The sequence below is a fragment of the Electrona antarctica genome, assembly GCF_951216825.1.
Source record: "Electrona antarctica genome assembly, chromosome: 1".
Classification (NCBI taxonomy): Eukaryota; Metazoa; Chordata; class Actinopteri; order Myctophiformes; family Myctophidae; genus Electrona; species Electrona antarctica.
The window spans coordinates 600,521-672,609 of NC_136806.1; the positions used below are offsets into that span (position 1 = coordinate 600,521).

Below are 72,089 nucleotides of genomic sequence, written 5' to 3' on the forward strand. Positions count from 1 at the left end.
TTGCATTTTCAGTTCAGTGCTATAGCGCCACCCTTTGGCCAATGGTTGTGGGCTTCGCATTCCTCAACGCCTTCTTCTAGGGTTGTCCCCGTCAGATGGGGTGATCGGAAATTGGGGCCAATCGTCATTTTCATATGATTGTAATCGGATCGGGAGCAAAAAAAAACCCAGAAACGTTATGGTAGAACGCTACCAGACAGCACGGTTCAGCCAGAACTGCCCTTTTTGGTGGTAGGAGGAGAACAATAAGGGACCAAGAGTCCCTTCGGGCTGGTCCCTTAATAAATAGACTTGGTAACCTAACTGTAGGTACAAAGTAACACAGTACAGAACCTGGGGGTTATCATCTATGAAAAGGCAACACAATGAGCAGAAAATAAACCATGTAAATACAACACATTGAGCAGAGCACTGCAGGGACTTGAACCCCGTTCTGGTAACCCAGGAGTACCACACCAGTGCCATCGTTTTTGTTTTGTAATTTACAGGTCCAAAAGCAATCACATTTCATTACAACAGTAGTCATTTCACAATTTACATTGTAGGCAATAAATATAAGACAATTAGTAGCCCATTGGAAGTCATAATGGCTTACAGTATAAATGTGACTTTTATAGCAGTGGTTCCCAAACATTTTCATGTCAAGGACCCCCAAATTGACACTAATTAGCCCCGCGGACACCCATTTGAAAAGACATGCCAGGGAGATACTCCATCCATCCATCCATCCATCTTCAACCGCTTATCCGTAGTCGGGTCGCGGGGGCAACAGCTCCACCAGAGTGCTCCAGACTTCCCTCTCCACAGCAACATTAGTGACTTCCGCCTGGGGGATTCCGAGACGTTCCAAGGCCAGTGAGTCGATGTATTTCCTCCAACTGCGCCTTGGTCTGCCCCGGGGTCTCCTCCCAGTGGGACGTGCGTCGAGGACCTCCCTATGGAGGCGCCCGCGAGGCATCCTAACCAGATGCCCGAACCACCTCAGCTGACTCCTTTCCAGGCGAAGGAGCAGCGGTTCTACTCAGAGTCTCTCTCGTGTGACTGAACTTCTCACCCTACTCATACTCAACCCGTTTAATTTCAAGGACCCCCAGTTTGACATGCATTAGTCTACGGACCCCCATTTAATGGCATTTCTATCACTAGGACCCCCAATTTATATTGTAAAATCAATGTTAATTTAAGTGTACAAATCTGGTTCCATTTGTACACTCTGAGTTAGACCCATAGGGGTCCATTTGGTTCCCAACTATAATTTAGTTGGGGACCCCCTGGAACTGCCTCAAGGACCCCTGGGGGTCTGGACCCCACTTTGGGAACTACTATTTTATATTAATAAAACAGACCCTTCTAAGTCTATTATGATAATAATAGTGTATTGCTGACAGCTCACTGGATCTTCTAAAGTTTGCTTTTACTGCCATCTTCTGGTCATCTGGGAGAAGTACACTAGTATCCCAGAGATGAAAACCAATACATTAATAGCCTATTTTATATGACTGATGTAGCCGAACGCAAATAAAACTTGATATCCTTGAAATGAAAATGTAGGTAACCCGTCTTCTCGTCCAAAGACAAAGTGGGAGAAATGTCCGATAGTGAGTTTAAAAGAGTTTCAAACTGGTCAGCCAAATGAGATATTGGCAAATAAGTGATATTACACTAAAGTAAATATGTTCTTGAGTTAGTAGTTTATCCCCCAAAATCGCTGCTTTAATGGAAAATTCAGTTTGTCCACTTCAACTTTGCTTCTCACAGAAGGGTGCTTGACCCACTTTGGGCGGGAACCCCTTTGTGTTTTAAGCATTATGTTGTACTTTAGCTATTGAGAAATAGCAGATCTACAAGCTCATAGCGCGGCACTCTTATTCTTTCAGACCGAACGTTTTTAACTCACATATTTTCAGATGGGGGGGTCGGCGGCCAATTATATATATTTTTGGGGGTCCTTGACATGAATGTTTGAGAGAACCACTGATACAGAAACAGGTTTTTCAGAAAACGGTCAGGATTTAGAAGGCATTTGTAGAAACTCAGGTCTAAATGGGTTTATTTGACACTACCAGGATTCGAACCCTGGACCTTCGGCTTAGCAAGGCAGCCTCCCTACCCGTTCAGCTGCCTCTTCATATCCACACAGTCAAACTTAATTGTGACAGCAGGTCACATTTACTATGACATCAGGGATCTCCATCCCTGATGTCACGGCACCATATATGGGGCTTTCCCCGTGTATGGGGATTTTGAGTGATACACTGACTGACAAGCATGATTCCATAGTTAACTGACCTTGCGGCAACCACCATGGTTATCATGAGACTGTCACAATATCATATATTGGCATTCCCATATATGGGCTTAATATTGATCACTGTCAGGGATCTCCATAAATGGGCATAATGATAGTATTAGGGTATCAGCTGGGAATGCCCATGTATGAAACTATTTTCCCCACATACATATTATTTGGCAGGCGGGGCCTCGGGCCACACAAATGGGGTCCAGGTAGAGCCAGACCTTAAAGGACCACTTCAACCTATCTTCATATAATAGGTCCTCCTAATAATGAAAATGGCACGATTGTTTTCTACTCAGTCTGTGTCTCATAGGAGGGCTGTGGGCAGTTTAGAAACAGTCCTCCAGTGACATTAGGCAGATTTTTTACACAAAAATGTTTAGATTAATTATCGTGAGAACAATGGCTTCCATTTTAGCATTGCAACTTTTCAGGACTAGAAAGCCTGCAGTTTCTATTATCTTGTATTCCCCATCGATGTTGTCACTGGACAGTTTCTAAATTGCCCACAGCCCTCCAGACACAGACAGAGTGTCTGGAGGGCTAAAGCGGGGAAACGTTTAGCTGTCAGACTCGCTGCTTTAGTCATTGTCTGCATGAGAATCACTGCTCCAGGCCAGAGTACTGCTTTTGTTATATTTTATTAAAGTTAAAACAGTTCATTACCACAGTGAATCATAGCATAGTAAAGCGATTGCGGTCAACGAAGTTGGACCTTTCCCGTTCACCCCCTCTCTCCTTCCATTCATGAAATGCCGCCTCGCGAACAGCTGACTTTACTACGAGTGACGTAGGCTAGTAGCACGCAACACCACGTGGCCCATATAACTGTCAACAATTAGTGAGTACCTATTATATGAAGATAGGTTGAAAAGTGGTCCTTTGATTTCCAGCCCTGTTGAGATCTATCCTCTGGTTGAATTTCCATTACTATGGTCTCCAGGTGATTGTTGCATGTCTCCAGCTTGACTGTGTTTATGAAGACATGCCTGGTAGAGATTACTTTCTGAAAGAACATTTGAATGCAGTCCCATTAGTGTCTCTGAGGTCTGCCAGTGACTGTACGTTGGGACCCAGCAAGACCACAGCGTACCGCTAGTCGTACTGCTGGGGAAGATCGGCGAGTGCACACATCCAACCTGGGTGACGTCAGACTGCTGGGCGAGTGCACACGTCCAACCTGGGTGACGTCAGACTGCTGGGCGAGTGCACACATCCAACGTGGGTGACGTCAGACTTCTGGGTGAGTGCACACATCCAACGTGGGTGACGTCAGACTTCTGGGTGAGTGCACACATCTGCCTGGGTGACGTCAGACTGCTGGGCGAGTGCACACGTCCAACCTGGGTGACGTCAGACTGCTGGGCGAGTGCACACATCCAACGTGGGTGACGTCAGACTTCTGGGTGAGTGCACACATCCAACGTGGGTGACGTCAGACTTCTGGGTGAGTGCACACATCTGCCTGGGTGACGTCAGACTTCTGGGTGAGTGCACACATCCGCCTGGGTGACGGCACACATCCGCCTGGGTGACGTCAGACTGCTGGGCGAGTGAACACAGCCGCCTGGGTGACATCAGACTGCTGGGCGAGTGCACACATCCGCCTGGGTGACATCAGACTGCTGGGCGAGTGCACACATCTGCCTGGGTGACGGCAGACTGCTGGGTGAGTGCACACATCCGCCTGGGTGACGTCAGACTGCTGGGAGAGTGCACACATCCGCCTGGGTGACATCAGACTGCTGGGCGAGTGCACACATCCGCCTGGGTGACGGCAGACTGCTGGGCGAGTGCACACATCCACCTGGGTGACGTCAGACTGCTGGGAGAGTGCGGACGCTTTGGCAAGGGATGAACTTTGACCAATAAATCACAATGACCTGGACACCATATATGGTGTCTGATGTGACGATGACTTGAGCACCTGGGGGTTTGCCCCTGGGGTGTTCTTAAAGGACCTGAGCACCTGGGGGTTTGCCCCTGAGCACCTGGGGGTTTGCCCCTGGGGTGATGATGACCTGAGCACCTGGGGGTTTGCCCCTGGGGTGTTCTAAAAGTGTGATTCTTCATTAGTTTAGGTTATGACACAAGCACAATACACAGGCAACGTAACGGGCGTCACCGCCTGACAACAATTGAATGACAGACAAAACAGTCTAAGTCCACACTATTTATCCATAATGTATAAATGATGGATAAGGGGTCAGGACAACGAGGCCTTTGTGGAGGAGTCAGAATGAATTTTGGACAGACTGTTTTTCGTCTGTGGTACTCAATTATAGAGCTGGATACACTGTCCATTAGGCCTGTATATGAGATGTAATTAATTTGACAGTTTGTAAATGCCAAAACACAATGATTAGAGCGCAGCAGGGAATCGAACCCCATTCCAGTAAACCAGAAGCGCCATGCCTGTGCCTCGTTTGTGCGTTTTGGTTTTTCACACTAAGACCATGAATGTTTTCTTTAGACAATTGAAAACTGGAAGTAGACTCACTCCACAAATACCTTATGGAAAACTCCTAGACTTAAACTAAGAAAATATATTTACATTTTGTTTGTGCTCATAAAGTGCTACAAAGTGCTAAAAGTGAAAAGTGCAGCAGAAATCGTTTGGGTCATAGGCCCATCGTCAGTGCCTCGCCTACTGACCGGCATGAATGATGAAGTTTTAACTGCAAATGGAAGCATAAATAAATCACATCAATACACATCACATACCGGGCCTGTGTTCATATGGTATGTGTACCGACACGATGAAGCTTCACTCGCACATTATAAAAGACATACATCACATCAATCCACATCACATATCTAACCCTAACCTAACCCTAACACTGTGTTCATTATGTGATGTGGGGATGACATGATGAAGCTTTACACAAATTAGATCTGATAATATAGCACAGACAATGGTCTTATGGCCTAGATGTTTGCTGCTGCACTGTTGACTTTGAGCATTTAAGAGCGCTTTATGAACATGAACAATAAAATAAATAGATTTTCTTGGTCTCCGCCTAAGCAGTTGTCCTAGGTTTTCGTGGCACGTCCAGCCAGTTGTCCCAAGTTTCCTACATTTGTCAATTTTAAAATAAAACTTTAAATACATTACATGTAAAATGTTCAGAGATTGAAAATAGCAGATCTCCAAGCAAGGTCATGGGGATACAAACATCTCTCTTTTGGTTGTGGAGATTTATCTTTACAGACATGTTTATTACACTGCATGAGAAAGAGAAAGACTACTAATTTATGCCATTTGTAGACGATTGACATAAATTATACATTGTGCAAATGATGCAACGGCAGCAGCATTCTCATTTGCTTCATGTTCTTTGTGCCCCAGTATTTGTCAGCACTACAGCAACACTATGAACATTAGTACACAACACTATGGATGACATTAGAACACAACATACAACAGCAATAAACAAAATTTGTATTGCGTGAACCATCGTTCACACCATACACATTGTTTATTCATATAGCGCCTACATCATTTCCTGTCCTGAACGTAACAGTGTGTACCTTGCCTCAATAAAATGAGGCCGACGTGAATGACGAGCTATCCGCAATTGCTGTGAAATAATCACATCAAAAATCACGTAAATGCACATCACATACCGGGCCTGTGTTCATATCTGATGTGAACTGACGTGACAACGTTTTACCGGCAAATGACGCAACGCAAATGACGTGAAACGATACAGCGCCAATCAAATGAGAAACTGTATGCGAGACACGACCCGAATCACGCACCACAGACACTAGTGAAGAACTAGTGTGATAGATAGGAAAGAATATATATTAAAAAAAAAAAAATGCGATTAAAAACTCAGACCACAAAAACAAATAACTTTATTAAAGCAAAGAATAGAGAAGAGAAGAGATGAAGGTCGGGTAGAAACCTTGTACGTCCAAAACACTGTTACTTTTCTGGACCAAAAAAAAAACCTGCGATCCAATGATATGTTTATTATTAATATAATAATCTGTGTTCAAATGTTATCATTTAGTCACTAGCCATTGACACTTCACCGGTTCAATATCTAAAATATAAAAAAAAATATATATATATATAACATAAAATATGTTATTAAATAAACAAAATATTCAATAATGGATGATCTTTGCATCGTCAACTTGTAGATCTGCTACTTTAGTGTGTGACACTGTAGCATGACCAAGTAAGGACATTCATTTACAAAAGGTTGAACTATGGATATACAAGGTTTCTGCCCGACAGCCAAAGATAATAAACTATGCCACTTACCTTCAATATCAGCACTAAACAAAACACACACCAACCAAGGAAGAAAATGACACATCGGCCATCATTTTCTTCGTTAGTTTGCACAGACCTACAGCATCTAGGCTGTAAACAGTGTTAAGCAGGCTACATGCTACCATAACGATACCAGACATAAAGAACATACCGCCACATCACATTTGTACACACAAAGTCCACTAGTGAAGAACTAGGGCAATAGATTAGGCAAGGAGAAAGGAATAAGAAACTTTAAAGAGTTTTTCTGAAACAACCAAAACAAATAACTTTATTAAAAGCAAAGAAGAGAAAGGAGACACTAGAAACTCAACACAAACAGACCATACAGATGTGATGTGGACAGACATGACATTATGTTAAACGATAAATAAAATGTGGCATTATACACACAAATGATGCGACACGATACAAATGACAACCTACGGTATGGTAGCATGTAGCCCACTTAAACAAGCAGCAGGAATCAAGCGGTTCATTACTAACCTTCACTGCTAACAGCACCCAGCAGTGGCAAAAGCATAGAGTTTGTACCTTCAATACCCAAGTATCCTTGTCAGCTTCACGTTCTGAAATGACAGGGGGGGGGGGGGGGAGAAAAGAACGGAAACATTTAGTTGTCGGCCTACAGGATGACACTTTGGAAGTCCTAACAGTCACTGACAGGGCTGTGTCACCATTATTTTACTGTATCAATAACAGTCACTGACAGGGCTGTGTCACCATTATTTTACTGTAATAACAATCACTGACATGGCTGTGTCACCATTATTTTACTTTATTAATATTGTCACACAAATTGTGATTAAAGCTGCTATAAGCATTAATGTCAACATTTTAATGACTTTTTTTGTATTCAGACAGCCAGCAATGAGTAAAACGTCCCAAAAACTATTTAGTCTCTGTGACACATCTAGGGGCCACAATCTGCATTCAAAGATGTTCCTAGAAGCTTTGCGAAACGACCAATCATTGAAGAGGATTATTTTTCTAAGTATCAGCGTTTGGAAGCGCTAGTTATCAGTAAAGCAACCTCCTGCTGTTGCCTGCATTATGTGCAAATTCAAAACAAGTGGTACGCCTGGGCTGTTGAGTGATATTCAACTTCCAGCACTTCCAAACACTGACACTTATACAAATAATCACCTGCAAGGAATTTCTTGACAGGAAGTAGCTCATAACATGTCTACAGTGGATTTTTATGAAACAAACACTTTGCAGATAGAAAGGATAATTCAAGCTTTTCGTACAGCTGCAATGTTGTCGAGTTTCACATTGTTTAATACAATCAGATGGGACTTTTCTGTTTTGATGTATGGGCTGTCAATGGGAAGTTGCACCTAGTTAGCAAGATGGGACACTGCACCACTTTTGCAACCAGCTCTTATTTTAATAATGTTTGGGAGACAAGAAACACTTTCCTGGGGTTTTTATGTGGGTAATATTAGTGCAGCATCTGACAGGCTTCTTTTGTTTAAAGTGTATATAGTATTATTTTTATTGGCCTAAAATCCACTTGCTGACCGGCTGTCAGTATTGAGCAAATTGTCTTATAGGGGTTTCTTGTGACCCTCCCATTAACATCCTGTATAAGGCAAACGAGGCAAACTTTCCTTATGCTTTAAGTAGCATGTGATGTGTCAAACTAGGGGGTTTATGATTCTGAATTAAAAAAAAAAAACACTTTGGGCTAAAAACAGCCATAGCCACTTGCCCAAAAAGACCATCACATTTGTGATGACATCTATGGCCGTTTTTAGCCCAAGGAGTGTTTTTGTGCAAACCTAATGCTTGGAATGGATTCAGAATCATGAAAACACACTAGTCTGACATCCCTCCCCTATCCACAAGGAGCAGTGCACCAACAAGCATTATGGGAATTGTAGTCTGGGAAGGAAGTGTCCATGACATCATAGACACTTCATACAAACCCCAGTAAAGTGTTTGTCTCCCAAACATTAAAATAAGATCTGGTTGCAAAAGGGGTATTTTTGGCAAAGTGTATAAATGTAATTAATGCATACAATTAGTCATATGTGCCTTTTCTATGAAGCCTAGAAGCGACAATAAGTGTTAAACGTCAAACACAATTCAAATTGTTATCGCAATCATATGTATGACAATGAATGGTCAACTTAACATGTTGTAATGGTGACACAGCCCTAGTCTCTACTACAGCCACATGTAATCCAGGTACATACCGTGGGGGGCCTTCCGTCGCTCGGTTGAAGATAGCTGGTATTAATAGAGCCATGTAATCCAGGTACGTACCGCGGGGGGCCTTCCGTCGCTCGGTTGAAGATAGCTGGTATTAATAGAGCCACGTAGGTTGTACGCCTCGTAATCTCAGGGAGAGCGTTCGTTGACACCGGCTGGGGCCAGCTGGTTTCAGCTCAGCAGAGTAGACACTCTATTACCAATACCAGATATCTCCTGATGAGCCAATCCAAGGTCACATGATTAACCTGCAAGACAGACATAAAACAAACATTACTCTTTATCCAGATTTTATACAGTGTAGAATGCATAATATATTAAAGGGATATTTCACTTAACAGGACGTGTTTTTTTGTCTACTCAGGCTTATATGAACACCGCAGACAGTTTAAGTTGCTTGATTCAGTATGAAACTAGGGGTTGTCACGATTCTGAATCCATTCCAAGCATTAGTTTTGCACACAAAAAAAAACACGCATTGGGCTAAATTCGGCCATATCCAGCCCAAATGTGCTGACCGCATCACATTTGTGATGACGGTTGTGTTTTGTGCAAAACTAATGCTTGGAATGGATTCAGAATCATATGTCACATGCTACTTAAAGAATTATGAAAATGTTATTGCCTAATCTAGGATGTTAATGGTATGGTCACATATGCTAATAACACGTTATTAGACACCTTTAGAAACATATTGGCGACTGTGGCTCAAGAGGTAGAGCAATCCATGGGTCGGCGGTTTGAATCCCGGCTCCTCCTGTCTACATGTCGAAGTGTCCTTGGGCAAGACACTGAACCCCAAATTGCTCCCGATGTGCTGGTTGATACCTTGCATGGCTTCCGCCGCAATCGGTGTATGAATGTGTGTGTGTGTGTGTGAATTTAATGCACAATCTATGTAAAGCGCCTTGGATAAAGGCACTATATAAATGCACCATTTAATTTACCAGGAGGAGACTAAAGCATCAAACGTAAATATTAGGACAATATCAGTCACCAGAAAAAAGGTTGGGCATTTTCGATGAATCTATCATGATTAAAATAGAGTTTGAAGTTACAATGGGTTTGTATAGGAAGGGGGCGGGGCAGCTAAAATTAATATCAAATATCTAATTACTGAATCAAGTAACTTAAAAACTGTCTGGAGTGCTCACATAAGCCTGAGATGATGCAATGACAACGCTTTTTTTAAAGTGAAATATCCCTTTAAGATGTTAAAAATCTGCATTTTTTTATATATATATATATATATATATATATAGGGGTAAATAGTAAAAAGGTATCGGCATCAAAATGTACTTCAAAATGACCAAAAGTAGGCTATGCAGGATGTCCCATTTGAAATGTTTAACAAAAAAACATTTGAAAATAGCAGATCTACAAGTTCACAATGTGTCACATCGCAATGTATTGATGATATGCACATGGCTGCCATCTTGCCAGCAAGGTGCTACCTAGGTGTAACTTCCCATAGACATCCCATTCATCCAGAAAAGTCCTATTTAATTGTATTAAATATGTCAAACTCATCAACAGCGCAGCTGTACAGAAAGCTTGAATTATCCTCCATCTACAAAGCATTTGTTTCATAAAAGCCACTGTAGACTTGTTATGAGCTACTCAACAGGCCTTGTGTACCACCGGTTATGAATGTGCACATAATGAAGGAGGCAGCAGGAGGTTGCTTTGCTGATAACGAGTGCTTCCAAACTCTGACACTCAGGAATTTATTGACAGGACGTAGCTCATAGGGGGGGAAATTGCACCACTCAGTTCACATGGGTGTGATTTTATGAAACAAACACTTTGCAGATTGAAAGAGGATAATTCAAGCTCTCGGCACAGCTGCAATGTTGGTGAGTTTGATGTTATTTAATACAATCAGATTTTCTGTTTGGATGAATGGGCTGTCTATGGGAAGATGCACCTAGGTAGCACCTTGCTGGCAAGATGGCAGCCGTGTGCATATCATCAATTGTGAGCTTGTAGATCAGCCATTTTAAAATTGCCAAAATATGGCTGTAGTGGTAAATGGACAATGTAGGCTAGTATGTTTTGTAAGAATACAAATCTACAAAGTATCTAGTAGTTAAGTTTCCAAAAAATATTAAGAGTAGGCCTATATTTTCCACAGCAGTGTTGTTTTCATCGACTAAGATGAAAAATGTTCGTCGAGCACCTTTTTTCACTGACAACTACACAAAAACTAAGCTATGATGACTAAATATACTATTGATTGTCAAAAAAAACTAAAATTTTAGGAAGGGACTAGTGGACAAGAGATCCACTATAAGTAATTTTACAATTGGTTGCATGCTGAAAATAGCCAATCTACAAGCTCACAACGCGTCGCAGCACGACACGTTGTGAGCTTGTAGATCTATATTCAGCAAGTGTAAAAACAGCCATTACGACAGCATCAAGGTCAGCCAAAATGCATTAGTCGACTAAAGCAACTGTGGATTTAGTCGACTAAAACTAGACTAACACTAAAGCATTCCAGGTGACAAAAATGTGACTGAAACTAAATGAAACCTATTCAAGAGAAAACTAATAGAAATTAGCTGCCAAAAACACTGTTCCACCTACTTCAGTAAATGTAGGCCTAATTATTTATGTCCCACCACTGTTGGGAAAGATAGTTTGTTTGTGTCAGTTTGCTTCCTTCTCTAAAAGGACAAACATTGCACACATTGTTGTCCATTTTCAACCACAATAAACAACCCAACAGTCCTATAAAAACATTAATGTTTAAACAGTAGCAGTGTTAATGGTGGACAACACCGTGTTTTATCAAACAAACATACCTTCCAGCAGCTGAGCTGAGAACAGTTCTTCTGTGTTGCGTGTCCGTTGTTACAACGCCCCGTTGTTCCTATTTATTTACAATAGCCCCGCCTACTGGATCCGGGGCTTTTTAAATACGTCACATGAATGTCCGTCCGTCATTGGTCAATGGTCAGAGTGATTGGATCATCCGAAATCCGCTGCACCTGGGTGGAGTTACACACACGCACGCACGCACGGGGAGGCGAGTGGTGGAACTTGGAATAGCCTGCACTCAAAAACGTTTATATTAAAATAAATTATCATGAATAAACAGATAGATAGATAGATAGATAGATAGATAGATAGATAGATAGATAGATAGATAGATAGATAGATAGATAGATAGATAGATAGATAGATAGATAGATAGATAGATAGATAGATAGATAGATAGATAGATAGATAGATTTATAATTCAGCTTACTGTGGACACACAAGCTGGAACTTTTGTACATGTTTTGCAGGTTCTGATTTATTTAACATAAACGCTGACTGCATTGTCAATGGCAATATCACATACTCTGGCCCGCTACTAGTTCCACATACTTAGACCTAGAAACCCCATTCAAGATGTTTTAGAAATATAGTGCTTTCAAATTTGATAAATGTATTAATGGACAATGGTAGATTTTGGCAAAAAAAACCAAACCTGATTATTTGAACCAGCAGGGTCATCCGTGTCGGTGCACCCGCTTCGAATGGGATCAGTGTATTGAAACGGGGAAAATCAGGTGCAATCAGGCCTTTCAATAGACTGAGTAGACGTCTACCCGTCTACTCAGGTGCTCAGTAGGTTGATTCCTTCCTATTGTGTAGGTTGATCTGTGCAGTTTAATGCATCGCATGCAGCTACTGGAGCGGTGCCGTGTCGTTAGTCAGAAGGTTCCTTGTTCCGAAATTACTATCCCTATCTCTAATCCTAACCTAAACATAACCGCAAGCACGGGAGCAGTGCATGTTCGATGTTCGACGCGGTAGACACCACGGCTGCATTGAAAGGAATGATCACCTACTGAGCTCCAGTAGCTGCATGCGATGCATTAAACTGCACAGATCAACCTACACAATAGGAAGGAATCAACCTACTGAGCACCTGAGTAGACGGGTAGACGTCTACTCAGTCTATTGAAAGGCCTGATTGCACCTGATTTTCCCCGTTTCAATACACTGATCCCATTCGAAGCGGGAGGTCCATCATGGTACAGTAGTATGTGATATCAGTCATGCTTCACCCTGTCTTGCAAAATATGTAAAGGATTCAAATGAAAGTTCAACTGAGAGGTGGAAGAACGGACAGTCACCACCCAACTCAGGTCCCTGACCAGATCCTCTGTCGGGGCCCGTCGGGGATCCGGTTCCGGGCTCCTGACCAGATCCTCCGTCGGGGCCCGTCGGGGATCCGGTTCCGGGCTCCTGACCAGATCCTCCGTCGGGGCCCGCGCCAAAGCACCCGACGTCATGCCAATACTACTGCATTCATTGACATTCTTGACTTTATCATGTACCATTCATTCAATTCATTCATTCTCAATGTAATCCCCTTTTCGTAATAAACGTCAGTGCATTCATTCATTCATTCAGTCCTGTGTAGTGAAATCTCTCTTAAAGGGCAACATTTATATAATACAATTCTCGGTGGAGCCCCTTGACATGTTTTCAGAAATGTGTATAAAATGTGTTTTGCCTCTTTCTTGGTGGCTGCATACAATTCCAACCCAACCTCATATTTTTTGGTGATTTATCCTGTTTTTCCTGTATTAATACAAGTGAATACTGGTCCAATCGCAATGGTGTGGTCATCAGTATGGTTTTAAACCACGGTATAAAGTATACATTTTAGTAATACTTAAAGGACCACTTCACCACTTTTCAACCTATATCTTCATATAATAGGTCCTCACTAATAATCATGAAAAAATGGCACGATTTTGTTCTACTCAGTCTGTGTCTCATAGGAGGGCTGTGGGTAGTTTAGAAACCGTCTTCATTAGGCAGATTTTTTTTTAAACAAGATTTTTTTACAAAAATATTTCGATTTTCATTATCGTGAGAACGATGGCTTCCATTTTCGCAATGCAACTTTTCAGGACTAGAAAGCCTGCCGTTTCTATTAGCTTGTATTCCCCATCGATGATGTCACTGGAAGACGGTTTCTGAACTGCCCACAGCCCTCCTATGAGACACAGACTGAGTGGAACAAAATTGCACCATTCTTTTCATGATTAATAGTGAGGACCTATTATATGAAGATAGGTTGAAAAGTGGTGAAGTGGTCCTTTTAATGAATATGTTTGTTTTGTGAAATTAACATCGTCACGTTACTCAGCGACATCATTTCATTTTGAAAAGGCCATTTCACATCAGTAAGTGGAGCCTGGTATGTAGAGACCGTTAGTGGTGCATGAATCATTTGCATGGCAGACACATCACCCTCATGCAGACACATCATCCTCATGCAGACACATCACCCTCATGCATACACATCACCCTCATGCAGACACATCATCCTCATGCAGACACATCATCCTCATGCAGACACATCACCCTCATGCAGACACATCATCCTCATGCAGACACATCACCCTCATGCAGACACATCATCCTCATGCAGACACATCACCCTCATGCAGACACATCATCCTCATGCAGACACATCACCCTCATGCAGACACATCATCCTCATGCAGACACATCACCCTCATGCAGACACATCATCCTCATGCAGACACATCACCCTCATGCAGACACATCATCCTCATGCAGACACATCATTCTCATGCAGACACATCACCCTCATGCAGACACATCATCCTCATGCAGACACATCACCATCATGCAGACACATCATCCTCATGCAGACACATCACCCTCATGCAGACACATCATCCTCATGCAGACACATCACCCTCATGCAGACACATCATCCTCATGCAGACACATCATCCTCATGCAGACACATCACCCTCATGCAGACACATCACCATCATTACTCGTACACATTTTATCCATACATCACACAATTCGATATACACTATCTCCATAGTCATGTGATCAACACGGATCTGCACCATTTCCCATATTCCTTCCTGATTGGCTAAGATTGGCTTCCAAAGCTCACATGATTGGTCCGTTTCGAACAAAATGCCACAAATCACAAACACAGGTCCTCATTCACAACGGGATTTACGCTCATAAAGTGACGTTACGTGAGCGGGGCGTGGGCGGACAGGCATTTACGTGGATTCCCACATTACGTGGGAATTCATGAACTTGAACGTGAACTTGACGCTGACGTTGTTTGTTCGGAAATTCCGCTAAAAGCTGCGCCAGCTCTCATGGTCGTGTACGGCTTGCGTAGATTTATTAAGAAGGCTTTAGTCTTCATGCTGAATCAATTAAAAGTCCCCAAATCTCAGATAAAATATGTAGGCATGTGTCTGTCCCATTGGTCAGCACATACAAAAATGATAGCCTATATAAAAGCCAAGTATCACTTGTATGCCTAAATGCATGCATTCTAGAGGCAAGTTAGCCTAGAGTCCCATACAGAAACTGCCCCCGAGCCCGACACCTTTTTATTTCTTTATTAGAATATTTCTAGCATGCGCGATTGGGGCTGCTCACTCGGCAGCCTTCTACTCGCAGTAGGCCTACAACGCGTTGTGAGCTTGTATATCGGCTCTCGCAGACTCGCGCTGCATGTTAAAAAACAAACTCACAATTATAATAAGAACATACACTTATCTGCATTCTGCACTGTACGAATCCAACGTGTAGTAATGTCTGCAGTATAGGCCTATTTCAATTGTTTCGTTATGGAGCTCCTTTGAGTCAGTCTGACTGTCGGTGTGGGGAGGGAGGGAATTAGCCCTATATAAAAAATAGAAGACCACATTAGCCTATTTGAATGAATGGCATCGGCGTGTTTGAAAGTCGGCCAGTCATATCATAGTTTTAAGCCAGCTCACCTCCACTCGCGCTTGTTCACAAACAGACAGACAAGAAAGGCTGTTGATGATGATTATTATTACCACTGTAACTCGCTGATCAGCATGTTGACAGAGACTCAGCCAATTAAAGTTTCACGTAGGCCTAAATGCCTTTGCTGCAAGCACCTACCTGCCTCCATTTGCGTCGTGGTATTAATTTATAATATGTATATTGATCACATGCGGACGCCACACAGAATAGCCAAATCTTACCTGCAGCTGAGGAAACATACAACGTAGTTGGATCGGATGAAATATAGCCTTAAGTCCCACGAGAAAAAAAAGAAAGAAAATATGTCCTGTGTCCATTTATATTTGCTTTCCAAATCCGACAGTGCAGGGCAGGGAATCAATCACCGCAGTAGACTAATCAATAGGGCCTTTTATCTTTGCCGAGTTTTAATATAGCATTTGGTCGTGTGGTGAACACTAGTACAAATTAACTTCTTTCTCATTATGTGAAAGTAACTGTAACATCAGTTAACTTATTAACGTTCTGACATTTAACAAGGAGTGAAGCAATGCGTGCCAAGTTGGCAAGTTTCGTTTATAATTATATACATATAACTCGCGCTGTTTGCTTGAAGATCTGTCCGTGCAGACCCGCCTGTCAAAATTAACTGCTCTACAAGCTCATCGCGGCTGTTGTATATAATTTAAAACTTGGGAATCCTCTGTGCAGTCTATGATGACGTATTTCGATATTTCCTGTTGCCTTATATGGTCGTGGATGTTCCCTCTAACCAGGCGACACCAGGCGAATCGCTTGGAAAAAATGTGGAAAGGATACACTCGGCGATACACACAAATTAAGTGATTACACCTGGTTCCCTGAATAACACGGGACTTAACCGTAGCGTGATCGGACGGATTTTCCGCTATCTATACGCATGACCTTTACGCTTCCGTTACACTCCGGTTATAGCGCCACCATGAGGCCGATTTCTGCAAAACACATTGTTTATATTAGTCGCACAGATTTCATCCAAATCTCATGCAAATCGGTATACATGATCTCTGTAGTCATGTGATCAAGACGAGTCTGTTTGATTTCTCAGATTCTACACTGATTGGCTAAGATTGCCTTCCAAAGTCTTCAGGAGTGGCCCGTTTTGTACAAAATGCTGCACATGTCCTGCTCATCCAGAATTCTATCCTCAGAGATGCTATGAGTGATCTGGCTCTGCATTTCCTCAACAAAATGAAGAAAATTGTTGCAAAAAACAAACAAACATGTTTATATCACTCCTAAACATTTTGCCAAACATCACACACACTCCTATCCTCCTGGTGGAGACCTGTGCCCAGAAGGGCACTTTTTCTAGTTGTGGGTGTTATTGGCTTACAAAGCTCATGAAGTCAGCCTGCAGTACCATGTTTTAAAGCTCATGAAGTCAGCCTGCAGTACCATGTTTTAAAGCTCATGAAGTCAGCCTGCAGTACCATGTTTTAAAGCTCATGAAGTCAGCCTGCAGTACCATGTTTTAAAGCTCATGAAGTCAGCCTGCAGTACCATGTTTTAAAGCTCATGAAGTCAGCCTGCAGTACCATGTTGTTTTAAAGCTACACCTGGCTACATCTTAGCCAGGTCCACTACTATTGAGGTGACTGAATCAAATCTAACATTTGGGAATGAGATCATATTAAATACTTTTCTCCATTACAAACTAGTCATGTGAATGCATTAACAGCAAGCCAAGGGTTTCTATAAGCAGGTTGGTGACCTCTAGTGGTAGAGTAGTGACATTACATGTTATCTCTGAATCTGACAAATAAACTAGCAGGCTATAATTTAAGATTACTGGTATTTATTATTTGAGATTTAGTACAAGGCACCATAACTGCAGAAATTAGACAGAATGTCCACACACAATCTGATGTTAGTTTAACTTTGATAGTGGGAAAATAAATAAAATAAAGCTTTTACTGTGAAGTCTAGCTGTGTTCCATAGCGTTACTATGGACAGTTTAAATATCTGCAAAGTGAATGTGTGCCATGCTTGCAGCTGTTCTGACACCCACATTCCCCCATGATAGACATTTCAATTAAATCGTATTAATCCAACACTATGTTTATATGGAATGATATATTTGCTCTTATTTATGTCATGTATTTTTAATTTGTGGGTCATGTTTATTTTACATGACTGCTAGTGAACTGGAGCAAATATGAAATATACAGTACTTAATTTAAAAAAAACAAGGTTACATGCCTAGTTTTAGCATTGTTAAGATTAAAGTCAGAAGATTTAACTAGACTAAACGGGATTAGCACCCAGTCTGTAATGGCCATTTGCTAATATGTGGATAAACCCTTTCTTGGAAAAGATGGGTGGTCCTTAAAAGGACCGTTGTGTTTAGAGCCGACAGAACAGTTTACTTGGAGCTGGTGTACTTGGTCACAGCCTTGGTGCCTTCAGACACGGCGTGCTTGGCCAGCTCACCGGGGAGAAGCAGGCGGACGGCGGTCTGAATCTCCCTGGATGAGATGGTGCGGCGCTTGTTGTAGTTAGCCAGTTTGGAGGCTTCACCGGCGATGCGCTCAAAGATGTCGTTGACGAAGGAGTTCATGATGCCCATGGCCTTGGAAGAGACACCGGTGTCAGGGTGGACCTGCTTCAGGACCTTGTAGATGTAGATGGCGTAGCTCTCCTTCCTGGACTTTCTGCGCTTCTTGCCGCCCTTTACGGAGGTCTTGGCGACGGCTTTCTTGGAGCCCTTCTTGGGCGCTGGCTTTGCTACTTCAGGCATGTTTTTTTCTCAGTGTACTAGTGAAGAGAAGTGAGTTGTGGCCGGCGTTGCACCAGTATTTATAGCACGCCTATGCAAATTAAGTGTGCGACTCCCACTATATGATTGGCTGATCTGATCCTGCCACAAAGAGGGTGGTGGTGGTGTCTTGTCTTTGTTCCTGCATAATGTTTTCCCGCTCGTGCAACATGGTGAGGGGTTAATTAAGAATTTAAATATATTTTGGGTATTAATATTGGGCTATTAGGCTACATTTCCCCATGATAAAGGTCTATTTAGATGTTCATTAAGACAGTGGCAATATTCCCATTATATTATAATATCACAATGAGTTAATTATTGTTATTAATTTATACAAATGCTGCTCTTCTGTGCTTATACAGCCAAAATAGAGAGCTGGCAGTGGCAGGCTCACACAGGCGTGTGTGTGCGTGCGTGTGCGAGAGAGTGCGTGTGTTCTTCCCCTGTTTATTCAAAACAATGAATTGTTCTCCAGTTAAATATTCTGAGCATTCCAAAGTAAGATGATGATCAGCTGAGTGGGTCTCATCATGTCCTCTAGTCCCACCTGACAGAAACCTTCTGCTGAAACCAGGAACCTCATTGAGTTTGTGGCTACAACTATTACACTCAGTCAGAGGTCTAGTGTATTATTAAGCACTTCATCTCTCGATATGTGGAAAGTTGAACTGAGTTGGCTCTGTAGACTGCTTGTTCTGCTCTGATTTCCCTGTACAAAAACTGCCTAAATAGCCCAATTTGCTTCACTGTGTTGCATTGTCAGCTTGTAGATGCCCAGCTTTCAGACAAACAAAAGGTGAGGGCGCAAAATGTGATTGGCCGGAATTACATTTGTGATGATTAGATTGACCACGGAATATTATGTATGATATGAGCGAGAGTGAGAGTGTGTGTGAAATGTTTTTTTTTCTGTCCAATCTAAATAAATAGATTGGACAGGATACAAAAGTATGGTACAAGCTTAACAATAGTTTTACTTATAAAAAAGGGTACATACAATGATTTGCGTATCAAAATTGTTAAAAGCAGTGTTTGAGGTACTACTTGAAATGGGGAGAAGTGGTTATTTCACAAAATAACACAAATCAAATCTAAAATGGAAAGGGATAATGGTCCTTTACAGGACCGTTTGTTCAACCAATGACAAACAGGTCAGTGATGTGAACAGAGAATAATAGAGGGTATGCACGTGACATCATCATCAAACCGAAGGTTATGCAGGAAGGCCTACTGAGTGACAAAAAATACTTTCTGGCCTTGACAGCCCATACATACAAACAGAAAAGTCCTTTCTTGTTGCATTAAACATCGTTAAACAATGTTAAACTCACTTTGCCACTCGATTTACTTTATGCATGCACATACCCTCTATAGCATGCACCCATAAGCAATGACCCAACAGTTGAATAATATACAGATTACAATATCAGGTATGCCAAATCTATATACAATGTAATGCACAACTGTCACAATTCAATATAGCATATCATATATAAACACAATATAAAGCACGTCAGAGAAATAATAATAATAGTCAACCCAATCAAAGTATCACCTTAGCAGGTATAGCTATTAAAGGGAAAAAAACACACCCGTGTGCAGTAAGTGGTGTAACTCCGTGTGGGGTTCCCCGGGGGGGGGGGGGGTTCCAGACACACAGGAACGCACTCGGGGTGGCCCGATTCCGGCGAGCCGCCCCGGGTCCAAAATGACAGTTAATGTGTGGGGGTCCCTCTACTGTACTGTCACACACGAAATCACATTATATACAGTCAATAGTTCATTTTATAAATAGTTGCTATATATGCCATTGTATAAAAATATAATAGTCTGAATAAACTCTTTAAAGAAAATATGGGCGGCTCTTAAAAGAGCCTTTGGGTTGTTGGTAGATCAAGTCAGCATCGTTAACCTCCGAATCCGTACAGAGTGCGTCCCTGTCTCTTCAGAGCATAGACAACATCCATGGCGGTCACGGTCTTTCTCTTGGCGTGCTCGGTGTAGGTGACGGCGTCACGGATCACGTTCTCCAGGAACACCTTGAGGACACCGCGGGTCTCCTCGTAGATCAGACCGGAGATACGCTTCACTCCGCCACGGCGAGCCAGACGGCGGATAGCGGGCTTGGTGATTCCCTGGATGTTATCACGAAGCACCTTGCGATGGCGCTTGGCGCCTCCTTTTCCAAGACCTTTTCCTCCCTTTCCTCTTCCAGACATCGTTGCTTTAGCAGTAGTTCAAGAAGTGAATGATTTGAGAGCTCAGAGCCGTGCCTTTTTATGTATGTTCTGAGGACGTAAGGGAGGACAGGCATAGAGCTGCGTGGGCGTTGCCGATGTGCACCCCCCACACACACACACGCACACACATACTCCTCCCCCTTGGTCACATTATCCATTTGTTTTTACAGTAATGTTGCTATTCAACTCTATAATCATATCATTTCTGTTAATTTGTGTAAATATTTTTGACACTCCAATATTGCTTTCACTGTTTTTATTGGTTTTATTCCTTTGGCATTATTCTTCTTCTTTTTAACTCCCTAATAAAGTTGATTTTTCTTCTTGCCCCTCATGTGTAAAGTGTATTTGGGTACTGGTCACTACTCAGAAAAGCGCTACATAAATGTGTAATATTATTCAATATCAAATATTATAATGCAATATATTATTATAAAATACAATACTTTATATGTAAACCTCTGTAAAAACCCTTGGAAGGCATAAATAATAACATTCCATGACTTCATGGCTTATTTCCCCATGCTGTAGTCTCGATAATGTAGGCCTTTATGATTTGTCATTGTCCACTATTTAATGTTGATTTGAACGAAACTGATTTATGGTTAAGCAAATGCTGGATTAGAACTGGCTTTACAATTGCGTGGTGTTTGATTTATAATACACATGTATAAACTGCCTGGTGCTCAAATGATCACCATTATAGTGAGGATAAGAATCGGATACTCTTATAAAACAATGTGGTTGGCTCTTAAAAGAGCCTTTTTGTGGGTATAAATATGGAGCATACGGTTTACTTCTTTTTGGGCGCTGCCTTCTTTGCTGCCTTGGGTTTGGCAACCTTCTTGGCTGGAGATTTCTTGGCTGCTGCGGGCTTCTTGGCTGCTGCGGGCTTCTTGGCCACTTTTTTGGGGCTCTTGGCGGCCTTCTTCGGGCTTTTAGCTACTACTTTCTTGGCGGCAGGCTTCTTGGCTTTCTTGAGTGATTTCTTGGCGGCTGCGGGCTTCTTTGCTACCGCCTTCGTGGGCTTCTTAGCCGCTACGGGTTTCTTGGCTGCAGCAGGTTTCTTTGCTTTGACTGCTTTCTTAACAGAAGGCTTCTTCACCTTCACCGCTTCGGTCTTGTTAATCTTGAAAGAGCCAGACGCGCCGGTTCCTTTGAGCTGGACCAGGGTGCCTTTAGTAACCAGGCTCTTGACGGCGGTCTTCACGCGGGCCTTGTTCTTGTCCACATCGTAGCCACCGGCAGCCAGAGCCTTCTTGACCGCAGCCAGAGACACACCGCTCCGCTCCTTGGAGGCGGACACGGCCTCGACGACCAGCTCAGCGACGCTGGGGCCGGTCTTCTTGGTTCGGGGAGCTGCCTTCTTCTTGGCGGCCTTGGCCGGAGCTGGTGCTGGTGCTGGAGCGACTTCTGCCATTATTCTCTCGGATAGTAGGTTGCTGTTCCTCCTCTAAAGTAAACTCTCACAGAATGATGCTGAACGCACTGAAGGGGCTGGACTTAAACACCACATGAGAACCATGTAGACTCAACACACCCAGCAGCTCTACTGTAGCTATCTTAATGTGACACTTTTGTGTTTTCTCCCCGATTAAAACATCATATAACTATCTACTGGGTATATTATTTAATGCAACAAAGAGCTGACCAGTTAACACACATGCTCCTTTTTGACATTAATACCTCTGAGATGAAAACGGCACTCTAGTTTTTAAGTTATATGATAAAATCATCACCCTTCCACAGTCCAACACCAGCGTTCCTCTATAATTTGTCTTATAAAACAATTTAAACTATGATAAATTAACAATGATACTCAAACTCGTCTTAGCAGACATGTATGGCGACGCAATAACATAAACTATACTTTTGTTTTGTCTTCCGTTTTTCTATAAACAGAAGGTTTTCTGACACAAGTAAACACACTCCAGTTGACAACAGCATGGTGGAGTTGATACCAACTTCCAATGACAGAGGTTGTAACACTCAAAAACGTATTGCTATCAAAATACAGAAAACGACACGCGTTTCAATCAAGGTACATTATGTATTTGGTTGTGGCACAAATAGGCTACACTTTCACTGATACACTCCTTCCATGCATTACCACTAATATAACAATGATGTGATGATGTGAGCAGACAAATGTTGTTGTATGTTGGCATGAATTATTTTACTTAAACTGGCGTGCACAGTAGACTATACTTTTGTATTAATACAAAAGTATTTGTTGTAGTGTCACATTCTGGAACACATGCAAATTTATTTCATGGACACTACTTCATATGTATTCTTTTCAGAGCCACCCACACTTTCAATATTTATTCAGCTAAGTTTCATGATCAATGGGGCCAATAATTAACTAGTTATATGTAACCTGTTCTCAACAGTGATATCAAACATTATAGTAGTAATGGATGAATTCATGACAGAGGTGGCAGTGCATATTTAGGTGAGGCGACTTTGAGACAAGCTTGGTTATGGTTATGGAGCCTCACACAGGACTCAAGTTAACATTGATTAATGCAGTGATGTGCTAGAATCAAACTGTTTTCATTCTCCAGTATTGTGTCAGTTCAACATAAAACTAAAAGGAGTACATCTAAAAGGTTGTGATTCTCTGGGTCAGGATGTATTTTTTCCCCTAGCAATGCTGATTAATAGCACAAACATCACTTTAACCACTTTTTCAAATTAGAGAATAGCAAGCAAATCTACAAGATCACAGTCACAGACAAACATGAGATGCCAGTGACAATGAATGATCAGTTCTGAGTGTTTGTGTTAACACAAACATCGAAGACGAGGACATGAATTGTGATTGGTCTGAATGAGGTGATGTAAAATTAAGTATGATGATAAGAGTGCCCCTCACTTCACACAGGTGTGATTTTTGTTTGCATTGTATTCAGTATTCTACTGTCATTTCACAAATATGTTTCATTTGCTTGGTGTTCTGTGTAAAGCACATTGGATTACCTTGTTGAAATAAAATTGGCTTTTCCTTTCATAGTAACCCCATTGTGTTAGAACAAAATGAGCCATGAAAAAAAATGTGATTATTACTTATCAAATTACTGCTAAACTAATAATAGCCTGTGAATGGGTGTCTGAGATAATAGTAAGGAGCAGTTTTACTGACTTATTATAGCCTTCACACAATGCCACTCCAATTATATACAGTATTTGTATTGTGTTGTTTTATTGTGGTATTGATTGAATGAACACTGAAAATTACTGTGCACATGTGTTAGCCAAATTGAAAATAAATGCACTTAAATAAATGCATTTAACACAACTTTGAACATTCCCCCAAAAACACTAGAAACATGCTCAACCCCCACCTCAACTTTGAAAAGCCAACACTGATAAAAATGTTCATTATATTTATGCTAAAACTCTCTAAACTTGATTAGTATAGAAGTGTCTCATTCCAGGAATATGAATGAATAACTGCTGGTTTTGGTGTGAACAGTGAAGCATCCTGTTGAGTTAAACACAATGGAACAATGCCTCCCCTCCCCCACAGGGTGGAGCTGAATTATTCACGCACTATTAACGGTCTCTACATGTAGAACTACATGATCAATTTACAGCATATAAGGAAGATACTGCAACACATTGCAGACTTTTGAACGGAACACACTACCAAATGCAATCATTTCACTAGTTTTTAGCTTATTGTGAAGTCAGTTTAAAGTACATAAGTAGTCAATATCAATGGATAATAGCTCTTTAAATAACACATTTGGTGGCTCTTAAAAGAGCCGTTTTGGGGTTGTGACAGTGACAGATGAGTTTAAGCACGTTCTCCGCGGATACGACGGGCCAGCTGGATGTCTTTGGGCATAATGGTCACCCTCTTTGCGTGGATGGCGCACAGGTTGGTGTCTTCAAACAGTCCGACCAGATAAGCCTCGGCCGACTCCTGGAGAGCCATGACGGCGGAGCTCTGGAAGCGCAGGTCGGTCTTGAAGTCCTGGGCGATCTCCCTCACCAGGCGCTGGAAGGGCAGCTTGCGGATCAGCAGCTCGGTGGATTTCTGGTAACGACGGATCTCCCTCAGAGCCACTGTACCGGGACGGTAACGGTGAGGCTTCTTCACTCCGCCGGTCGCCGGCGCGCTCTTACGAGCTGCCTTGGTGGCGAGCTGCTTCCTGGGCGCTTTGCCGCCGGTGGACTTACGAGCTGTCTGCTTGGTTCTTGCCATGGTCTCTTCTAAAGAAGTTGAGAATAGAATAGCTAAGCAGAGCAAACTGGTGCCTTTTATTAGCGCCTCGGAGACGCCGTCGTCCTCTGATTGGTTAGTGGTCAGGAACCTCCTTGTTTGGGGAGGTACCATGAATCACTGGCACCGATTGGAGGGGAACTCTTACACACGTCCTTCTGACTGGGACTGCTGTAATAGCTAATACATACTAGTATATAGTTTCCTTTCCACTACAAACCGAAAAAAAGAAAATACAATAGAACCCACCACTGCTCCATCTAAATCACGAAGACACTCACATTGGCTGCAATTTATTTTTAAATGTATTTTGTATAATTATTCACAGTATCTGAAACAATTCCCAGTCCCATACACACCACCCTAAAATTTAAGGCACACTGACCATCCTTACTTTACAGTCCCCACAAGGATAAAAAAGGAAAGTGGACTGGAATGACATACCAAGTCCACTTAGATCAATCACTTCCTTCAATGTATTTAAATAATCAATCTTCATACACCTTCTAACACGTAATGTGCTCATGTTTCTAATTAATGTACTCTTCTTGGCAGTTGTCTTTGTCTTTCTATAACAAGCATGTATATATGTTGATATGCATGTAACATCATATTTGTACCCTGCTTGTTTGATGCTGCCGTTTATTATCACATGTGCATTCTGGTACTGCATGTTTGTATTTATTGTGCAATGGGTATATTTTCTCCATATGAACTTTGCTATTTAGGGTTGAAACAGTGGGGCGGGAGCAGCTATCTTTGGGAGAGCTTTTGTTTTGTTTCATCCTGTCTGTATGTATGGTTGTACTGTTGTATTGTATTGTTTTGTCCTGTATGTATGGTTGTACTGTTGTATTGTTTTGTGAACTGTATTGTACTATGTATCTGTGTTGAGGACCCCCTCTAAAATGAGATGAGACACCTCAAGGGGCTCATCCTTTCAATAAAGGTATATAATTGCTCTATCTTGTATGACCTGGTGAAAATAACATTTTCTACAAGATAAATAAGGGGACAGGACATCTCTTGTCTTAATACACAATTACCACTCATATTCACAACATAATATGGTCAAACTTTGGACACATAGGCCTCACTCACATGTAAGACACATGCAAGACACACTTGTGTTCTGTGTGTTATGGCCGCCTCAATGAATTGCCAATGGGAGTCACATGGTCTCATGAGGCTCCATACACACATAAAGAACAAATGTTCTGTGCTCTGCCTGTGTTTCATGGCCACCCCAGTGCTTTTCCAATGGAATTGATTGATTGAAATATTTATTAACAGTTTGCTGAATTACAGTACATTTCAAGCACAAACTCAAGCATTACACTTGTTTACAAGAGGGTCCACCTTGTTCAATTCATCAAAAGTCACGTGGTTTGACCAAACACTTGTTTGATTGGGGGGAAGGGTGCAATCAAACACAAGTGTTTGGTCAAACCACGTGACTTCCATTGGAAAAGCAGCAGGTGGCCATGAAACACAGGCAGAGCACAGAACATTCGTTCTTTGGCTTCACTCACACTGTCACAACAGAATGTTGTATAGCTGATGCATGGGACTTGTTGACTGTTGCAAGCTCGCAATTAATTTCCAATGGGAGTCACGTGGTTTGAAGAGACAAATGTGTTGTATGGGGGGGGGGGGGGGGGGGGGGGACAGTCGAAACACATACAACATACATACATCAGCTTGTAGGCAAAAATGATGTATCAAACCATGTGACTTCCATTGGAAATGCATTGGGGCGGCCATGACACTTACATCTTGTTTACATCTAGCATACAACATGCTAGCTGGATGCTAGATGATAATAAACAAAGGGTAAGTGTCATGGCCGCTCACACCTGCACAACAGTATAGCTGATGCATGAGACTGGTTTACTGATGCAAGATCGCAATTCATTTCCAATGGGAGTCACATGGTTTGACACAACATTTTTGTTGTATTTGGGGGAGGGGGGGAGTCGAAACACAGCCGAAAGCTGTTCAAAAAAAATGTTGTGTCAAACCATGTGACTTCCATTGGAAATGCATTGGGGCGGCCATGACACTTACCCTTTGTTTGTGTCATGACCGCCCCAATGCATTTCCAATGGAATGCATCAGCTAAACAACAATCTGTTGTGACCATGTCAGTGAAGCCTAAGGCCTGACTCACACCTTTAAAACATTGATGCATGCTTGTTGTATGCATGTTTCAAGTATCATGGCTGCCCCAATGCATTTCCAATGGAAGTCACATGGTTTGATACAACATTTTGGACTACAAGCTGTTGTATGGCTTTGGGCTGTGTTTCGACTGCCCCCCTCCCCCTCATACAACAAGAATGGTGTGTCAAACCATGTGACTCCCATTGGAAATGCATGATGTATCACACCCTTTGTATACAACAAGCATACATCAATCTGCAACGCCAGGGCTCCACCGGACGCGTTGCGTTGCGTCTCCGTCGCGTCAAAAAACGCACCGGTTAAATTTTAATGCACGCGTCGCGTCTCCGTCAACGCGGGCAGTGGAGCCACCCTTCATTGATTAAAAAGGGAACATTCCCTGACGGTGACGGTGACGGAGACGCGACGCTGACGCGCCCGGTGGAGCCCGGCCGTAAGTGTGTAACACAACCTTGTTGCATGGCTGTCGTCTTCCCTCCCCCCATGCAACAAGGTTGTGTCTTCCAACCATGTGACTCCCATTGGAAATGCATTGAGGCAGCCATGACACACAGAACACAAGTGTGTCTTGAGTGTCAGACACAAGTGTCAGGTGTGAGTGAGGCCTAGTGCTTTTGCTGCACAGAAGTGATGATTGTGGGCCCTATTGTACACAAGTAAACAAGTGTAATGAGTTATGGTGTCGTCCACTCACAGTTAACAGTTTTTGCATTGAGTTGTACTTGAAATGTACTGTAATTATGCAAACTGTTAATACATCAATCAAAACTAAAATGTGCCATGCACTTGAATATTATCTGCAGGCACTGAAATCCATGCAATGTGACAATAAATGTAGGGGAAATGTAGATATGTAAATAAAATGGCTTATAATGCTTACTTACAAGAAGATAGTCAGTTTAGGCAGTCAGTCAGCTGATGCTTCTTAATCGTATTTACATGCGGTGCTTGGTTCTTCACATTTCTCTCTCTGTAAAGCAGTTGTACTGACATGTAACTTGTGCAAAAAGGGAGTAAACTGCTGCATTTTATCTCACTAGTAGCTCTCTGAGGGGCAGCAGTGCAGAACACAGTTTTCTGTGTTGTTGAAGATGTGTGGTCAAGAACCTCCCTCTTTGGGAGGAGTCAGAGTTTAAACTGGGAGGAACCGATCACACCACTAGCGGTGATTGGTGGGAAACTCATACACACTCAGCCCGCGCTCTCATCCGTCTCTATGATTGGTGGGTCGCACAACCCCACACAGAGTTGACTAAGCTGAACATATAAAAGATCTCGCACGCCTCTCTTCCATCACATTTCTTCGAACTATTATTATTCTACAAATAAACCTACAAAATGAGTGGACGAGGGAAAACCGGAGGAAAGGCCAGAGCGAAGGCTAAGACCCGCTCATCCCGTGCCGGGCTCCAGTTCCCCGTGGGTCGTGTACACAGGCTGCTGCGTAAAGGCAACTATGCCCAGAGAGTCGGTGCCGGCGCCCCGGTCTATCTGGCGGCTGTCCTCGAGTATCTGACCGCTGAGATCCTGGAGTTGGCTGGAAACGCTGCCCGTGACAACAAGAAGAGTCGTATCATCCCCCGTCACCTCCAGCTGGCCGTCCGCAACGACGAGGAGCTCAACAAACTGCTGGGTGGAGTGACCATCGCTCAGGGCGGTGTGCTGCCCAACATCCAGGCTGTTTTGCTGCCCAAGAAGACCGAGAAAGCCGCCAAGAAATAAACCTGCTTCATTTCGACTGAACAAACTCCCACAAAGGCTCTTTTAAGAGCCACCCACTGTTTCTATATTCGAGTCATTTCCAATGCCCTTAACGCACATTTCATATAAGTTTATCAATTATGCTAATAACTTCCCCTAGTATTATGTAAGGGATAATATCTGGCTAGGTGGTCATTGTCGGGAGATAATTCACCGACAGGGAGTTTAACCACCGAGGCGAAGCCGAGGTGGTTACACTCCCTGAAGGTGAATTATATCCCGACAATGACCACCTAGCCAGATATTATCCCGCTTATTACATGGCTAACTAACATAAATTAATCCATTGATCCAAAACACAACAAAAAAAGTATTCCATAACTTCGCGCTGGCTGCGTCTGCCCAGCTGCAGGGCTGAAGCACTGTCGGAAAACAAGGAAGTGAGTTGATCAAATAGAATCCATTTTCGGGTCCAGCTGCTTCGTCTATTTCTCGCTCAAATGTTTTCAAAAACATTTTTAAGAGCAATGTTTAGCTGTAAATTACATTGTGTGTCAGTAGTGTGTGTGTTTACATGGCTGTTATGTTGGAAACGGCAGTAAATCAAGCGGGCGCAGCCGCGCAGCTGGTGGTGCTCAGAGGGTTTGATTAGGCAGCGGTCATTATACAGCGGAGCGGTCATTATCATGAGATAACTCACCGCTGAATTAAGCGATTGACCAATCAGAATCAAGCATTCAACCAAGCCATGTAATAAATGTAAATAAGTAGTAGTGAAATGAGCTTATATTACACTTTAGTGTTTTCTATTGTCCATCTAAACATTGTGTTTAGAATTATACATGTTTCAGAATAGTAATAGGCAGTTACATGCCTAGTTTTAGCATTGTTATTCAGATTAGTGTCAGACGACTGACCTGGACCAACTGGTTTAGCTGACGGGCTCTGAAATGGCCATTTGCTTATAGTATTTGGATGAACCCTTCAGTGAAGTCGAGATATAAGAAAATAGAAGAATAATACATGTTTTTTAATCATGTGTGCCATGCTTGCAGCTGTTATGACACCCACATTGCCCCATGATAAACCTTGTAATAGTCTTATTCTATCATGTGTATGGAGTGATACATTTGCTCTTATTGATGTTATGTATTTTTAACTTGTGGATCATGTGATCATTTCACATGATTGCTAGTGTACTCCTGGAGCAAATATGAAATCTACATTTTGACAAGCTTCTTTAAAGTTCATAAAAATGTTGAACACCATTTACAGAAATCATTATTTTGTTGCTTATGAATTAATGCATAGTACTTCATTAAAAAAAAAAGTGACATGCCTACTATTAGCATTGTTATTCAGATTAGCGTCAGACGACTGACCTGGACAAAACTGGTTTAGCTGGATCTGAAAAGGCAGTTTGCTTATAATATTAGGATAAACTCTTTGTTAGAGAACATGGGTGGTCCTTAAAAGGACCGTTGTGTTTAGAGCAGACAGAACAGTTTACTTGGAGCTGGTGTACTTGGTCACAGCCTTGGTGCCTTCAGACACGGCGTGCTTGGCCAGCTCACCGGGGAGAAGCAGGCGGACGGCGGTCTGAATCTCCCTGGATGAGATGGTGCGGCGCTTGTTGTAGTTAGCCAGTTTGGAGGCTTCACCGGCGATGCGCTCAAAGATGTCGTTGACGAAGGAGTTCATGATGCCCATGGCCTTGGAAGAGACACCGGTGTCAGGGTGGACCTGCTTCAGGACCTTGTATATGTAGATGGCGTAGCTCTCCTTCCTGGACTTTCTGCGCTTCTTGCCGCCCTTCGCAGCGGTCTTGGTGACGGCTTTCTTGGAACCCTTCTTGGGCGCTGGCTTTGCTACCGCTGGCTTTGCTACTTCAGGCATAGTTCTTTCTGAGTGTACTCAATAGTGGAAGTGAAATGTAGTCAGCGTTGCACCAGTATTTATAGCAAACATATGCAAATGAAGTGTGTGAGCGACTCCCTGCACGTGATTGGCTTCTTCTGCCACTGCTTATGTGACTGAACCACAGAGGGAGGAGACTCGCACTGTCTTTGTTTCTTTCTGTCTTTTGCATAATGTTGCCCGCCTAATCTATTGTTCCGCTAAAATATAGCCTTGGATATTCTTTGTACTGTGGATATTTTGTAAAATTGTGGAAATTCAATGAAATAATTTGAAATGGCTGCTTATGACTTTTATTCTGCATAATGTTCTCCCGCCCGCCTGCTCTATTGTCCCGCTAAAATGTATACTAGGGTAGGGTATGTATGTGACATTAATTGGGTTGGGTAATATATTAAAATCTAACTCATGTTGCTATGATTAGGTGATGTAAAACAAACTGTCAAAAATACATTTTCTTCAGTCAATAGTTTTTAAAACAAATATTGAATTTAAAAAAAAAAAAAAAAGTTAAACCTGTATTTGATTCTGCCACTTCTGCCACTGCTTATGTGACTGAACCACAGAGGGAGGAGACTCGCACTGTCTTTGTTTCTTTCTGTCTTTTGCATAATGTTGCCCGCCTAATCTATTGTTCCGCTAAAATATAGCCTTGGATATTCTTTGTACTGTGGATATTTTGTAAAATTGTGGAAATTCAATGAAATAATTTGAAATGGCTGCTTATGACTTTTATTCTGCATAATGTTCTCCCGCCCGCCTGCTCTATTGTCCCGCTAAAATGTATACTAGGGTAGGGTATGTATGTGACATTAATTGGGTTGGGTAATATATTAAAATCTAACTCATGTTGCTATGATTAGGTGATGTAAAACAAACTGTCAAAAATACATTTTCTTCAGTCAATAGTTTTTAAAACAAATATTGAATTTAAAAAAAAAAAAAAAAGTTAAACCTGTATTTGATTCTGCCACTTCTGCCACTGCTTATGTGACTGAACCACAGAGGGAGGAGACTCGCACTGTCTTTGTTTCTTTCTGTCTTTTGCATAATGTTGCCCGCCTAATCTATTGTTCCGCTAAAATATAGCCTTGGATATTCTTTGTACTGTGGATATTTTGTAAAATTGTGGAAATTCAATGAAATAATTTGAAATGGCTGCTTATGACTTTTATTCTGCATAATGTTCTCCCGCCCGCCTGCTCTATTGTCCCGCTAAAATGTATACTAGGGTAGGGTATGTATGTGACATTAATTGGGTTGGGTAATATATTAAAATCTAACTCATGTTGCTATGATTAGGTGATGTAAAACAAACTGTCAAAAATACATTTTCTTCAGTCAATAGTTTTTAAAACAAATATTGAATTTAAAAAAAAAAAAAAAACGTTAAACCTGTATTTGATTTTGATGTATTTATTAGATCCCCATTAGCTTACTGAGTCACAGCAGCTATTCTTCCTGGGGTCTTAAACATTATTACATAAATGTACAACATTCATCCAACACAACTCATGATCCGTCTACTAGATTTGATAGTTTATTCCAATTCCTCCACAGTCAAATTAAATCTTCAATGATAATAAAGTAAATATACATTATGGGATATATAGCCCATATGCATCTCCAGTTCACATCTCTATCTTCATAAACAAAAAAACAAAACAGGTAAAGGGTTCCATGCCACCATTGCTCTGTAATGGACTGTTCTAACATTAGTTCTACATGAAGGCAGTAAAATAATGTGCATCTGAGAATGATAAATTATTGCTGGGGTTTTAGTTGTGATGTTTTTCTCTGAACACAATAAATAAGCAAACTTACTTTTTACACTTAACACACTAGATCATTGTACTTAGTCTTGTTCGACTTGGGCATTGAAGCACTATACGAGATGCTTTGTTTTGGGCCACCTGTAATCTGGTCAACTTTCTTTCGTATTGGTAAAAATCACACCCGTGTGAACTGAGTGGTGTAAGGTAATGAAATCATGTCTGACGTAATGTGCGCAGAGAAAATGACCACGGTTGCTATGTTCACCCTGTTCACCCGGGTGTGATTTAATTACGTCAGAAATTATTTCGAACATAGCAACCATGGTCATTTTTTCTGCACACAAAAGCCAGTTGTAGGAGTGCTCAAAAAAGGAATACTCTGTAGAGAAAATGTGGGCGGCTCTTAAAAGAGCCTTTGGGTTGTTGGTAGATCATGTCAGCATTATTAACCTCCGAATCCGTACAGAGTGCGTCCCTGTCTCTTCAGAGCATAGACAACATCCATGGCGGTGACGGTCTTTCTCTTGGCGTGCTCGGTGTAGGTGACGGCGTCACGGATCACGTTCTCCAGGAACACCTTGAGGACACCGCGGGTCTCCTCGTAGATCAGACCGGAGATACGCTTCACGCCGCCACGGCGAGCCAGACGGCGGATAGCGGGCTTGGTGATTCCCTGGATGTTATCACGAAGCACCTTGCGATGGCGCTTGGCGCCTCCTTTTCCAAGACCCTTTCCTCCCTTACCTCGACCTGACATTTTGAGTAGTAATGTAGTTGCAGATAGAAAATGGAATGACTTGAGAGCTCAGAGCCTTGCTTTTTTATGTGTGTTCTGAGGACGTAAGGGAGGACAGGTGCAGAGAGAGCTGCGTGGGCGTTGCCAATGTGCCCGCCCTCCGCCCACACACATACTCCTCCCCCTTGGAGACATCACCCATTTGTTTTTACATTAATTGCTATTCAACTCTATAATCATATAATTGCTGTTAATTTGTGTCAATATCTTTGCCACTCCAATATTGCCTTCCCTGTTTATATTGGTTTTATTCCTTGGCATTATTATATTTTTTTCCTCTCCCTAATAAAGTTGATTTTACATGTTGCTTCTTCTTGTCCCTCATGTGTAAAGTGTATTTGGGTACTCACTACTCAGAAAAGCGCTACATACGTTTGAAATATTATTAAATATTAAATATTGTCATGCAAGAGACTGATACAATAATTTATATGTAAACATTTGTAAAAACCCTTGGAAAGCATAAATAATAACATTCCATGACTTCATGACTTATTTTCCCATACTGCAGTCTCGATAATGTAGGCCTTTATGATTTGGAACTATGTTCACTATTCAATGCTGATTTGAACCAACCTGATTTATGGTTTAGCACAATTAGGACATATTAGGTGAGAAATAACAGATTACAAGTGGCCTTATATAATAATTGCGTGGTTTGACTTCTAATACAAAGGCATAAACTGCATGGTAATGGTAGTAATCACCATTATAGTGAAGATAGGATACTCTTATAAAACAATGTGGTTGGCTCTTAAAAGAGCCTTTTGTGGGTATAAAGATGGAACAGACTGTTTACTTCTTCTTGGGAGCTGCCTTCTTTGCTGCCTTGGGTTTGGCAACCTTCTTGGCTGGAGCTTTCTTGGCTGCTGCGGGCTTCTTAGCCACTTTCTTGGGGCTCTTGGTGGCCTTCTTCGGGCTTTTAGCTACCACTTTCTTGGCGGCAGGCTTCTTGGCTTTCTTGGGCGATTTCTTGGCGGCTGCGGGCTTCTTTGCTACCGCCTTCGTGGGCTTCTTAGCCGCTGCGGGTTTCTTGGCTGCAGCAGGCTTCTTTGCTTTGACTGCTTTCTTAACAACAGGCTTCTTCACCTTCACCGCTTCTGCCTTGTTAATCTTGAAAGAGCCAGACGCGCCGGTGCCTTTGAGCTGGACCAGGGTGCCTTTAGTGACCAGGCTCTTGACGGCGGTCTTTACGCGGACCTTGTTCTTCTCCACATCGTAGCCTTCGGCAGCCAGAGCCTTCTTGACCGCAGCGAGAGAAACACCGCTCCGCTCCTTGGAGGCGGACACGGCCTCGACGACCAGCTCAGCGACGCTGGGGCCGGTTTTTTTGGGTCGGGGTGCTGCCTTCTTCTTGGAGGCCTTGGCCGGAGCTGGTGCTGGAGCGACTTCTGCCATTATTCTCTCGGATAGTAGGTTGCTGTTCCTCCTCTAAAGTAAACTCTCACAGAGTGATGCTGAACGCTCTGAAGGAGCTGGACTTAAACACCACATGAGAACCATGTAGACTCAACACACACAGCAGCTCTACTGTAGCTATGTTAATGTGACACTTGTGTTTTCTCCTCGATTAAAACAACATATAACTATCTACTGGGTATATTATTTAATGCGACAAAGAGCTGACCAGTTAACACACATGCTCCTTTTTGACATTAATACATCTGAGACGAAAACGGCACTCTAGTTTTTAAGTTATATGCTAAAAACATGACCCTTCCACGGTCCGACACCAGTGTTTCCTGTCATTTGTCTTTTAAAACATTTTAAACTACGATAAATTAACAATGATACTCAAACTCATCTTAGCAGACATTCCTGGCGACGCAATAACATAAACTATACTTTTGTTTTGTCTTCCGTTTTTCTATAAACACAAGGTTTTCTGACACAAGTAAACACACTCCAGTTGACAACAGCATGGTGGAGTTGATACCACATTCCAATGACAGAGGTTGTAACACTTGGTCCATTTGTGGTCAAAAACGTACTGTGATCAAAATGCAGAAAACAACACGACATGCTTGCATTGCATCTTCAATCAACTGTGGTACCGGTATCTGTATTTGGTTATGGCACACATACACTTTCACTGATACACTCCTTCCAATGCTTCCATGCATTACCACTGACAATAATGTGATGATGTAGGCATGATGTTGTATATTGGCATGGATTATTTTCCTAAACTGGTGTGTACAGTAGACTATACTTTTGTATTATTAATACAAAACAATTTGTTGTTTGTAGTGTCACATTACAGACAACATGAAGATTGTAATGTCTTTTATGTCTTCCACATCACTGTAGTGACTTTAGGCCTCTCAGCAGCAGGTAGGAAACGGGTCGCCGATCTACTCACAGACGCGAATGTATAACGTGTGTGAGATATATGAGAGAGAGAGAGTCAGAGAGAGGGAGAGAATAGTTATGTATCCATAATATAGCGCGAGGGAGAGAGAGTCACACTCAGGCGGCAGTGAGATGAATGCGCCGGTGAAACGTTAGTCCATTATTTATTTTATCCCCTTTATTCTGACCTTGTTTATGGTGAGAAGCCTACTTTTTGTATTTCACACAACAGTAGACTACTCAAGTAGGCTTAATAAATCCCATTTTGGCGAACTGAAAGAGCTCTAGCACCGTGCACTCAAACACCAACTTTATAAAATGATACACTTGATGCAGATCTAATATGTAGTAGGGCTTGTAGGCCATCACAATCACAATGGCGCCGGTAGGCGTGACAGCCTACCGTGACGTCAGCCTTGCATCTCCTATTGGTAGAATAAAACTGTTGCCAAAATGTTTATAGATATGTCAACCCATATCTATACCCTCAAAATATATTTTTAAAGAAAATAAGTGAATTCACTAATTTGGTCTAAAATAAATAAAAGTAAAGAGGACATTGTTGCAATATCCGGATGAAGGACCATCTCCCTAATATGGAGCTTTATTTTAATCCAAGTCAATTTACAATTTAGGCATTTAGCAGACACCCTTAAATCCAAGTCAAAATTTAATTTCTGTAATTCCAATGACAAAATTGGATAGATAACCATATCTTACGGTATACTTGTGTGTGTGTCAGTGTGTGTGTGTGTGTGTGTGTGTGTGTGTGTGTGTGTGTGTGTGTGTGTGTGTGTGTGTGTGTGTGTGTGTGTGTGTGTGCGCGTGTGTGCGTGTGTGCGTGAGCGTAACAACATGCATTTGCATGCAACACCTCTGTGGTGTCAAAGCCCCGCCCCTTGCCAGACTCGTCAGAGAGAATAAAAGCATCACCTTCAGACCAACAACCCACAAGCTTCCAGTTCCAGTGAGGTAGGAGGACGCCTGTCTCTTTCCATACAGTCAGGAGGGAACGCTACACCTCTGGAACTATCTGTCTCTCTCCATACACAGCTACAGCCAGGAGGGAACGCTACACTGGCCCAGACCTCTGGAACTATCTGCTGAAGAACCAGGACAGGAGTATTACCACCGTCAACTGGCTGACATCTGGTCTTGAGCAGTGTTTGTGGCTTCACTCAGAGACACCATGTCTTCGAGGTTTTCTTTCTCAGAAGAGGACTTTGTCTGCCCCGTGTGCCGTGACATCTTCGAACATCCCGTTCTCCTGTCGTGCAGCCACAGCTTCTGCAAAGAATGTCTGCGGAAATGGTGGAGAGAGAAGGAGATAAATGAATGTCCAGTTTGTAAGGAGACACACTATATGGGTCCACCCTGTAAGAACCTGGCCCTGAAGAACCTGTGTGACACCATCCTACAGAAGAAAGGTCGGAGAGCTCGGAAACGCCAGAGAACTTCACCAGAGGATCTCTGCAGTCTGCTGCACACTGAGGATCACAATATTTTCTGTATGGAATGCCATCAGCTAGTGTGTCTTGCGTGTCTTCCACCAGATGAACACACAAACCACAGATTCAGTTCCGTGGAAGCAGCTGCACAGTACCTCAAGCATGAGATCGAGACACCACTGAGGTTTTTACAGGATCAACTGATGGTCTTCAACACACATAAAGCACTCTGTGTCAAAACAGCAGCATACATTCGGGCCCAAACCGCGATGGCAACGCGTCAGATTAAGGCGGATTTCAGAATGCTCCACGAGTTTCTACGAGTGGACGAGATGGAAAGGCTCAATGCACTGACAGAAGAAGAGCAGGCGAAGAGTCAGATGATGGGGGAGGAGATTGCGCGTCTGAACAGAGAGATAGCAACCCTTTCGCTCACAATCGGAGCCGTAGAGGAGGAGCTGAGCGCTGAGAGCATCTCATTCCTACAGAACTACAAGACCACGGTGGAAAGAGTGCAGTTCACACGGCAGGAGCCACAGTGGATCCCCGGGTCGATGCTGGACCTGGCGAAGCACCTCGGCAACCTGACCTTCAGCGTGTGGGACAAGATGAAGGACACGGTCAGCTACCATCCAGTCATCCTGAACCCCAACACTGCCCATACGACACATAAGGTGTCTATCGATATGACCAGTGTGAGTTGTGTGCAGGAGCTTCTAAACATGACCGATGAAGAGGACATCGACGAGCGCCTCTATGTCAAGGGCTCCGAGGGCTTCGACTCCGGGACTCACAGCTGGGACGTTGAGGTCGGTGAAAACACGGCTTGGAAAGTGGGCGTCTTGGTAGACGAAACAAATCTACCGACGAATCTGCATAGGAATTCTGAGCTTTGGTACGTGGAGTTGGAGGACGGTAAATACAGAGCCTTCTGCGCGCCGTTCCAAACGTTTCACCCGTGCACCGTTCTCACACTGCCGCAGGAACCCTGGAGGATCAGAGTGGAGCTGGACTGGGACAGAGGAACGCTGTCGTTCTCTGATCTCTGGCTTCACTCAGAGACACCATGTCTTCGAGGTTTTCTTTCTCAGAAGAGGACTTTGTCTGCCCCGTGTGCCGTGACATCTTCGAACATCCCGTTCTCCTGTCGTGCAGCCACAGCTTCTGCAAAGAATGTCTGCGGAAATGGTGGAGAGAGAAGGAGATAAATGAATGTCCAGTTTGTAAGGAGACACACTATATGGGTCCACCCTGTAAGAACCTGGCCTGAAGAACCTGTGTGACACCATCCTACAGAAGAAAGGTCGGAGAGCTCGAAAACGCCAGAGAACTTCACCAGAGGATCTCTGCAGTCTGCTGCACACTGAGGATCACAATATTTTCTGTATGGAATGCCATCAGCTAGTGTGTCTTGCGTGTCTTCCACCAGATGAACACACAAACCACAGATTCAGTTCCGTGGAAGCAGCTGCACAGTACCTCAAGCATGAGATCGAGACACCACTGAGGTCTTTACAGGATTAACTGATGGTCTTCAACACACATATGCACTCTGTGTCAAAACAGCAGCATACATTCGGGCCCAAACCGCGATGGCAACGCGTCAGATTAAGGCGGATTTCAGAATGCTCCACGAGTTTCTACGAGTGGACGAGATGGAAAGGCTCAATGCACTGACAGAAGAAGAGCAGGCGAAGAGTCAGATGATGGGGGAGGAGATTGCGCGTCTGAACAGAGAGATAGCAACCCTTTCGCTCACAATCGGAGCCGTAGAGGAGGAGCTGAGCGCTGAGAGCATCTCATTCCTACAGAACTACAAGACCACGGTGGAAAGAGTGCAGTTCACACGGCAGGAGCCACAGTGGATCCCCGGGTCGATGCTGGACCTGGCGAAGCACCTCGGCAACCTGACCTTCAGCGTGTGGGACAAGATGAAGGACACGGTCAGCTACCATCCAGTCATCCTGAACCCCAACACTGCCCATACGACACATAAGGTGTCTATCGATATGACCAGTGTGAGTTGTGTGCAGGAGCTTCTAAACATGACCGATGAAGAGGACATCGACGAGCGCCTCTACGTCAAGGGCTCCGAGGGCTTCGACTCCGGGACTCACAGCTGGGACGTTGAGGTCGGTGAAAACACGGCTTGGAAAGTGGGCGTCTTGGTAGACGAAACAAATCTACCGACGAATCTGCAAAGGAATTCTGAGCTTTGGTACGTGGAGTTGGAGGACGGTAAATACAGAGCCTTCTGCGCGCCGTTCCAAACGTTTCACCCGTGCACCGTTCTCACACTGCCGCAGGAACCCTGGAGGATCAGAGTGGAGCTGGACTGGGACAGAGGAACGCTGTCGTTCTCTGATCCCGAGACCAACACACACATTTACACCTTCACACACACCTTCACCAAGATGCTCCATCCGTTCATTTACAACGCCGACACTGTCCCTCTGACACTGTTGCCAGGGAAGGCCAGGGAAGGTCAGTGTAACATGCTGGAAGATGATGATGATGATGATGATGATGATGATGATGATGATGATGATGATGATGATAGTAGGACATGATAAAAAACACAGCAGCTAGGAGCAGCTAGGGTTGAGTGCCTTGCTCAGCGACACTTTGACACGCTGAGAGAAAGGGGAATATTACTGTATGATAATCATGCTGAGTCTTTAGGGGAATATTACTGTATGATAATCATGCGGTCCGGGACAACATGACCTGTAAAGAAACACTGATCAACCAACCTGTCCATACAATGATGATAATTATGCAATGTTTGTTATGATGACCATATGTTTTTTTTTGTAAGAAAAAAAATAAAACTGACTTTTGATTTGATTTGGCTACGTATCTACTTTTACTCTACTTCTATAGTGTAACATATAGAATCACAGACAGTAGCATTTTGCTGCCTGGGTTCAGTTTCAGTTTATTTATTTTTGGCCAGAGGCCATGTTGAACTTTGTTCATGTGTCATGCTAATTCCTGAGGTGCAACTAACCGGGTGGGGCGTGGTGCCGTGCATTTCCATCCTGCATTGTTCCTGACTTGCATCGTTACAGAGTAGGCCGGTGGAAGACAATTAACTCAACTCCCTGCTGGGACATACAGTGTATATTCATAGTCCTGGAATGAGCCACTTCTGTTGAATCTGTACAAAGATCTGAATCATTCATCCATTGTCTCTTGGTGTGAATCTAATCAGCATGTCTATCAGAGGCTTCTCTCAAAGTCTAGGTTGTGGGTTGAGGGAGTCTCCATCATCTGGAGAAAAGAAAGTACTGTACATATTTTATGTATTGTCCAGTGAACATTTACATGTTTCCCCCTCCACAATTTGTCTTCCATGTAAAACACAAGATGCTGTGTGTGTACAGACAGACAGACAGACAGACAGACAGACAGACAGACAGACAGACAGACAGACAGACAGACAGACAGACAGACAGACAGACAATTTATGATTGAGTTCGGAGACAATACAGACTGGCATGTGGGCGTGTCTGAAATGTTCTGCAAGGACACAGAAGACATGCCACTTTTATCTTGGAATATAGAGTTAGCCGACGGTGCATGCAGTGCAGGCTGTGCTGTGCGCCAGGACCAGGACCAGGACCAGGACCAGGGCCAGGGCCAGGACCAGGACCAGGACCAGGGCCAGGACCAGGGCCAGGACCAGGGCCAGGACCAGGGCCAGGGCTATAGGGCCAGGGCCAGGACCAGGACCAGGACCAGGGCCAGGACCAGGACCAGGGCCAGGGCCAGGACCAGGACCAGGACCAGGGCCAGGACCAGGGCCAGGGCCAGGGCCAGGGCCAGGGCCAGGGCCAGGGCCAGGGGCGAGGCCAGGGGCAGGGCCAGGGCCAGGACCAGGGCCAGGGCCAGGACCAGGGCCAGGACCAGGGCCAGGACCAGGGCCAGGACCAGGGCCAGGGCCAGGGCCAGGGCCAGGGCCAGGGCCAGGGCCAGGGCCATAGGGCCAGGGCCAGGACCAGGGCCAGGGCCAGGACCAGGGCCAGGGCCAGGACCAGGGCCAGGGCCAGGGCCAGGGTCAGGGCTATAGGGCCAGGGCTAGGGCCAGGGCTATAGGGCCAGGGCCAGGGCTATAGGGCCAGGGCTATAGGGCCAGGGCCATAGGGCCAGGGACAGGGCTATAGGGCCAGGGTCAGACTCTCACATTGCTCTCTCTTTGAAGCAGAAACCTCGGAAGATCAGAGTGGAGCTGGACTGGGACAGAGGAACGCTGTCGTTCTCTGACCCCGATACCAACACACACATACACACCTTCTCTGACCCCGATACCAACACACACATACACACCTTCTCTGACCCCGATACCAACACACACATACACACCTTCTCTGACCCCGATACCAACACACACATACACACCTTCTCTGACCCCGATACCAACACACACATACACACCTTCTCTGACCCCGATACCAACACACACATACACACCTTCTCTGACCCCGATACCAACACACACATACACACCTTCTCTGACCCCGATACCAACACACACATACACACCTTCTCTGACCCCGATACCAACACACACATACACACCTTCTCTGACCCCGATACCAACACACACATACACACCTTCTCTGACCCCGATACCAACACACACATACACACCTTCTCTGACCCCGATACCAACACACACATACACACCTTCTCTGACCCCGATACCAACACACACATACACACCTTCTCTGACCCTGATACCAACACACACATACACACCTTCTCTGACCCCGATACCAACACACACATACACACCTTCTCTGACCCCGATACCAACACACACATACACACCTTCTCTGACCCCGATACCAACACACACATACACACCTTCTCTGACCCCGATACCAACACACACATACACACCTTCTCTGACCCCGATACCAACACACACATACACACCTTCTCTGACCCCGATACCAACACACACATACACACCTTCTCTGACCCCGATACCAACACACACATACACACCTTCTCTGACCCCGATACCAACACACACATACACACCTTCTCTGACCCCGATACCAACACACACATACACACCTTCTCTGACCCCGATACCAACACACACATACACACCTTCTCTGACCCTGATACCAACACACACATACACACCTTCTCTGACCCCGATACCAACACACACATACACACCTTCTCTGACCCCGATACCAACACACACATACACACCTTCTCTGACCCCGATACCAACACACACATACACACCTTCTCTGACCCTGATACCAACACACACATACACACCTTCTCTGACCCCGATACCAACACACACATACACACCTTCTCTGACCCCGATACCAACACACACATACACACCTTCTCTGACCCCGATACCAACACACACATACACACCTTCTCTGACCCCGATACCAACACACACATACACACCTTCTCTGACCCCGATACCAACACACACATACACACCTTCTCTGACCCCGATACCAACACACACATACACACCTTCTCTGACCCCGATACCAACACACACATACACACCTTCTCTGACCCCGATACCAACACACACATACACACCTTCTCTGACCCTGATACCAACACACACATACACACCTTCTCTGACCCCGATACCAACACACACATACACACCTTCTCTGACCCCGATACCAACACACACATACACACCTTCTCTGACCCCGATACCAACACACACATACACACCTTCTCTGACCCTGATACCAACACACACATACACACCTTCTCTGACCCCGATACCAACACACACATACACACCTTCTCTGACCCCGATACCAACACACACATACACACCTTCTCTGACCCCGATACCAACACACACATACACACCTTCTCTGACCCCGATACCAACACACACATACACACCTTCTCTGACCCCGATACCAACACACACATACACACCTTCACACACACTTTCACCTATCGTTCCAACCGTCCACAAGTTTGATGGTCTTCCTCTGACCATAGTACCACGGAAGGTCAGTATATCACTGTGGAGCGTCCTGATGACCATTAGGATGAAGGATGGTTGGACAAACAATCCCATTTGTTTATAGGGTATGACACTTTTTTCTATTTTTTTAATGTGACTATTACTCAGTTGTGTAGAATCTTTATGATTGTGTTGTGGTCTAGGACAGTCGACATTAACATGGTCTTATATTAAAGCAGTGGATCTTAACGTCCATTTAGTCCAGGGGACAATGTTGTTATGATGTTTTGTGTAAGACAAAATAAAACTTACTTTTAATTTGGCTACTGTATCTACTTCTATAGCTTCCTCGTAAAATCTAGAATCACGGTAGCATTTTGCTAACCTCGTATAAACAGCAACATTTATGTAACCTACAATTTTGAGGTATGTGAGGTGTTGTAAAGTGTCTAGTGCTCTACTTGTAATGCATTTCTGCACAGCTTCCTCATACCCACCCCTGTTTCCCCTCACTGTATATATTTCTTTTCCCTTTTTACCTCCTATGATGATTTATTTTTGACTATATAGTTGTGTATATTCGTACGTCTCTAAATGTTTTGATTAATTGAAAATGGTGGGCCCTATTGTAAACAAGTGTAATGCTTCATGGTGTCGTCCACTCACTGTTAACAGTTTTTGTATTGAGTTGTACTTGAAATGTACTGTAATTCTGCAAACTGTTAATAAATAAATCAATCAATCAATCAAAAAACAATATCACTGTAGCCCTAGCCTAGACCATCATGCATGCATATCAATTTGTTCAAATTGTTCTAGTGAACCATTTATTATTTTGTATGTAAAAAAAGCAATTCTGATTAAAGTAGAGCTATGTAAAGAAAACTGTACATGATGGAATTAATGATTCAAATAAATGTCTTGAAATTAAATTACAAAAATATTATTAAGCATTATGTTATGCTTTAGCTATTGAAAAATAGCAGATCTACAAGCTCATAGTGCGCCACCGAGTGGCGCGCTACGAGCTTGTAGGTCTGCTATTTTTGAAAAATCGAAGAACGACTGACATAGAAACATAGCTTTTTCAGAAAGCTGTCAGGATATAGAAGACATTTTTAGAAAATCAAGGTCAAAATGGGTTAAATCGCTGGTTCTCACAGTGGGCTCCGGGAATCCTTGAAGGGGTTCCACAGGGTCCCCAGCTGAATGATAACTCTGTTAGTGTTATGTTATAATATTTCTTTTCCCTTTTTACCTCCTATGATGATTTATTTTTGACTATATAGTTGTGTATATTCGTACGTCTCTAAATGTTTTGATTAATTGAAAATGGTGGGCCCTATTGTAAACAAGTGTAATGCTTCATGGTGTCGTCCACTCACTGTTAACAGTTTTTGTATTGAGTTGTACTTGAAATGTACTGTAATTCTGCAAACTGTTAATAAATAAATCAATCAATCAATCAAAAAACAATATCACTGTAGCCCTAGCCTAGACCATCATGCATGCATATCAATTTGTTCAAATTGTTCTAGTGAACCATTTATTATTTTGTATGTAAAAAAAGCAATTCTGATTAAAGTAGAGCTATGTAAAGAAAACTGTACATGATGGAATTAATGATTCAAATAAATGTCTTGAAATTAAATTACAAAAATCCATTTTATTTGACTATGCATGATAACTCTGTTAGTGTTATGGGTGTATATAATCATTAGGACCATGGACACCCATAACTCTGTTAGTGTTATGGGTGTATATAATCATTAGGGCCATATGGACACCCATAACTCTGTTAGTGTTATGGGTGTATATAATCATTAGGGCCGTGGACACCCATAACTCTGTTAGTGTTATGGGTGTATATAATCATTAGGGACATGGACACCCATAACTCTGTTAGTGTTATGGGTGTATATAATCATTAGGACCATGGACACCCATAACTCTGTTAGTGTTATGGGTGTATATAATCATTAGGGACATGGACACCCATAACTCTGTTAGTGTTATGGGTGTATATAATCATTAGGGACATGGACACCCATAACTCTGTTAGTGTTATGGGTGTATATAATCATTAGGACCATGGACACCCATAACTCTGTTAGTGTTATGGGTGTATATAATCATTAGGGCCATAGACACCCATAACTCTGTTAGTGTTATGGGTGTATATAATCATTAGGACCATGGACACCCATAACTCTGTTAGTGTTATGGGTGTATATTATCATTAGGGCCATATGGACACCCATAACTCTGTTAGTGTTATGGGTGTATATAATCATTAGGGTCATGGACACCCATAACTCTGTTAGTGTTATGGGTGTATATAATCATTAGGGTCATGGACACCCATAACTCTGTTAGTGTTATGGGTGTATATAATCATTAGGGCCATATGGACACCCATAACTCTGTTAGTGTTATGGGTGTATATAATCATTAGGACCATGGACACCCATAACTCTGTTAGTGTTATGGGTGTATATAATCATTAGGGCCATATGGACACCCATAACTCTGTTAGTGTTATGGGTGTATATAATCATAGGGCCATATGGACACCCGAACTCTGTTAGTGTTATGGGTGTATATAATCATTAGGGCCATGGACAACCATAACACTAACAGAGTTATCATTCAGCTGGGGACCCTGTGGAACCCCTTCAAGGATTCCCGGAGCCCACTGTGAGAACCAGCGATTTAACCCATTTTGACCTTGATTTTCTAAAAATGTCTTCTATATCCTGACAGCTTTCTGAAAAAGCTATGTTTCTATGTCAGTCGTTCTTCGATTTTTCAAAAATAGCAGACCTACAAGCTCGTAGCGCGCCACTCGGTGGCGCACTATGAGCTTGTAGATCTGCTATTTTTCAATAGCTAAAGCATAACATAATGCTAACACCAAAAGGGGTTCCCGCCCAGTGAACATATAACTTTTCAATCAGTTCTACATAATGATTCAACTGAGCAGTAGAAAAATGAATAAGACTAACAAACAATCAAGCACTTTTCTTTTGCTCATCTTTTTATTTCATGATTAATATTCACATCACTGGTTAACAATTAATCACAATGAACATCGCTTTCATACCAAATATTCATCTCAGGAAAAAAAATCGGGTATTTCCGGTTATAAAGTCGTTATTTTCGGGTCAAAAACGGGTCTGCACAGCAGAAATAGCCTAGTGCAAATCTTACCTTTTTGATGAGCCTGCCCGAGACATATACGGCTTTAACCAACACTGGCATAACATAAACAGACACGTAATTCCTGAATCCTATCAAAGTTCCCCCATAGAAATACACTGAAATCGCCACACGGGGTCACTACATCATCATTACCTTGTTTTGCCTTCAGCTGTGTGGAGATGTGAAATTGGTCTTTTTTATACACATATTGACATATATGTATGAAGCATCCAATTTGATGACCAGGTAGACACCCAAGTCCAAGCTCAACTATAATAGATATGCCTGTCACTTAGTTGGTGCATATCTTAGCATTAGTGCATAGTTATTCTCTTTTTCATACTCTCCATATTTGCTACAATATGATGAAGCAGCCAGCAGGAAACTTATTAATATGAAAAACGTATTAATGTATGTATTAATATTTATAGATTCCAGACAAAAGTACAGTGGTGGAATAAATATTTACTTAATTCAAAGTAACCATACCACAACATGAAAAATACTGAACTTGAACTTACAATTCAAATGCTTGTATTGAAATACTAAATGTTAATTTAGAAAAAGTGACAAAAGTATAGGCACAAAAAACACATTATGTAGAAACTCCAGGTTTCCAAACCGTGTGTGCACACGCATGCACACACAATGAATATGTCACGACCACTTACAGTAAGAAAAACAAAAAATCAATGGCATCAAAGAGTGAGAAAGTAGCAATACCACAATACTGAAAAAAAATACTGTAAAATGCCTTTATTCAAAATTCTCAGTGCAAATGTATTGGCATCCCAAATAAATAACAAAAGTACTACATTTCAAGTAAAGTGCCTGTAGTATTGTCAACAAAATAAATGTGGTTCTTTCCCAGGTCACATTGCCAGGTTCTACTCCTGAAACCCTCCAAACACATGACGTCTTCTATCGTTGGCCGAGATGAATTCCTTGCAAATCTTTGTTATGTCCAAGGCATCCATCCTGTCCTGATGGATATGACAAACTGACACACTATTCAGCCGTTTCTGCTTCATGCTATTTCGAAGCCATGTCTTCAGCCTTCTCAGTGCACTGAAGCTCCTCTCAGCTTCAGCAGAAGACATAGGGACGACCAACAGCAACCTCACAAGGACCTCCACCTGTGGAAAAATAACTCTGACTTTAGGGTCCATGGCTCTCAGGATCTGTGCAGCTTCTGTGCTTGATTTGTAGGCGTTGTCTTTCTTGAACATGGCCAACTGTACATCCAGCATCCTCCTGTTGATCTCTGGATACTGTTCCACAACATCACTACTTTTCCCAGTTATCAGCAGATTCTCCAACTTCTCAAGTACTTCAAGGCTTTCTTGCTTGAATCTCTCAGTGAATTGCACATCTACTGTGTCAAGAACCTGGAAGAACTCCCCTCTGAAGTATTGCAGAGCAGATGTTGGGGCATGTGCTGCAGCTTGACCAGTCAAGCGTCTTGGTGGGTTGCGGTTACGAGGCATCTCGATGGGACTCAGTTTTAATGAGGTGACCAGCTCTACTGCACTGTCAAAAATCTTTTTGAATGTTTCCTCATTTATTTTCTGCTGCATGGTTTTCTTGACCAGATCTATAGCAGACTGCATGCCGGCAATTGTGCCACGTTTTGTTTGCAGGGATTTACAGAGGCACTCCATTTCCTCGAGAACCTCTAGAGCAAGACGGAGTCCCAGGAATGTGTTGCCCTTTTGGATCCGGTCCAGTAGACCATTTGCCCTTGTGGCACTATCAGAGTCAGACCTTGCCATTTCTTTCAAACTGAGCAACACTGCCTCATACTGTTTGAAAAGGGCATGGATTGCTTTAACCCGCACAGTCCACCGGGTAGGACACAGTGGTTTCAGTGTCGTGAAGGTCCCATCTTCAGATGTTGCTATGGACTGAAAGATGGTCTTGAACTTTCCCGAAAGTCCATACAGACGCCCCAGTTCATGGACCCACTGCAACGCATCACGGACTACTCCAGAAACTCCACAAGCTGCCTGTGTGATTAGGTTGAGACAGTGAGGACCACAGTGTATATACAGTGCCAGTGGTTGCACTCGTGAAAGAAAGGCCTGTGCACCATTATATTTTCCAGACATATTTGCTGCTCCGTCGTATGTCTGTCCCCTAAGTCCATCAAGAGACAAATTCAGACGAAGCAGCACGTCTTTGGCTATGTTGGCTAGGTTTTCTCCTGTTGTGAGTGTCGCCTCATATAAACCAACAAATTCTTCGTGAGGAACGAGATCTTTGTCGACGTAACGGAAACAGATCGATTCCTGTTCGGTCCCCGTTATGTCCTGTGTTAGTATTGCAACTGTGGTTGTTGTTGGATTTCAGTGGCTATTTCTCTGACGATGGAGTTTGCCATTATGCTCAACATCTCATTTTGGATAACGGGGCTTGTGTAATCCCGTGACTTAAGCCACTCCGACAACACAGGGTCCTTACGTGCTTGCACCTTGAGATAGATGGAAAAGTTCCCTTCATCTGCCTCAGTCCCTCTGAGAGCCATACCTTGTCTCACCAAGTACCACGCAGCCTCCACAATCGCCATCAAGCACGACCTTGCCTTCTCCTGTGATGTTGCCAAAGCACTAGAGAGCTGGGAACTGATAGGATTTGCTTCTTGGCGACGGATATAAATTGCTAGCTGATGACCCCTGCTTGTAGAATGATCTTTAAACCTCTCCAATGCCTTCTTCCAATTTTTGAATCCAGCAGAAACAAACGCTGTATCTACATGTTTTGCCATGGGATTATTATTCTCACACTTGAATGCTTTAGCACAGAGGAAGCACAGGACTCCATTCAAGTTGTGGCTGTAATGAAGCCATGTGAACTCTTTAAACCATGTATCTTGGAAATGTAAAGTTTTGTTCTTACGTTTTTGAACTACAATGTATTTTGCATTTGGTTGGTATGGCTCAGCCTCAGTTAGCAATTCTTCTGCTTCAGGTTCTGTTTGTGTTTCCTCCTCGTCTGAGCTGCCACTGGACCCTGCCTGCTGCATCTAAAATAAACATACCAACAAGTAGCACTTCATTAAAGTGATTTGAAATGAAAAAAATTAAATAAAAAATAATAATGTATGATTTTGCTAAGTAAAGGTTACTTTACACCACTGTCTGCACTGCATAATGCTTACCGGTTCAACTAGTACACCATTGTCACTGTCGTCAGTGTCCTCCTGGTCACTCTGATTGTCCTCTGACTCAAGCAGCCCCTCGTCCTGCCTGTCCATCACCTGTTGGAGTGGCTGTCCCTGCTAAGACATACATTGATTTATTGATTACTTTATAAGGCAGAAATGTACACAGCACAAAGTAAACTTTAGACATTAAGGCCCTCATTTATCAATTGAGTGTAAAATCTGCCCCAAATTCGAGTGTAGGATTCGTAGTACACCCACGTCGGGTCGGCATTTATAAAGTGATCGCAGACAGCTGATCCTTCCTAATTTCATTCCTAGCAGTGATAAATGTGACGGCTGAAATCAATCTGGCACGCCCTATGAAATCAAGCCTCGCCCTCGTTTTTGCGACATGAACAACTGCAATACGACCTGGAAACCATGGTTACAGGGGGAAAAAAAATGTCACTCGCTTGCCTAAGTTGCCTTGCTGCCCCCTCCCATACACACACACAGACGCACGCACGCACACGCAACTTGTTGTATCTTAAATAAATAAACCTGCATGAATTAAATAAAGCTGTAGGACTACCCTGTCTGTTTCTCCTCTCGCTTCGCTTCCCTTGCTGCCCGCCTCACCCCCCGCACGCACGCACGCACATATCGCAATTTGCAAGCAACTGTCACTGTGTTGTTAGTTGTATATTCAATTATTAAAGTCTTTATAGAGCACCGAAGTCCTGACGTCACTGCCCTCTACTACCAGTAGAGGGCAGTGAGCGCAAAGGTTCCTGTATGTTTTTATAAGCATTGTACTCTCCATAGGGGGATTTTAGATCGCCTCATATAAGAACTGTGTTTGAAAAATAAACCGATCACCCCGGCCATTTCACTCATATGGATATGAAGCATCGACTGAAGGTGGAAATGTACAAATATACCCAAAGAGTAACAAAATAAGCGTTAGAAACGAGCCAAACAACCCAGAGACTACATTTCCGGGTAGGCTGCTTCTGCCCGCAGCCCGTCGCACAACAGAAACTGAACGTTAATTACGTTTATTTTGATTTTTATTTTATTGATATATAATGTATCGTGTTTAGTACGAGTCGAGTCACCACCAGCTGAGCTTACGTCAACGAGGAATCTCAGGAACGCAATATGTTGACAGCTGGGCGTGACGTATATGCTCAGCGACATTGCATTCATATGTAGTTTCAAGGCTTTTGCGGTCACATTAATTCCATTTTCTCTAGAAACTGGCTGTATCAAATATGAATGGACATCATTAACGACGCACAGCCACTCCCCTGACAGAAACGCTGAGGTGGTCGGTTTATTTTTCAAACACAGTTCTTATATGAAGCGACCTAAAATCGCCGTTTGGGGATCTCAATGCAAATAAACAAATACATGAACCTGGAGATTGACGACCTCTACTGAAAGTGACGTCAGACTTCGGAGCTCTATTCATTTAATATACAACAAGATATATTAGTGAACGAAAACCTGAACCTGTGAACCATGAATTATATAACAAATAGGCACGCACACACGCTGCTGTTTTGCAAGGTGCATCTCCTGTCCTGTCTGTCTCTCTCTATCACTGTGGTCCGTCCGTGACACCGTGACCAATTGACCATGCACGTCCGACAGTCTATTTAAATTGCCTCGCTGTCAACTGTCAATTATATGAATATTGCAGCCAAAACCGTAGCCTCATGTGGCACTGGACAGTGGTGGTGGTGGTGGTGGGCTGCAGGCTGGCTTAGCCTATACTATCTCCGATGCGTTCCCACTTGCGCTGGCACGGCACATTTGGCATTCGAGCGACGCGTCGGGTTTATTAAACGAGGAGGAGATTGCACATACTGTAACTCCAGAAAGACATCGGCCTGCTGTAGATTAAGCTACAGTAGGCTACCCATGTTGGGACTCTCCGCGCTGCAGCACTGCACTATACTCTCCAACGTCCCGTCATGGAAATATTTCAGCACAGACAGCCCAAATCCTCATATGTATGCGCTCATCATGCAAAACACTGTTTAAATGGCTTACGCATCTAACTTGCAACATTGTTTTTAAATGCGCGATTTTAATTGCTTGCTTGTAAAATTGGAAATCTCCTACTAATTTCATATGACACAAAGACACATCGTTGATGTATTCCATTACCTTTTTTTTCTTTTTTACATTTAGCCCATATACATACCTATAGTTTTATATAAACATTTTAGGAGTGAATACATATGTTTCGATGCCTGTGACAGCCTCTCAGCTGGTCAAACAATGCTGCTCCGCTGTTCTACGACAGAAAAACAGGTGAGGACAAAGCGTACGACAGCTCCCGACCAGACGTGGTTTTTGTCTTGGCTCAAGTTCAAATTCAAACGTTGGCGCAAATCGTAAATGCCGAAAATTGCGGTAATTTCGGCGTACACCCATATTTTGGCGTACGCACGGTTGATAAATGAGGGCCTAAGGCTAAAATGATAGGATGACTAAAACAAAGTACTGGGGAGTGGGACTTGTTTCCATTGTAGTCCTAAGTCTCCAAGCAGACAGACACACAGAGCAACTGAGCTTCACAATGGTGACAAAATAATGTCTGATTTTGCTAAGTAAAGGTTACTTTACACCACTGTAAAGGTTACTTTACACCACTGTAAAGGTTACTTTACACCACTGTATAATGCTTACCGGTTCAACTAGTACAGGGGTGGGCAACTGGCGGCCCGGGGGCCACATGCGGCCCCCACCTTCACTTAATGCGGCCCTCAGGTTAATGTCAGAATACTGAAATATTATTGATTTCAGCTGTTACAATTCCAAACATGCAAACATGAGCCAATTTAATTACTTCAGTCTGTTATTGTCTTTTTTTGTGTCCAATATATTTGGATTTAGTTTGCAAAGTTAACATAACTATAACTAAATGCATTTGAAATGGCTAAATGGCAAAAATGGCAAGAAATAATTCAGGATTTCAATTCAAATAATAGCAAAAATAGCCGATCTACAAGCTCAAAACACGTCGCAGCGCGACGCGTTTTGAGCTTGTAGATCGGCTATTTTTGCTACGACAGTATGCACTGTGGCCCTCTGGAGTGAGGGTGGAAATATAGTGGCCCTCTCCATCGTCAAAGTTGCCCAGCCCTGAACTAGTACACCAATGTCACTGTCGTCAGTGTCCTCCTGGTCACTCTGATTGTCCTCTGACTCAAGCAGCCCCTCGTACTGCCTGTCCATCACCTGTTGGAGTGGCTGTCCCTTAACTCTTAGCCTGCCGCCATTAATTAATCCCTCGATTGCGTATTGCCATGGTTTAATCACGCGTGACACTTACTTTGAAGAGCCAAATATCCGTAATCGCATTTTACTATGAAACCATTCCGTGTGTGTTGACGAAGCTGGTGCTCGTTCTCTCGGTCGGTGGTGGAAAAAGTGGACCGCGAGTATCACAGCGCCTGCTACAGGCCGTTGAAAACGCTTGTCTGGGACAAAGCGTCCTCTGCAATGTCGCTTCTGTGAGATAAAGCCGTCTGAAACCAGAGCCGGCAATGTAAGTGGATGCGCGCGCATTTTCAAAATGGCCGCGCCCATTGTGTCAGAAGCATAACAAAGCTAACTGACGGTAGATTTCGATACGATCGTATTAAAACATGCATTAATGAATACATCGCTGTTAAAACGGCTTTTCCGTTTGTGGCAGGCTACAAGATTCTACGTTTTAAAATTCCTATGTTCCTGGCGGGTAAACGATTAAGACATACATTGATTTATTGATTACATAAGGCAGAAATGTACACAGCACAAAGTAAACTTTAGACATTAAGGCTAAAATGATAGGTTAACTAAAACTACAATGTTTCCACTGTAGTACTAGCAGACAAACTGACCAATGTGAGCTTATAGCAAACACAATGCTGACAAAATAACATGCACCCTCCCTGGCTGGCATGTTTAATGTTTTTACTTGCTTTTACTAAAAGTAGCAATACCACAGTGCAGAAATTCTATAACTATTAGAGACCAGCGGGTGGCGGATTTAGCCGCGGTTGCCGCGGGTGAACCGCAGTTTAGGGTGGATTAGGGTCAATTCAATATATTATAAATTAATATCGGATAAACCGCGGGTGAAATAATGCTGGAAATAATAAATGAATGGCAGCCATCTATCTATAGGCTTTATAACTTTTAAAACGGAAATAAATTAATGATATCTATCTATAGTCTTATAATGTATTTTTTAAAAGGCACAAAATCTCAGCATGCGTGCGTTAGTAGTATTTTAATATTTTCCATCAGGCACAAATTAGACGCCTATATTGGCTAAGAAGGACCACAACAACGAGTGGGCTGCTAGCTGCTAGGCTAACAGGCAGCTGAGAGTATGAAAGAAACTTACAACTAACTGAAACAGAAGGGAAGAATATAAGTTTGGCGTGGGACTCGGTACCATGGGACTGCATGGGAGCGAGGGCTGGATATATGCCACATGAAAAGACGTTCGTTGCGATGTGCGAACGTGACTGACTGAACGGACGGCAGCCTTGTTGCCATGGAAATGGGAATATACAACCGTAACTTTGGTGAACTGTCGGCAGTGGTGAGTGACACAACTTATAAATAGCCGATCTACAAGCTCACAACGCGTCGCAGCGAGCCAGCGACGCGTTGTGAGCTTGTAGATTGGCTATCCCTGCAGCGGATTTCGGGTGGTTGCGGATATATAAATTGGATTAATTAATTAATGCGGTCGGATAACGGGCGGATCATTAATATGTACGGGCGGATTAGGGTGACAAAAAAGCTCATCCGCAGTTCTCTAATAACTATTACTAGAGTGAAAGTACAAAAGTGTTGCCATCAAAATATAGAGTACTTATAAAGTAAAAGTACATGTGAAAGTGGCACATAATGTGAAATGTATATTTTTAATACCGGTACATACATTAAGATTACTAATCAAAATCTGCAATGGAACTAGAGGCTCTCTCAGATAAAGTAAAAGTATATTTTAAAAAATGCCATTGTTACAGGTACTTAGTTACTTTCCACCACTGACTGTGAACGGCATGATGCTTTATGGCTGCTTTTTGCTTATAGTTGCTTACCGGTTCAACTACTGCACAATGGTCGTCAGTGTTGTTGTTGTTGTTGTCGACGAGTGTGTGTGTGTTTATTGCACACACCGGGGGAGGAGGGGGTATTTATTTTGGAACAACAGCAACAGGAGTTGTTGGAGGAGAAGCAGCCCTGCTTCCACCACCACCAGCAGCAGCAGCAGCAGCAGCAGTATTAAACATATCGTTTATTTTATAACATGAGTTGGCTTCCTGCATTAATAGTTTTGCCTTCTTAGCCCTCTGCTTTTCAGCACCCCCCTTTCCCTTACGCTTTTTTATTCCTTTTCCTTCCCCGAGGCCGGCGGCCCCCGTGAGCCGCTCCGCGCCCCACGGGGGACAAGACCCCCGGGACCCCCGTGGTTCCTACGGCCCTGAGTAGGTAGACCAATTGAACCCTCCACCAAAGGGCAGGACATTCTAGAACGGAACAGAGGAGGCTGGGAAGAGGAAGTAGCTTGGGGAACAAAGGGGATGGCATACTGGGATACAGGGGAGAAAGGCTGCAAAACTGGGGAAGTAAGGTGGCCAGGGACAGGGCTAGAAACGGGACTATAGGGCCTGGGTCTAGGGCAAAGAGGCTGAAGAGGGCTGGGACAAAATGGCTCTGCAGAGCATGGGGACAAAGGCTCAGGAGGACATGGAGACAGAGACTGGGGTAGCGGACACTGAGACGTGGGCATAGGGAGAGGAGAATATTGGTCAGGTGGCTGAAGGGGTACTGGGAGAACAAAACAGGCCTCATGGCTGTTTAGACACTGGGAGGACTGAACTGGGGTCTGGTGGCTGGGGGGACACTGGGAGGACAGTACAGGAGTCTGGTGGCTGGGGGGACACTGGGAGGACAGAACAGGAGTATGGTGGCTGGGGGGACACTGGGAAGACAGAACAGGAGTCTGGTGGCTGGGGGTACACTGGGAAGACAGAACAGGAGTCTGGTGGCTGGGGGAACACTGAGAGGGCAGAACAGGGTGGCTGTGGGGAAACTGGGTTTGGGTCAACAGCGACAACCAGAAGCAGTTCAGAATGTTCAATGTGAGTGTCAGCAGGGTAAACGGACAGGGTCTCAGGCAGACTGTCAGCAGAGACAGCTGACAGGACGTCTGGCCGGGTGTCGGCATAGTCCGCTGGCAGAGCATCAGCGAGGGAAGTCGATGGGGATGCAGGCACGACGTTGGTGAGGGCGACGGCCGGGTAAACATGTGGAACACAAGCGGGGGTAGCCGACGAGGACACAGACAGGACAGAGGCGGGGACAGACGAGGACACAGACAGCACAGAAGCGGGGACATACGAGGACACAGACAGGACCGAGGCGGGGACAGACAAGGACACAGACTGGACATAGGCGGGGGCAGACGAGGACACAGACTGGACAGAGGCAGGGACAGACGAGGACTCACACTGGACACAGGCGGGGACAGACGAGGACACGGACGGGTCACTGACGGGACTAGGCAGGGTGTTGGCGGGACCAGCCAACACAATCTCAGGCAAACCTTGGGGCAGAGTCACTGTAGCACTGGGCAGCAGTGGAGCCTCTTGAACACTGGGCAGTGATACACACTGGGCACTGGATAGCAAGGACTCCAAGGCGCTGGGCAGCGAAGAATCCAGGACGCTGGGCAACAGGGAGCGTTGGCGGTGTTGGGAACCATGTCGCGCACCCCCCCTTCTGGAGATCCCACGGGTTCCCCTGAACACGACCAAACGAGACCCCTCAAATGGGTCTTGGGCTGGAGTCGGCTCAGGGTAGACGGGTACCGAGTCATTACAGACAGGATCAGGGAAGTTCACAAAGCAGGCAGGTGTAGGGACGGCCAACGAGGTGCCATGCAGAAGAGTGTCAGCAGCACCGGGCACAGTGACACTGGGCAGCTCGGTGGCGCTGGGCAGCGCAGGCTCGGTGGCGCTGGGCAGCGCAGGCTCAGTGGCGCTGGGCAGCGCAGGCTCGGTGGCGCTGGGCAGCGCAGGCTCGGTGGCGCTGGGCAGCGCAGGCTCGGTGGCGCTGGGCAGCGCGGGTTCGCTGGGCAGCTCGGGTTCGCTGGGCAGCTCAGGTTCGCTGGGCAGCTCGGGTTCGCTGGGCAGCTCGGGTTCGGGTTCGCTGGGCAGCTTGGGTTCGCTGGGCAGCTCGGGTTCGCTGGGCAGATCGGGTTCGGGTTCGCTGGGCAGCACAGGCATGGACTTGGTGTTGCTGGGCAGCACAGGTTCAGGAACACTAGATACTGGAGAACCAAAAACTCTTCTCAGCTCTGTTGTGAAAGAGTTGTAGCTGGAGCAAAAACTTTGTTCCTCCTCCCACACATCAATAGCCCAGGATAGGGCCTCTCCTGTGAGCATGTACCTCACATAAGCGAGGCGGGAATGTTCAGTGGAGAAGGCAGGTGCCTGGTCCTCAAAAACTGCCCAACACTGGGTAAGGAAAGAGTCACAGGACTCAGGATTACCTCCATAACGCTCAGGGTGAGGAACGTGGAGCCCCTGGGTGGGCAAGGCATGGGCAGGAGATGGCAGAGTACAGGCATGTGTCACAGGTGTGTACACCGACAGACCTGGGCTCACTAGCGGCTTGCTCCAAACTGCTGGCATCTTGAAAATAATCAAAAACAAAACACTTCCCGCTGGGTCCAATGGTGGTTGGATTATTATGTCAGGAGGTGGTTTCCAAGTAGGACCCAAATGCGAGGAAGTCAGAATCAAGTGGAAGTTTAATTTAACAGTGGTTTGCAGGAGAGCAACATCATCAAACAAACAGACTTGGAACTCGATTACAAAACAATAATCCAACGGAGAACACAACCAAACACAGGGCTTAAATAGGCACAAGATTAACAGGACACAGGTGAACTCAAATCAAATCCACACAAGGATTGGCTGGGGGAAAACAAGACACAGGTGAAACAAAGAACCAAAAATCAGGGAAGGTGAGACAAGGCAGGAACCAACTACAAAGGAAAACAGGAAACACAAAGCATCACTTCAAAATAAGATTCAAGAACACCATAGCATAACTTCAGAATAAGTTCCAAGAACAACAAAAACAACACACGGAAGGCAGATCCTGACAGTGGGTAGGACAAATATAGGGGGGCACACCCTGCAGTGTGTGTGTGTATATATATATATATATATATATATATATATATATAAATAAATACACACACACTAACTAGAAAACTTAAAAACAAAACTTAACATTACATACTTAAAAAAAGTACGTAATTCATTTTAATTGTTATTGCAATTTACGAGCTGCGTTTGCTTCCCGCGTTCACGCGTCTTACTTGTGATAACTTGCTGTCAATTGCAAACTTAAAGTTTAACTGTTACTAAGGTTGTTACTACACGTGTGTCCACACACACACACACACACACACACACACACACACATATATATATCCCACTTATAACCCATACAGAACCTATACAGTTGTGTGTGCGTGCATGCGTGCACACACACACACACACACACACACACACACACACACACACACACACACACACACACACACACACACACACACACACACACACACACACACACACACACACACACACACACACACACACACACACACACACACACACATATCCCACTTATAACCCATACAGAACCTATACAGTTCCCGGTTCCTGAGATGGAACGAGCAGACTTGAGTCTTCGCAGGGTTTGTGTGTAGGTGGTTGCGTTCGTAGTAGTGGAGTAGCTCATCTAGGGCTGAGGTGAGTTTTGCTTCTACTGCTTCAAACGTAGTCTCTTGAGATGCTATACAGAGGTCGTCAGCGTAGATGAATCACTCAGTGTTCTGGTCCATTGGTTGGTCATTGGTGCATGTAGATGTTGTACAGTAGTGGAGCCAGCACACTACCTTGAGGTAGGTCGTACTTTTAGCGTCGCCAGCGACTAATTGCTTGAAGCGCCTATCTTTTAAGAGGGCTCCAATGAGGTCTGAAAGTGCCAGGTCTTTTGTCAGCTATCTTCTTTAGGAGGAGGTGGTGGTTCACAGTGTCATATGCGGCAGACAGATCAACAAAGACGGCCCCTGTTACCAGTCCTTTCTGATACCCATCTTCAATGTGCTGAGTGAGGTTCAGAAGTTGGCTTCTTGTGGATTTGCGAGGTCAGAATCCAGCTTGTTGGGCGATGATGGCTGGTTCAGCAACTTGGGCCAACCTGTTGAGGATCAGACGCTCAAACAGCTTATACGGGTGGCTCTTGCTCTTTGCATATGCTGGATCTTTACCCGGTTTGAGGAGACCAATGATTCTGTTTTTTCTCCAGACCTTTGGGATGTTTCTTGTCAGCATGCTGTTGTTCATCAGCTCGAGGATCCATTTTCGTGTTAGAGGTCCAAAGTGTTTGATCTCTTCAGTGAAGATGTTATCCAGGCCAATGGCTTTACCAGTCTTAAGGGCATTGATGCTGATATTGAGCTCTTCAAGGGAGAACGGCTCAGTCAGTCCGGTGGTTTGGGAGTGCTGGAGTCTGTCTACCTTTGGTCTCGGCTGTTTGGTGGTGGATTTCCCATTGCAGCAGATATGCAACTTGGTTGGCGGTGATTTTGATTGATTGATTGATTACTTACATTCAAAGGGATAGAGTCACAAGAAAGCCGATAGGCTTGTTTCCGTTGTGGTCCTCTTGCGGAAAGGGGAGCAACAATACAAAACAGACAAAAACAAAAAACCTTTGTATTTTGCCATGTCAGCTAGAATTGGATTAATAACAGAGTATTTCTGTAATCAGTAGCAGCTGTTGGTGTTGCTGTTGACGGACGTGCAGCAATGGGAATCAAATAGGTGAGCTTTCATTGACTTTTATTGATGTGTATCTCTACACGTCATCACGCAGCACGTTTTCATTTTAAGGAAGTAATTAAATTCTTATTTTTGACTTTTGATATAAAAACACACACAAATGAGAATTTTCCCATTTGTTTGGCATCCATTGTTAGGTATGCCCATATGATGACCACGGATATGCTCTAAAAGTGTGATAAACGTATTTTTTATTTCACTACAACTTTAAAATGAATGGTGGCAGTTCTTTCAAAATAATACGGTTCTCTGTTGAAATTAATGGTGGAAGTTCTTTCAAAATAAGACTGTTCTCGAGTATAAATTCTGCCATCAGATGGCGCTGATGGTGGCGGGTGAGTTAAACTTTGTCACAAGTTAAAACAGACACCACAGAGTTAATTTTTAGTTTAGAGCAAAAATGTAGTTACTGCACTCTGGCTGTGGCCAGTGTTGCTATGGGCTGTATTTTTGCTTTTTACTCCTCCTTTTAATATATATATATTTAATATATATATATTTTTTTCTATTGGCTCTTGGTTTCCATGGCTGCCAGTTCCCAACTGATGTGTGGGAGTTCAGACTGATCCAGTCGGTACTGAATAACTGCCAGCTTGCATAAGGTCTTCAGACTAGGACTCAAGTCTAAGGCCTCACTCACACGGTCGCAACACTGCATTGCTGTTGTGAGTGTCATGGCCGCCCCAATGCATTTCCAATGGAGGTCACATGGTCTGTTGTATGGCTTTCAGCTGTGTTTCGACTGCCCCCCTCCCCCTCACACAAATGTTGTGTGTCAAACCATGTGACCTCCATTGGAAATGCATTGGGGCGGCCATGACACTACACAACATTCATCCAACAAGCGCAGTAAAGGTGTGATTTTTTTTAATAATGGTATGAATCTAGAGTTGCAATACCCTCCATTGACTCCCCAGTCCCCACCTATCCAATAAATATAGTTTTTCTATAAGTTATGAGCCAATGAAAATTGCCTATAATAAATATGTGACCGGTGGCCGAAATGCGTCACATATAAACTTTATCAATTTGTTTGTTTGACTCTTGAGAAAACACATTCATATATATTCAGACGCACTGTTTAAAAGTGCAAGGTGCATACTACTATGTAACTCAATAAAACAATGCTGGATATTGCTGACTACGCCACTTGGTTTAATATGGAGGCCAATAACTCCTTTTTGTATATGGATCACTAAGGTACACACGGTTCGTGTTTTTCACCAGGTAAAAGAGCATTTCATTTCAAAAGGTACCAGGAAGAAGGGCTGAGGCGGACACCATTTGCAGGGGTTACAACTAACCACATAAATGTTTAAAACGTTCAGTTCATCATTTGTATCAGAGGAAGGTGTGATAAAGTGCTGCAGAGGACCACTGGTCTGGTGTCTCTCGGGTGGCTTCTACTTCTTAGCCTGTAACACACAGTAGATTGGGCGCCAATTCACTGTTCACAGATAGTTCCTATACTAAGCACAGAGCGGCAGACAGGTAGGATGGTGCGTACTGCGATGGTTCAGTACTTACAGGCAACCCAGGCAAGCCTGGGTCCAACTGTATCTGGCGTGCAGTACCACTGGGCTCCGTCCGTCTCTCTGGTCGGTGGCCACTGTCTAGGCTCGTCTCTCTCGTCTCGTTCTCCGGATCTCCTCCAGCGATGTCGATTCCAGAATGACTCGCTATTATACTCTATTATCTATACTTGGTTCAAACTCACTCCACACGGCCACGCTCGAGCTGTCACTGTCCGACTCGATATCTGGCGTGTCACCGTGGCTTCTAGTCCTCTCCGCCCGTCTCACTCCTCTCTGTTACGGCGCTCCTGGGAGCTTTCTGTCACACAACCTTCCTCTTCGCTGCTTTCCTGCAGACTGAGGGTGGCCATTTCAAGACACCTAGGCCCACCCCTGAGTGGCGCGCGCATCCGCCGCTCGTTAGCCAACAGGGAGAAGGCGGGTATTATCATCATTGTACATCTTTCTAGCACTCTGTGGTTGTCACATTATACTATAGGTAGAAGACCTTGATTGAGAACTCGGAAGAGCGTATAGCTAATATTCACGCCCACATACTTTAGGACTACATAGTGTATTTTATAAACTTTATTATTAATTAATTGGTTTCAACAAACAACATTTAGTTAACACATCTATAAATGGCTTATCTGCACAGACTGCGTGGTTTTAGATAAGTATGGTAACAGATTAATTGAGCTATTAAAGACAGTGAAAAGTGTCTATCATAACCAATTATAAGTAGTCTTAATTGACAGATGTTAGTGTCAGGTATGGCTTTAGTGGCATAGATTATATGCTGGTGGCATAGGCATAGATTTTAAACCTGAAATAGATATAGAAACACAAGAATATACATTTGTTACATTCCCATAATACGTTCTAATCATTTGTATTTAACAGAGATAGTAGGCAATAAACAGTAATTACCAGGTCCCCATCCGAGTCTCTCTTCTCCAGGTTTCTGGAGAGGTATGGATTCATTCCTTGGTTGCTGAATCTAACTTACTGAAACCGGCGCAAGGCCTTATAAAAACTCTGTTTCCTTAGACCTGCCCTGTGGGCAGGTTCACATCAGCTAACATTCAATTGGCTGCTGAGCACTGTGGCAACAGTCCTTAACCTTACTATTGGTTGAGGATCAGGAAGTACATTTCTCACTGACATGTGCTAGCCATGAGGTCTGGCATGGGAGAAGCAGTTTGCTGGTGGAACTTACTAGTGGTTCTGTGGTTATCAGAACCCCCGCTGTGTGTGAGGCCTATTTGAGGAAGTTCTCCGGCTTGCTCCATTTATGGCAGTTCTTTGTCTGACTACTCCAAGTCTATAAGTTCAACCCATGACATTACTGCTACATTACAATAATTAGACATTCAATGGATAATTGATAACTTGAGGAGTATTAGTAGACAATCATTGATACACACATCTGCATGTTCTCTTTCCTTAAGATTGAGATGGAGAGGTGTCACATTCCACACCTCCCTGTTAACTTCAGCAATGTCAGGGCTTGCTTTGGGGTGAAAGGCCCAGTGAAAGCCCTCACTCCCATGTTTAGTACTGATAACTATTGGCAAGTTGTACAGTGCATATTTATTAATATAAACCAAACGCTGATTACTATATCCAGCGGAACAATCATCACATTTACATTCAGAATACAGAATTATCATCATTATTATTACATTTGTCCAGCATGGGGGGAAATAAAGGAAAACAAAAAAATAAAAAATAAACATAGAGAATACTTCCCTCTCACACATACATGCAGCGTCATATGCTTATGTCACTTTACAGTATAGTAGAGGGTCATGCCAAATAGCACTGAAAGCGTACAAAGAGATGTTTGTACATGAAAACACACTGTAGTAATGGATAAAGACATCCCCAAAAACAGGACACAGTTGTTACCGTTTAGAATGAGTCAAATGACTGTGTCTGCATAGCTCAGTTGGTAGAGCTCTTGCCTTTGGAGCACAGAGTCATGGGTTCAAATTATTGTAGCGACAACTCAGCCTGTGATTCTTATTTGTGCATATTGTTCATATTGCGTATTGTCTTCTTTCTTGGTCCCGCCTTATCGCTGCTTGCAGCTATTCTTTTTTGTTATAACTCAATTTAGAGCAAAAATGTAGTTACTGCACTCTGGCTGTGGAGGGCAGTGTTGCTACCTGTTCATTTTTCCTCCTTTCAGCTAGTTTCCTTATTTTTTTGTGGGCTGTTATTTCTCTCAAATGTGTCAGTGGGTGCTTCAGCCATCAAGCTCCCCGGACTCCACGCCGCCGGCTGGTAGTCATGGCTGCCAGTTCCCACCTGATGTTGTGTGGGAGTTCAGACTGCTCCAGACCGTACTGAATAACTGACAGCTTGCATAAGGTCTTCAGACTAGGACTCAAGTCTAAGATGTACAGATCATCAAGTCTGGTCTCTGCTCGGATGATACGATCTCCCACCATGCAACAGAATACCATGTTATTGAATGTTACGCTTAAACGTGGAACATTCCCTTTTGACTCAACCTTCTTCCAGGTGAAGGTCTCTGGACTGAATTTCCACACATCATTGATGTTCCAGCCACCAAATATGTACAGCTCTCCATTGTAGGAAAAGGCTGAATGGCAGTAGCGTCCTTCTGGACAAGGATGTGCAGAAGGTGTGTCCAGCCAATAGCTAGTCTCTGTGTCAAACACACTGATGGTGTTGTAGCCCCCGTTACACGAGCCCCCAAATACAAACATCTTTGTCCCAATGATGGTGGCAGAGTGACCATATGAAGCAGGAGGTGGAGTTCCTCTGGTATTAATTAAAGTCCAGACCATCGTGTTGGTGTCCAACTTGTACATGTCATCAGTGTATTTTTTTTTAAAAAGTAAACATGTTCAATCCTCCATAGATAATCATGACCTTCCCAGAGACACAGGCTGAGTGGCCCCACCTCCCCTCTGGAACAGTCCCTGAAACCTTGGGTGTGAGCATTCTGTGGGCATCGACATCAAATGCATAAAGAACCTTGCTGCAGTACCGTGTGTGAGGCGTTCCCCCCCAGATGTATATGAAAGGGTCGATCAGCACAGCTGTGCGGCATCTGCGCATGGTGCGAACCTCAAGGGGGCATAGTCCTCTTCCAGACGTCTCTGGGGGCAACTTGATCCAGCATAAAGACACTGTGTTGAAGACATGCACTTCAGTCCGACGCTCGGACTCGATAAAGTCTCCTCTAAAGCAGTACACTTTGTGGTCCACTGCTACAGCAGCATCATATGGTGACTCTGGAAGCCATTTTAGGTGCATTGTCCAACGAAGCATTTCACACAGTAGTTTATAGGTTTGTCCCTATAAAATAATTCAGTCCTGAATAACTTCAATGAATGACTTGAAGGAATGCAGTCCTACTGTGTGGGTCAGCACTTATATAGGTTAGCGGGCCTACGTGTGACGTAGACATGATGTCACATGTAGGTCAAGTTGGTGTGTCGTAGATGACTGACGTCATAGACTGACCTGAGCTGCTCTGAAAACGGTTGTCCTTTTCTATCCGTCATTTTGTAGTGCTACGTTACGTCCGGGTCCAAGTGGCACCGCAGCTCCCGTCCGCATTTCATTGTAAATAGAATATCTAAACGCGTGAATCTTTTTACAATGACGTTATTTTTCAGAAAGGAAGCCAGTGTCCATGACAAAGAAAATATATGATGTGTAGACAATAAAGACTATTTTTAAGGGACCAATAAGTCACATAGTGAATTTGGTCACTTATTGTTTTTTTTTCTTCTCCTTCTCCTTCTCCTTCCGCCAAAAATAGCTGTTCTGGCTGAACCGTGCAGTCGGTTTTCGCGAAACTTGTCAACATGGTAGAGGGCCATGCCAAACGGTGACTATGCGAAGCCCATGACGATTGGCCAAATGGTGGCGCTATAGCACTCAATTGAAAATGCAAACTTTGAACGTGCATATCTCATGAACCGTTTGACCTTCGGCAATGACACTCCTCATGCCGAACAACTTTCGTCTTCTGACTTTTGACCTCTGACCTTTAGATCACCCGCCATTTTTAATTATATGAAAAACAGTTAAAATGTAACTCCTCCCAGAATCTTTGCTCAAAATGCACGAAACCTTCTACACGTGAACTTTGGACCTATACGGACAAATAATCGTAGCACATTTTTCCTAAGTGAAAAAATGAAGTTTTTATGAACCAATGAAAATTGCTGTTTGTGAAACTTCTTCTGCACCTAATACCTATATGAATACTGAATGATGTTACTGTTTAGAATGAGTCAACTGACTGTGTCTGCATAGCTCAGTCGGTAGAGCTCTCGCCTTTGGACCACAAGGTTGTGTGTTCAATTCCGGGTAATGACCACTCAGTGTATGCATTGTGTGCTGCAAGTTTTGTGATGACTCAACTATAGAAATTGAAGTAGGTTAGATTTGAACCATCAGGCACTAGGACATGGCATCACAATAATAGAGATACTAGTAACTGTAATAGTGAAATAGTGTAATAGTGTAATAAGTGTAATAGTAGTGTAATAAGTGTAATACGTGTAATAATAGTGTAATAAGTCTAATTTTGTAATATTGTAATAAGTGTAATAGTGTAATAAGTGCAATAGTGTAATAGTGTAATAAGTGCAATAGTGTAATAAGTGCAATAGTGTAATACCGTACTGTACCATATGGCAGTGTTTCCCAACCTGTGTGCCGCGGCACTTTACTGTGCCGTTTGATGTGTCCAGGTGTGCCGCCTGATTTGACCGAAAATAACACTAAAGGTCATTACACACTGGCGAATTAGCGACGCGATTTATTCGTGCGAATAATTCGCCTTTTTTTAAAACCAATTGAAGTCAATGCAAGCTTCCACATCAGTGGCGAATGTGCGAATGTGCGAAAATGCGACCGTTTTCGCTCTTTATTTGTTCGCTCCGGTGTTCGCTCCGGTGTCGAATTTTTAATTTGCGTCGCTAATTCGCCAGTGTGTAATGACCTTAACCCTCCCCCGAAAGCAATAGCTACTGAGCTGCAGGATTCCTATTGTTGCTGTCACACGTCTAATTAGACGTGTGTGGAATCTTTCCTTCTATGTGTGTGTGTCGTCTCGGACGAGGAGCAGCAGAAAGAACAAAGGAAAAACGTGTGATGGTGATCTCAGGACAATCCGCATTTATTTGGTAAACACAAATAGTCAGGTCGTTACAAAACAGCGTATGAAAAGGTACACGCACTTGACTGTCTCTACCAGCCTCCCGTCCAAAATGAGACTAGTCGATCCAGCCCTGAATGTTGACGTCCAAGACATTATATACACACAAGATTTGCCTTGCCCCAGAAGTCCCTCCCCTCACCGGGCATGAACACTTCCTGACTTTTAACCAATGAGGTCTGAGCCAGGCTTCCGGTTACAGAGGCGGGCGTTCTAGACAAAGAATATCTCTCAACACAGTAATAACCTTTTAACAGAGCAAGAAATACAGTCCTAAAAATACATTTGTTCCAATGGTGAAATGAGAATACAATAAAACCGTAGCTAAACATAATGAAAGTATATAAAACTGAACTGACTATATTTAAGAAATGAATGAACTCGGTACATAAAACTATATTCCTGAAATACCCTATGTTAAGAGTACATTTTAGATTAGTACTAAATGCACTCTAATAGTTTAGTAACCAGTCTATGTATTAGTTTCCTAGCGTTTATCTTTATTCTATAATGACAGAAGAGTGTTTTAAGACATTTTAAGCAAGTTATGTGAAAACCACAACTCAAGTGAGAAAGATAGTCTCTCTCTCTCCCAAATTGTCACCGGAGAAGTCTAGATTCACACCACAGGTGACCAAGCTTCAAAGGGGTTCAGAACAGAAGTCTAGATTCACACCACAGGTGACCAAGCTTCAAAGGGGTTCAGAACAGAAGTCTAGATTCACACCACAGGTGACCAAGCTTCAAAGGGGTTCAGAACAAAAGGATTGCCTGAGTCTACCCTCGTGAGGTGTTGCTAGCTCAGACATTGACAATAGCCCCTTTTAGTCCCGCTCGTTGAAGTGTAAACATGCTTTACTTATGGTAAATAGGAGTCGTCCAGTCATGAAATCTCCACACTGCCTAAGAGAAACCCTAGTTTGTAGCAGTCTAATTTTAACATTGTATGTTCAAGTAGTTATAATATATACCATATGATTCATAATACACCACACGTGCGACAACAACAACGACGGAACAATAGACTCTAACGACCATCGGCCATAGGAATGTTAATCACCTGTACTCGCTTGGCAACTTTACTGTATAAATGGGCATGGCCGCGGGAAGATATTTACAGTAGGAGGTGCTGAATGGTTAGCAGGGGGTGCGCCGCAAAATGTGCGTGCACGTGCCTCGTGCACGCGCATTTCCGCGCATTTTCACGTGGAAAAGTGGCTTTTACTTTCCCTCTCCACACCCATGAGCAAACTGACTCAGGCAATTAACCAGGATAATGTACCGATACTGTGATACAGCATATTTATTAGGCCTAGTAACAGAAATCTGTTTGGATTAAATGTATTATTACTTTCCCCCTCCTGTCCGAGGGTGGGCTGTGCCTGGGGGGAGGGGGTGCTCCAGCCCCCTCAGCACCCCTACTTCCCTCAGCCATGTAAATGGGGCACCACCAGAACCCGACAGCAGCACACACAGCGCCGCCGGGTCTACTGCATCTGACGACGGCACAGCCAGCGGCCCCTCGCCGCCGCCTACAAAGAAAGCCACTGCCAGACTTTACCGTGATGACTACATGAAGTTTGGCTTCACGTTTACTGGGGACTAACCAGAATCCGCTGTGCATCGTTTGTGGATTCAAGCTTGCAAACAACGCCATGGTTCCCAGTAACTTTATTAAAGCAAGACCACTGAAAAGCCGTCTGTTCGCCACACTGTGCGAGGAAATGGAGGCGGAACATCAAACTCTGCTGTTGCACATCGAAGTTCGATGGCTTTTCAGAGGAAAGGTTTTGTCGCGTGTGTATGAACTGAGGGAGGAATTAAAGTGCTTTCTGTCCGCTGAACAATCCAAATATGCCAAACTGTTTGCAAATGAGTACTGGTGTGCAAGACTAGCATACATGGCGGATATGTTTTATCCATCTGAATGAACTGAACAGGAAAATGCAAGGGCGAAATGAGAATTTAGCAGTTATTGGACATACAGAGGGGACTATGAATGGAAAAATAAATTCAAGGAGCTAAGCCTGGACAGGTTTTGGTTGGCTGTTGGCAAAGAATATCCAGCCATCACAGACAGCGCAATGGCAGTTCTGCTCCCCTTTTCCACAACCTACCTGTGTGAGCTTAGCTTTTCAAGCCTGACTTGCATAAAAATCCCACCCGTGTGAACGGAGTGGTGCAACTCCCCTCTCTCTCTCTCTCTCTCTCTCTATCTCTCTCTCTCTCTCTCTCTCTCTCATTAGCAGGCAACAGTGCAGCACTATCTCTCTGTTTCGTACCGTACTGTACCGTACTGTACTGTACCGTACTGTACTTTACTGTACCGGGACATGTTATGAGCATGTAGATCTGCTAATTTCTAAAAGTTTGAGTACTTATGCTGAACTAACACTGAATGATTTTCCTGTTAACAATGGAGTAACTGATTGTCTCAGTAGAGCTCTTGCCCTTGGACCGCAAGGTTGTTGTTTCAAACCCAGGTACAGACAATGTTGTGCCAGAGACACACATGCCAGATTTGTCTCGTTTTGTTAAAATTGTTAAAACTCCCCCAAATCATGTTGAGAACAACTGAATTAGACATTCTGGCCACATCATATGATATGATATAAATAGACTGCTAGTACACTTCATCATATGATATAAATAGACTGCTAGTACACTTCATCATATGATATAAATAGACTGCTAGTACACTTCATCATATGATATAAATAGACTGCTAGTACACTTCATCATATGATATAAATAGACTGCTAGTACACTTCATCATATGATATAAATAGACTGCTAGTACACTTCATCATATGATATAGACTGCTAGTACACTTCATCATATGATATAAATAGACTGCTAGTACACTTCATCATTTGATATAAATAGACTGCTAGTACACTTCATCATATGATATAGACTGCTAGTACACTTCATCATATGATATAAATAGACTGCTAGTACACTTCATCATTTGATATAAATAGACTGCTAGTACACTTCATCATATGATATAGACTGCTAGTACACTTCATCATATGATATAAATAGACTGCTAGTACACTTCATCATAATGATATAGACTGCTAGTACACTTCATCATATGATATAGACTGCTAGTACACTTCATCATAATGATATAGACTGCTAGTACACTTCATCATATGATATAGACTGCTACTACACTTCATCATATGATATAGACTGCTAGTACACTTCATCATTTGATATAAATAGACTGCTAGTACACTTCATCATATGATATAGACTGCTAGTACACTTCATCATATGATATAGACTGCTAGTACACTTCATCATATGATATAGACTGCTAGTACACTTCATCATTTGATATAAATAGACTGCTAGTACACTTCATCATATGATATAGACTGCTAGTACACTTCATCATATGATATAGACTGCTAGTACACTTCATCATATGATAGACTGCTAGTACACTTCATCATATGATATAGACTGCTAGTACACTTCATCATATGATATAGACTGCTAGTACACTTCATCATATGATATAGACTGCTAGTACACTTCATCATATGATATAGACTGCTAGTACACTTCATCATTTGATATAAATAGACTGCTAGTACACTTCATCATTTGATATAAATAGACTGCTAGTACACTTCAAAAAATAACAAAAACCTCAAAAATGTAATTATGAGGTTTCCTCCCGACAGCAACGATATTATATTTACATTCTTTAATAAGAAACATATATTATTCAATAAGATAACAAACATACTATTTTTACAATATTTAACACCCCCAACGCCCAGGACGAAGTTCACCGTCCTTTATATTAGTAACGCCCGACACCCAGGACGAAGTATTGTCCAAAAGACGAAGTTTATTGATATGAGAACGGATCGCTCCACAGGCTAGGAGCGCCTGTTGGGCAATCCTCGATGTTGCGTAAGAGTGAGACGTCATCGAAAAACTCCCTCCCGTTTAGCCGACGAAAACGAAAATCTTAAAACATTAATAACTCGCGATCTAAACCATCCCGTCTAATTATGAAAAAAGATCCTGTGTTAGACGGCCCTCCGCGGTCCAGTCGCTAGTCGCGATAGATTTATTCCTACCTCCCGTTGTTGTCGATCGACTCTAGAGTGGTGTGGCTATTGTTAGCTGCTACACACACATTCACAACAACATCCGGTCCGTCGGTAAAAGTGGTCCGTGTTTATAAATCGAATGGGCGCTATAATGTAATGGATTAAATAACCCCGGGCAAATAAATAAGGTAACAAACATTATTTTTACATTTTTTAATAAGGTAACAAACATGTTATATTGTATGAATGTGAGATGACAAATCAACAGTGAACTTTACATACATCATTACGAAGCATTCAGGTTACCAAGCTTTCTTGGCCCAGGTACTCTAGCCTGGCTAATAAGACAGACCGAATCAGCCGTTGGCAAAAAAAAATTGCCTGCCGGCGGATTACGGTCTGGAGAGGCTCAATTGTACACCCATTACCTACAACAGAGAACTGGTGTGGCCAATCGGGACACGGTATGCAATATGGGCGGGCTTTGGTACAGTGACGTTCAATGCTTGAGACCTGTGACTGACAGTAGCTCTGACCAATTGCGTCAAAGAGAAAATGTTTGAAACCGCCCCCCAGGAAACAAGATCCATACACAGCATCTCCAGACTCAAATACCACACGACAGTGTGATTTGAGTCTGGCTTATTAGCCAGGCTACAGGTACTCCTCCTTGGAGAGGAGAAATCCTCGCAACACCGATAAGCACATCCTGTACAGCATTACATTTTGATGGATGGAACTACAACACCGATAAGCACATCCTGTACAGCATTACATTATGATGGATGGAACTACAACACCCATAAGCACATCCTGTACAGCATTACATTATGATGGATGGAACTACAACACCCATAAGCACATCCTGTACAGCATTACATTATGATGGATGGAACTACAACACCCATAAGCACATCCTGTACAGCATTACATTTTGATGGATGGAACTATTTGTATTCAAAACTTTACAATCAAAGTAATTTCATCGTCAAACAGAAAACACTACTACAGGGCTATTGGACCACATTGTTCAGGGGGCCACATTGTCAGAAGCCCAAGGGGCTTAGAATTAATAATGTAACTGTACAAGTGTCCATGACCATGACAAAGGGGGGGGGGGGGGGCATATTTAGAATGTGTGCAGGGTTGAGTACGTTGAATCTAGTTTGCATTACCACGATCTCTAATGGAGGATTTAGTTGGCGATAGTATTCAGTGTGGGGCAGACGGGGAGAGCAGTAGCTTTGTTGTTGCAAGGAAAGGAAAGGAAAGGAAAGGAAAGGAAAGGAAAGGAAAGCGGTAAAATGAGACTTTAGTGGTTGTTCTAGTCTCAGATCGGTTATAACTCTATGGGGACACAGTATAACTCTATGGGGACACAGTATAACTCTATGGGGACACAGTATAACTCTATGGGGACACAGTATAACTCTATGGGGCCACAGTATAACTCTATGGGGACACAGTATAACTCTATGGGGCCACAGTATAACTCTATGGGGACACAGTATAACTCTATGGGGCCACAGTATAACTCTATGGGGACACAGTATAACTCTATGGGGACACAGTATAACTCTATGGGGACACAGTATAACTCTATGGGGACACAGTATAACTCTATGGGGACACAGTATAACTCTATGGGGACACAGTATAACTCTATGGGGCCACAGTATAACTATAGGGACACAGTATAACTCTATGGGGACACAGTATAACTCTATGGAGACACAGTATAACTCTATGGGGACACAGTATAACTCTATGGGGACACAGTATAACTATATGGGGCCACAGTATAACTCTATGGGGACACAGTATAACTCTATGGGGCCACAGTATAACTATAGGGACACAGTATAACTCTATGGGGACACAGTATAACTCTATGGGGACACAGTATAACTATATGGGGCCACAGTATAACTCTATGGGGACACAGTATAACTCTATGGGGCCACAGTATAACTATAGGGACACA

The 72,089-nt window shown here is 43.4% G+C and overlaps 9 protein-coding genes across 10 annotated transcripts; 2 read left to right on the forward strand and 7 right to left on the reverse strand.

Moving 5' to 3' along the window:
* Positions 1–17,995: 17,995 nt before the first annotated feature.
* On the reverse strand, positions 17,996–18,370 carry LOC306930271 (histone H2B-like; the record flags this gene model as incomplete). The annotated part of the gene is made up of 1 exon (XM_079511139.1): positions 17,996–18,370. The coding sequence occupies one exon, from the start codon at positions 18,368–18,370 to the stop codon at positions 17,996–17,998; it is 375 nt and encodes a 124-aa protein (XP_079367265.1).
* Positions 18,371–20,298: 1,928 nt separating this feature from the next.
* LOC306922752 (histone H4) lies at positions 20,299–20,610 on the reverse strand (the record flags this gene model as incomplete). The annotated part of the gene is made up of 1 exon (XM_079500571.1): positions 20,299–20,610. One exon carries the CDS (start codon positions 20,608–20,610, stop codon positions 20,299–20,301), a length of 312 nt encoding a protein of 103 aa, XP_079356697.1.
* An 814-nt stretch (positions 20,611–21,424) lies between these two features.
* LOC306930170 (histone H1-like) lies at positions 21,425–22,068 on the reverse strand (the record flags this gene model as incomplete). The annotated part of the gene is made up of 1 exon (XM_079510985.1): positions 21,425–22,068. Exon 1 carries the CDS (start codon positions 22,049–22,051, stop codon positions 21,425–21,427), a length of 627 nt encoding a protein of 208 aa, XP_079367111.1. The 5' UTR covers positions 22,052–22,068.
* A 1,825-nt stretch (positions 22,069–23,893) lies between these two features.
* Positions 23,894–28,039, reverse strand: LOC306930200 (histone H3.2-like). Of its 2 annotated transcripts, none has more exons than XM_079511034.1 (2): positions 27,931–28,039; positions 23,894–24,852 (listed from the first exon to the last, which is right to left on the reverse strand). In XM_079511034.1, the coding sequence occupies exon 2, from the start codon at positions 24,842–24,844 to the stop codon at positions 24,434–24,436; it is 411 nt and encodes a 136-aa protein (XP_079367160.1). In that variant the 5' UTR covers positions 24,845–24,852; positions 27,931–28,039; the 3' UTR covers positions 23,894–24,433. The 2 variants fall into 2 exon arrangements, with proteins under 2 accessions (XP_079367160.1, XP_079367161.1); XM_079511035.1 differs by having other exon boundaries at positions 27,927–28,038.
* A 325-nt stretch (positions 28,040–28,364) lies between these two features.
* LOC306930249 (histone H2A-like) lies at positions 28,365–28,768 on the forward strand (the record flags this gene model as incomplete). The annotated part of the gene is made up of 1 exon (XM_079511104.1): positions 28,365–28,768. Exon 1 carries the CDS (start codon positions 28,385–28,387, stop codon positions 28,766–28,768), a length of 384 nt encoding a protein of 127 aa, XP_079367230.1. The 5' UTR covers positions 28,365–28,384.
* A 1,485-nt stretch (positions 28,769–30,253) lies between these two features.
* On the reverse strand, positions 30,254–30,650 carry LOC306930225 (histone H2B-like; the record flags this gene model as incomplete). Its single annotated transcript, XM_079511065.1, has 1 exon — positions 30,254–30,650. The coding sequence occupies exon 1, from the start codon at positions 30,641–30,643 to the stop codon at positions 30,254–30,256; it is 390 nt and encodes a 129-aa protein (XP_079367191.1). The 5' UTR covers positions 30,644–30,650.
* Positions 30,651–32,884: 2,234 nt separating this feature from the next.
* On the reverse strand, positions 32,885–33,196 carry LOC306930288 (histone H4; the record flags this gene model as incomplete). The annotated part of the gene is made up of 1 exon (XM_079511162.1): positions 32,885–33,196. One exon carries the CDS (start codon positions 33,194–33,196, stop codon positions 32,885–32,887), a length of 312 nt encoding a protein of 103 aa, XP_079367288.1.
* An 834-nt stretch (positions 33,197–34,030) lies between these two features.
* Positions 34,031–34,659, reverse strand: LOC306930192 (histone H1-like; the record flags this gene model as incomplete). The annotated part of the gene is made up of 1 exon (XM_079511023.1): positions 34,031–34,659. The coding sequence occupies exon 1, from the start codon at positions 34,631–34,633 to the stop codon at positions 34,031–34,033; it is 603 nt and encodes a 200-aa protein (XP_079367149.1). The 5' UTR covers positions 34,634–34,659.
* Positions 34,660–36,776: 2,117 nt separating this feature from the next.
* On the forward strand, positions 36,777–38,243 carry LOC306927260 (E3 ubiquitin-protein ligase TRIM35-like; the record flags this gene model as incomplete). Its single annotated transcript, XM_079506969.1, has 1 exon — positions 36,777–38,243. One exon carries the CDS (start codon positions 36,777–36,779, stop codon positions 38,241–38,243), a length of 1,467 nt encoding a protein of 488 aa, XP_079363095.1.
* Between the last annotated feature and the right edge of the window lie 33,846 nt (positions 38,244–72,089).

Coding starts and splice junctions, on each gene's coding strand:
- LOC306930200 (XM_079511034.1), bottom strand. CDS start 24,844: ATGGCAAGAACCAAGCAGACAGCTCGTAAGTCCACCGGCGGCAAAGCG.